The sequence below is a fragment of the Pinus tabuliformis genome, chromosome 4_2 (assembly GCF_031772625.1).
Source record: "Pinus tabuliformis cultivar Carrire ecotype Pingquan chromosome 4_2, CPIR1, whole genome shotgun sequence".
NCBI lineage: Eukaryota > Viridiplantae > Streptophyta > Pinopsida > Pinales > Pinaceae > Pinus > Pinus tabuliformis.
This window is the reverse complement of record NC_142304.1, coordinates 351278968-351351056: the sequence shown is the minus strand read 5'-3', so window position 1 is coordinate 351351056 and position 72089 is coordinate 351278968. Positions and strand designations below refer to the sequence as shown.

Genomic DNA, 72089 nt, shown 5'->3' with positions numbered 1-72089 from the left:
CGTTATTGTCTACTTAGATGACATCTTAATTTTCAGCAAGTCTAGAGAAGATCATGTCATGCATGTTAGAAAAGTACTTGATGTTTTGAAGAAGAATCATTTATTTCTTAAAATGTCAAAGTGTGAATTTGGAAAGACTTCTTTGGTTTATTTGGGACACATAGTAGGAGGAGGTGCTTTGAGAATTGATCCTGCTAAGATTGAGGCTATTGTGAAGTGGCCTACTCCCAAATCCATAACAGAGGTAAGAAGTTTTTTGGGTGCAACTCAATATTGGAGGAAGTTTATCTCTAACTTCTCTTCTATAGCAGCTCCTATGCATGCAGTGACAAGTGTGAAGCATGCTTTCCAATGGGGAGGCAAGCAGCAAAAAGCTTTCGAATCTTTGAAAGAGAAGATTAGTTCAGCTCCAGTCCTTGCATTACCGGATTTGAGACAGCCATTTGAGATACAAACTGATGCTAGTGATTATGCTATGGGTGAAGTTCTTATACAGCATGGTAAGCCTATTGCTTTTCATTCTGAAACTTTTAATGGTGCTGTTGTAAATTATCCTACATATGATAAGGAGTTGTATGCGTTGGTACAAAGCGTCAAAAAGTGGAAACACTATTTGATGGGCAAAGAAACTGTTATACATACCGACCATCAGCCCTTACAGTACTTGCAATCACAAAGCAAGTTACAACAGTCACGACACTTCAGATGGATGGGCTTCTTGCAACAGTTCCATTTGGTAATAAGGTACAAGAAAGGTACTTTGAATAAGGTTGTTGATATGCTTTCAAGGCCTATTATTGGTGCTGTTACTTTACTTAAGAATGATTCCATTGTACATGATAGTTACATAGAACAATATGCATCTGATGATGACTTTAAAGATGTGTATGCTAACTTGAGTAAAGGGAATCATGTAGAGGAAAATGATTATCACATGCATAACAATTTGCTGTTTCATTTGGGCAAGTTGTGTATACCACAGGGGGAGAGGATAAATGTCATAAGAGAAGCTCATTCTTCTCTTATTGCTGGCCATTTTGGTGTGAGCAAAACAGTTGCACATCTACAGAGGTATTGCTATTGGCCTCGCATGGTAGATTCTGTTTCAAGGTTCATAAGAGGTTGTTCATTATGTGCTACAAGCAAGCCTAGCAATAGGAAGCTTGGTTTGTATACTCCTTTGCCGGTACCTTCTAGACCATGGGAGAGCATCTCTATGGATTTTGTAGGAGGTTTGCCAAAATCTAGAAAGCAGCATGATTATTTATATGTAGTAGTTGATCGTTTCAGCAAAATGTGTATACTTATGCCTTGTAAGAAAACTATAACTGCTGAACAAACTGCTGAATTATTTTTTCATCATGTATGGATTCACTTTGGTTTGCCTACTTCCATTATTAGTGACAGGGATTCCAGATTTGTGGGGAATTTTTGGTCCAACCTATGGGAGATGATGGACACAAAGTTGAAGAAAAGTACTGCTTTCCATCCGCAAACAGATGGACAAACCGAAGTTGTGAACAGAACCATTGTGCACCTCTTGAGAGGTTATTGCAGCAAGCATCCCAAGCTTTGGGATGAACATTTGCACTACATACAACATGCTTACAACCGTGCCAAGCACTCTTCCACAAACACCTCACCGTTTGAAGCTTGTTTTGGTTACTTGCCAAAATCACCTCTTGATTTCATACTTGAGAAAGATGTTGCCATTGAGGGACATAGTGATATTGACAAAGCTCATTCATTCATTGAAAGAATTCAGCAAATACATCAGCAAATTCAAGAACAGCTTGAGAAGAGTCAAGGCAAGTACAAGGAAAGACACGACAAGCATAGAGTCGATCACAAGTTTCAAGAAGGGGATGAGGTATGGTTGTACATTAGTAAGGAAAGGATGCAAGGAGAAGGTAAAAAGCTGAAGCCTATTCGTTATGGTCCATTCAAAATCCTCAAGAAGGTTGGAAATAATGCTTTTCAATTAGATTTGCCTTCCTACATGCAAATGTATTCTGTTGTCAATGTGGAGAATTTACGTTTGTATGAACCTCCTTTGATTGCTGATCATGAAAGTGTTGTTCAGCTGCCATCTATAGAATATTTCTCGCCAGAATTCTTAGATGAGCTAAAAGAAGATACAATCCTTGATAGAAGGACACGCACTTCAAGGAGGGGCAGTGTAGATTATGTTCGGGTTGGTTTCAAAGGCAGCAAACCAAACAAGGCAAAGTGGATGGAGGTGGAAAGAGTGAGGGAGCTGTACCCTCACCTCTTTAACAGGTAGTTGAAGGCTTTTGGGGTCCAAAAGCTTCCCAATGGGGAGGCGTGATCAGGTGTTCATGTCCTAAGTGTCGTAAAAATGCTCAAAATTCAAAGTGCTCAGAACTAGTTCAAAGCTAAATGACTGGAAAGTGCTCGTCCTCCCGATTCTGGCGCCGGAAACGGTTTGAAAAACGGTCGCCGTATGAGGAAGATATGGCCAAAAGAATATTTTGCCCAAAACATTAGAAAATTTGAATTTTTTAAAAAAATTAAAAAGGAATATTCCGTAGAATATTCCAGGGAATATTCCCTTCTCAAGGGCCAATCAGAAGCCGCCACATGGCAGGCCCGGAGGGCGCCACGTGGCCCTGGGTGACGTCATCAAGCATGTGTGCCTATGTTTAAAAAAAATTGTGGAGGTTCAGTGGTTTGAACCCGTGACCATTTCCAAACGAATCCAACGTGCTACTGTTAGCCCACGACCTTGAACGTTGATGGATGGGCGGAACAATTGTTTAATATGGTTTAAAATTGGATTGAGCGGGAAAAAAAGGGGGCCAGCCCCTAAGGGCCAGCCCCCATCCATAGAACCTGCGGCCATAACCCGGGGCTTAAGCCCATCACCGCCAGCGTTAATTGCGTGGAGTTCCAAACCACGTGGTCACATGTCGAGAAGTTGGGGATAAACAGTTAGACCAACCGTTAGTCATAAAGCCTTGGCGCGAAATTCAATGCAGCCTAACCGCCAAGTATTTCCGGTCACATGCAGAAGGCTAACAACAGTTAACACGTGGTTAAGATGGCGGCGGAATTGGCGGAGCGCCAAATTTGGCGGTCCTGCCATATTTGGTGGGCTTAACTGGCCGTCACTAAATGTAACTGGGGTTTTGTTAGGCCAAACTGGCAGTCAGGAGTAAATGGCCATAACTTTGGCCCAGAAAGTCGGTTTTGGACGAATTTTTTTTTATATTTTGGATAATTTCGACCTTCTGAAGCTATTGGTGCAGGTCTTACAGCCATCAGAGGTCATTTGCATACGTTTTGAAGCCGTGAAAGTTCTAGGAGCCACTAGGGGCCAGTATTGGGAAGACTGTACAGGGTTGCAGGTATCCATTGGAGGTGATCCAATAGTCAATCCTGAAGGATTCAAGTGTTCTGAATCCATTTATACCATCTATTTCTCCTGTAGATGCTTCTATTCAGCTGTATTTTCAATTTGAGCATTTAATAAAAACAAGGACAAGCCCGGTTGGGAGCTTTGGACCCAGCAGACGTAGCCCTGGAGGGGGTGAACTGCTTTATCAACTTCTTTTGCATATGTGGTTGATTTATTTTGCAGAACAAATTCATTTTAATGTGTTAAACAGTAAAATGAAATAATTCTGCTATGCTTAGATGGGTCATAAACAGCTGAAAATTTCATGTGTTTCCTTTCTGCAAGACATGGAAGTCTTTTAAACATGTTTATTTCTGAATTGAATACCTTGCAAACAAATTTCAAGTAGTTTCAAATTCAGATCAACATTAGGCTGACTTCATGTAGGCTAGCCGACTTGGTCTTGTGGTCTTTATAGACTCTTCTAAATATTAAAATATTTTTATTTTCTTGTTACAAGTGACCAATAGGGTCTTTTACATTATGATAATGACTTTGACTCAAGACAAAAACCCTAAAAGCACCCAATGGTTCTTTGACCTAGGAACCAAAAACTTTGAGCATGAAACCCATACTTTAATAAATTTTCTTTTACAAAAATATTTTTCTTTTTCTTCTTTCAACAAGTACATAAGAACTACATCATGTCATGAGCCAGATAGAAATTATGAAGACTGATACTATTTACACTTTTCAACACTCCCTTTTAACTAGGGAGGTATTCATAATTGTTCAATCGATACAAGGATGAGCTCAATTTGAAATGGTCCAAGAAGAGTACAACAACATATACAATTCTAGATACCATCTATGCTAACACTACCAAGGTATCAATCCATTAAGGTACCATCTAGGCTTCCTTCCAAGTTGCCAAATCAACATATCAAAGAGACAAATGACAAGACACTAGTTCAAGGATCTAAGTGTCTTATCCAAGACGCTAATTCAACGATCTAAGTTTCTTCTCCAAGGCACTAATTCAAGGATCTAAGTGTCTTCTCCAATACACTAATTCAAGGATCAAAGTGTCATCTAGGCTACCTTCCAGGACACGAATACAAGCATCCAAGTGTCAAGACATTGTCTCATCATCAGGGATCCAAGTGTCAATTACCAAGACACTAACTCAATAGGGGCCCCGATGTCATTCAAGATACCTACTGACCATGGATCCATCGGTGTCATCTAGGCCAATATATCAATTCCAACAGAGCTTTGTACATCACCTAGGCTAAGACACCAACACAATAGGGGATCTATACATCACCAAACACCCTAGAAAGGGATTTAAATATCAATAAGATGTCCTCCCTAGCACCATAATATGGGCTCGTAGCCTTAGGTACGCATCTATCCCTCTATCAATCCAATAATTATTATCAAATATTCAAACTTCTGAGGGAGATATCAACACATCACCTACTTGTTCAACTGTGTGAACATACTATAGCTTCACAACCCCAATCAATATCAAACTTCCAATGTATTGGTTCTCATTATCAATATGCTAGCATAAAATATGGGGTCTACAACCATTTTGATGTTGCTTAGGTTATCATAATATCCAAACAAATCTTGACGGAAGCTTCCTTTTCCAACTTCTCAAGCAACACCAAACTCAACCTCAATAGTACTCAAAACAACTGAGTCATGTTCACGACTCATCAAACAAGAATAACCATCGATAGGGCTTTATCCATTCTCCAATATTATTATCTCCTCATAGTATTCACTAGGAATACAACTGTTAATCTTGGCCTTGTGCATGACACATGAAACAGAGAATCATATCCTCCCTGTCAACTGGGGAGATAAATCCATTTTCCAGCTACAGAGGCTCCCTCTTTTGCATCATTATGTCATTAGAGAACTTCAACGTTCTAAAACATCATTCATTTCATGTGGAAACAAATTCAACTTTTAATCATCAATATAAAATTCAATATCATCTGAGTTCTTACAACCCTCTTTCCATCATGCTCATTATTATTAAAAAAAGGCATCATCAAGTACGAGGCAGCCTTATAACTTTACAATTTTGTACTTGCAAATCTAATCAACAAATACAATAAACTATATATGTACAAGAGCTAGAGTAACATGTTATCACAAGGAGAACATCTAGGATTATCAAATATTCAATAAGAAATTAAACTTTAGATATCCAAAATATAAACTTTGTTAGGGTTTCAATCGTACAGAAGCATTTACACCTAGGGTTTCACTTTCATGCCCTAGGATCTTATCTCAACCTCTTCTAGGGTTTTTTCATAAACCTTAGATATTATCATAAAACCCTAAAAAGCTATGGTTTCACAAAAGTGAACAAATATCAAAAGATAACATTACAAGGGTTGATCTTAATCTAGAGATCAATAACGATACAAGAATCTTTATTATTCTACAGCAAAATCCTAGAAATGAGAGTCTTTAATATAAATAAGTTTTAAAGGAAAAAATGATCGAACCTTCTTTTATGATGGAGAACTGCTACATATTATGTAAATTTAAGAACACATTTAGTTTCTTCTTTTACAAACCTTGAAGGGCTCCCTCTCATCATGATAGTCTTCTTCAACAAAGTATCCAAAACCTCATGGTCTATCTCCATATGATTCTACTTTTATCATAGTGCCCCAGGATCTAACTTGATTACCAAGTTACCATTCTCGCTATCCATCATGCTCTTCATGGCATATGATCAGTATATATTTTATAGTTTTTCTTCCTTCATTATGTACCTGTAACATCCATCGACAATCACAACCAAGAAAAAATGTACAAGTACAAAAGCATGAAGACAATTTTGCTAATCTAGGGTTTCCATGGAATCTTCTAGGGTGATATCCTAGGGTTTTCAAATACAAGCCCTAACCAGTTCTAGATACATAATATTATACCCTAAATTTCATCCTAGTCAATATTTTCCATATACCTTAGACTAGATACAAGCCTTATAAATCAAGAGCTAGGGTTTCTAAGATAGAACAAATTAGGGTTAGGGTTTCCTCATTGACTAGGGTTTTCAAGTATCAACTACAGTTTAATATCGCTAGATGCCAATAATATTCAACAAGATGAAGATAATAAACCCTAAACTTTAAACATGTCACAAAACCCTAATGCATTTGATGTTAGACCTTTTATGTATAAAGTAATCATGTGTACCTTAAAAGTTGTATACCTTAGTCCTTCATGATCAGAAATTGCTACAAATCCTTATTCAAGATCTCAAGAGCTTGTTATCTAGATCTATCAGTGATATTTCTTGTTGCTTCCAACATAGATTGCCTTTCAATGATTCTTTGAAGATCAAAATAAGAATATTTTTTCCAAGAGATAGTTCAGTTGCTCTTCATTCTTGAATTCTGATCAGATGTTAGCACAGGTCTTCAAGATTTCTGCTCCAAGATACTTGATATTTCTAGAGACTACCTTCCAATTCGAAACAAGAATATTTGTTGCACTTTTCCAAATTTGGTTAGTGTTACCTACAGATGCTACTGCAAGTCTTCAAGCCTTTTTTCACTATGGTTCCAAGTCTTAATGGACTTTTTAAATAGGTTTGGTACCTACTAAATATCATAGACACATGTATCCTTTTGTTTCTACTTTGATTCTCAAGCTAATATTTTCAATAGTCACAAATGCTTCCTCAAAATTGTGGTTTTGACTCCTTTTCAACGTGCCATCACAAGATGAATGATAGGGTTGTTACTAGATTTGGTAATGAGTGATAATTTCCCTCAGTTTAGGGATTTTGTTACTTACTAAAGTAGACCTTTAAAATAAACCTAATATGCTTTTCAAAGATTGATATTCTTTTCATATTCTACGAGACTTTTATCGTTGGATTAAGGTCGGATTCTATGTCACTGTAATATCTCAGCCTTCCTTATATACGCATGCAAATGGCCTTATATTTTCGGATTTATGAGACTGATCTCAAGGCACTTGTTCGTATGGTCATGAATTGAAAATTATTTATAGGACTCTCACCCTTGTCTAGGCTTCTCGAATTCTTTGAAAGTGATGACACTTAATGTTTAGATAATGTTTCTTGGAACCTTCACTATACTCGGCCTTCTAGCCCATGTCTGCAGCCTAAACGCTGTAATTTTGATTTGTAATCAAACCAAGAATTATGATATTAATCTTAGTACTACTATTATATGGCTTGGTCTTTAAGGAAAGAGTGAAAAATTCTCTTTTAACATATTTTGAAGCCCTTTGTCCTTCAAATAGTGATCTTCTAGCTGCTTTATTCCACTATCCTTAGCTCTGATACCATCTTGAGAAATCCTTAGGGCAGAATTAGCTTATTTCTTAACTTGATTTCTCTTTACAAGACAATTATTTGAGATTATGTATTTTCTTCTTTATTAATGTTTATGTTCTCATCATCAAATGATTGCCAAAAATTGTGATGTTTATAAAGAAAAGAACACAAGATTCGGGCACTATTAGTTTCTGTAACATCGGATGTGTTCTAGCCATGAAATTTGGAGAGGCTAGAATGCATGAGATCTCCAAAACCCAGAAATCATTTCTTGAAATTCCACCTAGATATGACTTAATTAGATTATTAACCTATTTTTTAATGTTTCCTAAGTTTAAACATGGGAAAACTAGTTAATTAATCATAATTAATTAATTCAAGGTGAGAATCATCTAGAAACTCTCACAGGTCAACTTCAAGATGATCCTAACCCTTGATTAAGATTTAATATTGGTTGTTGGAGTCCCAATAGAGGATTATAAGAAGAAGTCAATGGGCGCTTGGAGAAAATACACCAGCAGTTTGATTTCCTTGGCATATCAACTTCCACAGAGCAACAATAGTTGTCGGAGATCCAGAGATCGAAGCAGTGAGTGAGGGGCAGGGACCTTGAGGTTGGAGGAATATTTCCAAATACAATGAGTTCATTTGCAGAGATGCAGAAAAGCCATAGTGAGGTCGACGCAGGGACTACGAAGCAGCCTCTAAAGGTAGTTCAATTTGCAAATTTAGGAAGTCATTTCAGTGTTTTTGTGGAAGAAGAATTTTGTAGAGGTCAGTAGAAGCATTTCTAGAGTTAGTGGCAAACTAAAGAAGTAGATCATATTGAGATCCAGGTCATACGAATTAGAGCCTATGCAGAGCCCACATAGAGGGTGACGCAGGGGAATTTGTAGAGGGTTTCAGAGGCCAATCTTCAGTGTCGGATTTGCTTGTGGAGTGAGGAAAAATACTCACTAGATTTTTTCAAGTATTTTTATCTGTAGGGTTGCCAGATTTGACATCCAAATTATTATACTCAGAATTCACTGCTACATAATAATAAAACCCTCAATTTTTCACCGCTTTTCTCACATTGGGCTTTTCTATGGACATTTGTTAAAAAATAATGGTGTAATTTTGTGTGTGTGTGTGTGTGTGTGCTAGTATTTTCTCAGATCCAATTCTATTTATTTTCCATAGTTTTATTTGTGAAGGTTGTAGTAAGATTAATTTAGTATTTTTTGTAGCAAATAAATTAATAATTAAAAAAATTAATTCCAGTTGCTACAATAGGATTTCAGTAGTAAGCTGAAATTTTCACATGGTATCAGATCATGTTTGATCATCTAGGAAGCTCAAAAGCGAAGAAAAGAATTTCGTTGCTTAGAGGGAACAGCGGGCCGAAATTATTATAGGTAGCACAATGCTCAGACAAGAAGGTCAATTTTTGGGGCAGGAATTCAATTTTTAGTTGCAGGATTGCAGAAAAATCGAGTTTCCTAGGTTAGTGATTTCAGCAGTGAGAGGGAGAAAATGCAACTCATATTTTTGTTGAGCATATTCTTTGGTTGGACGCATAGGTTTTTGTAGCAACAAAACCAGTGTCGAGAGGGAGAGAAAAGAATGCACAACAGAGGGAAAATTTATCTCAAGGAACTTTGAGCCTCAAAAGTTTGATTTTTTCCAGGCAGATTGGCAGTAGCAACTAGCAAATCCATGCATTCAAGAATGGAGTGTGAGTAGCAGAGAATCATCCAAGGAGAAGGAAAGAGGGGTTTTTTGATAGTTTTTGAGATGGCCACAACTGATCTTAAGGATCAGGATAGGTTGGAGGAAGCCTCTAACTATGTCATGTAGAAGCCTAGGATTTCCTTCCTTCTAGATGAATATGGCCTAAAAGTATATATGGATAATGTGGTAGCAGTTCCTTAGGATGTCGATCAACAAAAGGAGTACAAAAAGGAAATGGCGAAGGCAAAGCAAATGATTTTGGATGGAATCTTAGATCATACAGTCTCACATATTTCTGGTAAGAATACTACCAGGGAAATCTTGGTAGCTCTCTATACGCTGTATCAGAGTTCTTCTGAGTAGCAGAAGATATTTCTCCAAGAGAAGATGAGGAGCATCATGATGCAGAAGGAAGAAATCATAGATCCCTTCCTCACTCGGATTCTGATGAGGTCCGAGATATACTAGTAGTCATTGGGGAGACGCCCCAACCTATAGAGCTTGTACGATTGGCACTAAATATTGTCTTGGAGTATTGGAAAGTATTTTTCAAAAGTATATTGGGTAGAGACACGCTACCAGGATGGGACAGAATGTGGGTCGATTTGCAACAAGAGGATTTGAGGTGAGATCTTCTAGAGAGTTCCATTATTGGCAACAGTAACAACAGACTCAAGGGTGCGAAGGAGGAGAGGAATGTTTCCCTTACATCGAAGGGTTCCAATCAGGGACAGGCAAAGCAAAAAAAAAAGGACATGTTGAAGGTCAAGTGCTTCAGGTGTGGTGAGCTCAGTCGCTACAATATCCAGTGTCTTCTTAGGAAGAAGGAAAAGTAGGAGGAGCAAGACTAGGCAGCAGCGTCTATGGAGATAGACAAGCGTTCCTCTAGGCCAAAGGAAGAGTTTTCTATGTTCACAAATATACCTCCAGGAGTAAGGTGGGGTGATTTGGCATTGTAGCCCCAGAGAGCTACAGAGATTAGGCTAGATCCATTGAGGAGTCCACTTCATTGATCATTACCTGGGTATGGGGGCCCACAGTATTCAGTAGCAGGATGGATCAGTGGCAGTTGATGCAGTCAGTACCAGAGTGACAGTTGCAGACTAGTAGGAGTTAGGTGCTAGGGAGCATAATACAGAGTTGCCAGCATTGTAAAGTGGCACAGTGCAGAGTTAGCAACAGCACAGATTCTTCAGTGGACAATGTGTAGCATTCAGGACTCGGGAGACATATGCATCATATGAAACACAGCTGATTCAGTATTTTGGATGCTTCTCAGTTGCAATAGTTGCAGTTGCAGTAACAACACATGAGAGGGAGTTGCAGTGAAGATGTAGTGTTGGCAGCAAGCTTAGCAGCAACATGGATGCAGTATAAAAATTTTGCAGTGGTTGGTGGGCAGCAACTGCTAGACATCAATAACGTGACAAGAGGTGATACAAAGGCAGGGTGTTGTGGCAGGATGTGCAACACTAGAGAGAACGCAATCCTCACTAAGAGCGAGTTTTAGTTTTAGTAGCATCAAATGTGTTCTAGCCACAAAATTTGGTGGAGAATATAGAATGCATGAGATCTCCAAAATCCAGAAATCATTTCTTGAAATTCCACCTAGAGATGACTTAATTAGATTATTAACCTATTTTTTAATGTTTCTTAGGTCTAAACTTAGGAAAACTGGTTAATTAATCAAATTTAATTAATTCAAGGTGAGAATCATCTAGAAATTCACATGGATCGACTTCAAGATTATTCTAGCCCTTGATTAATATTTAATCTTAGTTGTTGGAGTCGCAACATAGGATTGTAAGAAGAAGTCAATGCACACTTGGAGAAAATACACTAGCAGTTCGATTTCCAGAGAGCAGCAGTAGTGGCGAGAGAGCCAGAGATCAAAGAAGTGAGTGAGGGACAGGCATAGTGAGGCTGGAGGAATATTTCCAGATAGAGTGAGTGAATTTGCAAAGAGGCAAAAGAGCCAGAGTGAGGTTGACGCAGGGACTGCACAGTAGCCTCTAAAGGCAGTTCAATTTTCAGATCCATGAAGTCGTTTCAATGTTCTGTTGTTAGAAGAATTTTGCAGAAGCCGGTAGAATCATTTCTAGAGTTACTGGCAAACTGAAGAAGCATCTCAGATTGAGATCCAGGTTGTACAAATTAGAGCATGCATAGAGCCCATGTAGAAGGTGACACAGGGGAATTCATAAAGGGTTTCAGAGGCCAGTCTTCAATCACAGATTTGCATGTGGAGTGAGGAAAAATCCTCATTAGATTTTTTCCAGTATTTTTCTCTATAGGATTTCTAGATTTGGCATCCAAATTATTGTACTCAGAATTCACTACTGAATAATAATAAAACCCTCAATTGTTGCATCGGTTTCCCCACATTGGGTTTTTTTGGGGACATTTGTCCAAAAATAACATTGTCATTTTGTGTGTGTGTGTGTGTGTGTGTATTCTCTCGGTTCTAGTGATATTTGTTTTCCACAGTTTTATTTTTGAATGTTGCAATGTTATTAATTTGGTATTTGTCATAGCAAGTAAATTGTTAAATTAATTAACAATTAGAAAAATTAATTCCAGTTGATGCAATAGGATTTCAGCAGTAAGTTGAAATTTTCACAGGAACTCATCCAGGTAAAAACTCCTCTCAAGGGAAAACCCAACCAAAATTCTCTTCTTATAGAATCACTTTCAAAGGAGACTTCCAAGAACTAAGACCCAAAACAAGATTTACACCAAGACCAAGCCAACCACCAAGCAATCTTCCTTGACCAATAATAAGATCTTCAATGAGTCAACTAGGTTGACCTTACCGGAATGTAGATTCTCAAAATTTTAGCCTCACCAACCAAGTCAACAACTTCAGCCTTGTGAATTCGGACCTACAGTAACCCTAGAAGCATAAGAATTCACACATGTGAGTCAAAACAAAGGTTTCAAACTTTCTTCTTTGCAAAGGTTCCTCCTTCCTTTGCTGAGGTAATTGCCTTGTCTTCTAGCCTTCTCACACTTTCTTTCTTCGCTTGATATTTTAGATCAAACTTGGAGAGATGTATGTTTACAATGGAGGTCAAAGTCCTCTTATTTATAGTCTTCCACATGGCTCCTCAAGCCTACATTGGGTGACTTCATGTAGGCTAGCCGACTTGGTCTTAAGGTCTTTCTAGACTCTTCTAAATATTAAAATATTTTTTATTTTCTTGTTACAAGTGCCCAATAGGATCTTTTACATTATGACAATGACTTTGACTCAAGAAAAAAACCCTAGAAGCTCTCAATAGGTTCTTTGACCTAGGAACCAAAAACTTTGAGCATGAAACCCATGCTTTAATAAATTTTCTTTTAATCCTTCTTTCGACAAGTACACATTAACTACATCATGTTATGATCCAAATAGTAGTTATGAAGACCAATACAAGTTACACTTTTCAACATAGGTCCACCTAGAAACTATGTGATCACACTAGGTCTGTCTAGGTTTGTCTTAGACCTTATAGGTGTAATAGCCCTGGTGAAAATTCCATGTAATAAAGGTTAATAAAGGCAAAACTAAGACCATGGGTAAGGGACACATATTCCAAGATAAATGTTGGGAAAAAATATCCTAGTGGGAATCACTCGATGTGTTTATGGCTAAAGGAAATTGGAAAAGGCAAAGGCATAAAAAGGAAACAAGGAATTTTTGGCACATTTATTTATGAAAATGAAAAAAAATAGGAGAAAAGTAAGGTGAAAGGTCACAGATTTCATGTGAGGAGGAAAATGAAAAAAATAGCGGCCTCATTGATAAAAAGGCTTCTGAGGATCATTTTGTAACTTTTGTCACTCTTGGACACTTAGAGTTTTCTTGGAGCACTCTAACTTTGGGTCAAGGAAGGAAAAGCAAGAAAATGGGAAGGAAGGAGATAAAGGATCAAGGAAGGAAGAGTAGGATCAAGCAGTTTCAACAAGAATACTTGCAGGTAACATATTACATGTAGGATTTCCTAGCTAGTTTTGACATGCATGGATTTGCATGTTTTTGTATGGTTCTCTTGTTGTCAGTGGCATGGTTTTATTGGGTTATGACAGTGGTTTTAAGCCTAGCCTTTCCTTTTCCAAATGCCATGGTGTGGTGGGATGTTTATCTCAGTTTTGATATTTAGAATCGCTGGATGGATTTTGTCGAAATCCTGGGTGGATGTGGTCTCAAGGTTCATTCCCAAAGGCCTAGGAATCCCTTGACCAGTTTTAGCAGGATACATGGTAAATATTGAGGGAGGAGTCTCGGTTTAGGGCCTAGTGATCCAATGTGGATTGCGGTAAAGCCTAAGAGACAAGGAGATGGAAAATTCCTCAAGGAGAGTAATGGATTCCGGATGGAATTCCAAGTTCGGTTCGGATGTTTAATTGGAGCATCGGTTGTGGTGTGATCACGGTTTGGTGAGGATGGAGGTGGTTTAACCTTTGGATTCCCTTGGTTGTTTTTGGATTGGATTATACAAGAGATCCCACATTCATGCTTGGAATATGGCATAGGGGTGACTGGCCAAAAGAAATATTTGGTTCAGCCATGTCTACAGTCGGGTAGTACGTGGAAGTCCCAAACTTGGTCGGATTTTCCTACGGTTATTAAAATCTAAGTTCTCGTTCTTTTTTAATTGTTTATATGTGGATTTAATGGTTGTTATATCAACTTCTATTTCCATGGTTTTATGTTCGTTATAAGCATGGTTAATTGATTGGTTCATGTCATGGCTACTTCATTAGTTACTTGTAATATTTAAAATGATGGATGTAAAACCTAATTGATGTCATAATAGTTCAAGGGAGAAGGTGGTGATCCTTCTTGTCATGTCATAAGAGTTTTCAGTCATTCATGTTCTGTCTGATATCCTAGACATGTAGATTGCATTGATGCCAAGTGTTTGATAGAATGTCAGTGCCAGTAGGCGATGGTCAGGCCTAGTCGTGAAGTTTATTTTTGGTTTATTAGTCTTATGATCATGTGTTTAATGGATTCTAGAAGTTACAACAAGTTTTGGGTAGTGGTCAGAATTCTAGGCTAGAAAAGTGCCTTAAATTCTATAAACATTGGCACAAGTTTACTGGGAAATTTCCCCAGACGAAGGCATGTAGTCTTGTGGGAGCATCTAGAGGTCTCTAGACACTAGCATGAGAGAATCTAGAGGTCAAGAGGTCCAAAAAAACAGTGGGACCCAAGCGCAAGATTCCTGAGTGGTTGGGTTGCCTCCTGGGAGTGTTGTTGTTGATGTGGAAGGTATGATTGATGTGTTTCCATCGATTCCATTTCCTTAAGGTCACCAAGGAGCTTGAATCCTATCATAGTAGCCTCTTTTCACATGTTTTTTCGGTTGGTTGATTACTTGGGTAGATGTGGGAGGAGGGTGGTTACAGATTGGTATCTGAGCATGGTTCTACCCTCAGACTGGATGGGTTGTGTGTTGGTCATGCATTCATGTTGGTTGCACGTGTGTAAGTCAGCGTTGAATGGTTGTTTCATATGCATGGTGTTAGTCATGGTCATAGTGATGTCACCATGGGAATAAGGATGTCATTGTGTGAAGTGTGTTGTCATGGGTGTATGATTGGGTACATGTTGTTTATGTTTGCATACGATCAGTATACAGTGATATGGTTGTTGTTGTCACGCATGAGGTCATGGAATGTGTAGTTGATATGGTCATGCATTAATGACTAGACTCTAGCTAGAATGATGGACATATGGTTACATGCCTATGTGTTATATTTTATATGTTTTCATGATTATATCGTACATGTATCACGTTGATTTGTTGATCTTGCAGACAAGGTATCCTCCCCGAAGTATACTAAGGTACGTTGAATTATTGTGATTTGGTTTAGCTGACATAGTATGCCTTGCAGGAAAGAGATCAAAATGGCTAGCAAGATGGTAGACTACAAAGACTCTCCCTATGAATTGAATGAGTAGTGTGGTGTTGGGCACTCTTCTGATTTGGCAGATACATTGAGAAGCTTGAAGGAATAAATAAGGTATTGTAAGGCGGACAATGACAAATTCATGCAGGCTCAAGAGAAACAAGCAGGAGGTTAATGCAATACTACTTCAGAGTTTGTTAGAATTGCAGCGACAAGGACCACTTCGAGTCAGCCATGAGCAGGAGGACAACACTAATGGGGCATATGGCAGCAGATCTAATGGTGGTCACGGGTTAGACAGAGATGACACAGTCATAGATGGCAAGTTTTTGGACACTCCGGATAGGAGAGGTGATGGAAACATGTACTATTCTCATTCTGGTTCGAACATGCATCATGATCGTCATCGTTATCGTCCTTACATGAGGAGTGATAGGGGATACTTGCCGAATGATTTTAAGAAAGAAAATCCACCTACCTTTAATGGAGAGATGAAGAAATCACATGATGCAGAGGCATGGTTGCTTGGTATGAGGAAGTTCTTTAGATTGCATGAGTCTTCAAAAAACATGAAAGAAAAGATAGCCACTTTCAGTCTCAAAGGTAAAGCAGATATTTGGTGGGAATATGTGAAGAATGTTAAGGGTATACATGACGATGATTTTAATTGGCATGAGTTTGAAAGGCTCTTCAAGAAGAAGTATTTGTCGAAGAGATAATTTGATGACAAAGCTAAGGATTTTTATGAGTTGTGGATGGGTTCCATGACAAATGATAAGTATATTAGCAGGTTCTTGGAGATGTTGAGATATGTGCATTACCTCAAGGAGGACAAGGCTAAGGTTCAAAAATTCATCAGTGGACTTCCAGTAGCATACAAATACCGGATTGAGTTCGATGAGCCTAGGTCGTTGGAGGAGGCCATCCAAAATTTGAAACATTGTTATGAGCAATTGAAGCGCAAAGTTGAGCCTAAGCATGACTTGAAAGGAAATGAGAAAGCTAAAGGTAAATGTCCACCAAAGTGAGGAAGACCTCAAGATGCAAGTGAGAAAGAAAATGTAGTCCCTTACAAGAAGTTCAATACAAATGAGAAGGTATATGGAGAGTAGTAGGTTAGAGGCGATGGTAGAGAACCATTGCAGTTTTGGATATGTGGCAAGGATCATCGTAAGATGGCTTGTCCACAGTATCAGGGTGGTAGACCCCGGATCTATAGTTATCGAGAGGCGCATACAGTTTGTGATGTTGTTCATAGAATTCCTCAAATCTATTTATTTGTGGATAACAGGAAAGTGAATCATCAAGAATCTATCATTGAGATGGATGGTAAGCTTTGTGATCAAGTTGTTTCTATTTTGATTGATCCTGGATGTAACTATAGTTATATTAATCCTGACCTAGTGGATAAGTGTGGGTTGAGAAAATAAGTGCATGCATAATCTTGGTTGGTACAATTGGATACAGGTACAAAGAAGAAAGTTCACCATTGGGTAGGATCTTGTGCATTTGAGTTAAATGGTATTCCTATAGCAGCTGTTGTTGGGAAAAGTATCCAATACGGAATGACCCTATCCCACTCTAAGGGTGATAGTACCTCAGCAACAATCAAAGCAAAGCTATTCGAGATTACTTCTTTATGAGATGTAAGAGAGGGGAGAAAGAGATCCACTAACCGTTGTCTTCCGCTAATGATTGATCCAATCTTCTCTCTTTGCTGCTTGCTCCCAGCTCCTTGCTCTTTCACTGACCCAACTACACCAAGATCCTGCAAAATGGCAAGAGAGGGAAACTACAAGAAGCATACATTCATAATTGATTCAAGGATTAGAATAAATCAAATACACAAGTATAGCAATACACCATTGAGACACATGCATATAGAAGAACCTCAAATGCTTTATTAATGGAAGAAGTAAAGTTCAGGAAGTGATACAACCATAAAAGGCCCAATCCAGCATCACCTCCCAACAGAAAGAAATCTCCTCTTCACCTCCTTCAAGCAAATCACCCAATAGTTCTATACTCAAACCAACAGCACTTCCTTACATTCACAAGATTCCAGCCTCTATAGACCTCATGAGAGAGCTCTATATATAGGAATTTTGGAGAAAGGATGAGTCAGCTTGAAGCTGGCATGAAGCTGACTAGTGTCCTCTCCCACTTCAGTTATTCTTCAGTTCTTGAATCCATTTGGAGGTTCTTGCTTCCACTTGGAGATCTAGACCCTCTTACTCATCACAAGTCGAATTCCCTGATCCAAGTGTCATTTTGGAAGCTTCCTGGGCATTGACACCTTGAGGAATGACTGTGCCACATGTCCCAACTCGCCCAGCGCAGGTAGCCTTCTTTGCAGTTGACATTCAGCGCAGGTAGACAGTGGAGCTCTTGACATTCAGCGCAGATGCTCAGTGGAGCAGTTGACATGATCCAGAATTAGCTTGTTTTTGAGTGTTTTCAGGTGGAGAACTGATATTTAGTGCTGTGGTTTGCTGACCTTGTTCCTCTAGGGGTAGGAACAACATGTTTAGGGACTTTGGATCCCTTAGATTATTGACATTTCATGCTTCATGTTGTAAGGCACAAAAATGTCTATAACAGCAGCGCATTTGAATGTACTTCCATTGGGATTGTATAGTATGCTTTTGGGTATGGATTGGTTGTACCTTCATAGGACCAAAGTGGATTTCTTTGACAAGGCCATTGAGTGTGTGGATGATAATGGGGAAAATAGAACTTTGAAGTGGAAGAAGAAGGCTACATCAGTGAGGATGGTTACCGCTATACAAGCTAAGTGTAGTAGCAAAAAAGGTTATGTGATGTTTTCATCACATATATCTAGTGACAAGGCAAAGATATTGAGGATGAAGAAATATTCAAGACGTACCCTGTATTGCAACAATATCAGGATGTGTTTCCAGTAGAGATTCTAGAGTTACCTCCTCACAGGGAAGTGGATTTCTCTATTGAGTTGGTGCCAGGGGCAGCACCAACATCGAAGGCACGTTACAGGATGAGCACTCAAGAACTAGTAGAGTTGAAATTACAGTTAAAGGAGAAGCTTAACAAGGGATACATTAGGCCAGTTGTATTGCCTTGGGGTTCACTAGTGTTGTTCGTAAAGAAGAAAGATGGCACTCTCATATTGTTCATTGATTAGAGGTAGTTGAACAAGGTAAAAATCAAGAATAGGCATCCATTGCTGAGGATCAATGAATTGTTTGACCAGTTGAAGGGAGCAGTAGTGTTCTCTAAGATCGACTTGAGATGGGGATACCATCAGGTACGCATCAAGGAAGAGGATTATTCAAGACTACGTTCAAAACCAGGTATGGGCATTATGAGTTTGTTGTAGTTTGATTCAGTTTGACTAATGCTCCAGCTACATTTATGTGTTTTATGAATAGTGTGTTGCATCCTTATCTGGACAAGTTTTTTATTGTATTCATTGATCACATATTGGTATATTCTAAAAATGAGGAAGAACATGTCGAGCATTTAGCAACAATGTTGAGATTGCTAAGAGAGCATCAGTTGTATTCTAAGCTTAACAAGTGCAACTTCTTTCATACAGAGGTGCATTACTTGGTACATGTCATTTCCAAGGAAGTCATAGCAGTAGATCCAGGAAAGATAAGGGCCATCATGGAGTGGGAAACTCCTAAGAATGTGGATGAGCTGAGATCATTCGTGGGATTGGTAGGTAACTACAAGAGGGTCATCATGAAATCTTCACACGTCACATATCCCATCACATCATTGTAGAGGAAGGTAAGAAGTTTGAATGGACAGAAGAATGTGCAGCTAGTTTTGAGCAGCTCAAGGAGTTGTTGACGCATGCATCAATACTAAAGATTCCAGTTCCGGACAAGGATTTTTTAGTGTGTACAGATGCTTGCAAGAGAGGACTTGGTGGAGTTCTCATGCAAGAAGGGCAAGTAGTGAGCTATGAGTCACAGAAACTGAATGAGCACGAATAGAACTATCTGGCGCATGATCTTGAGCTAGCAACGATAATACATGCATTGAAGATGTGGAGGAACTATATTCTTGGCAAGAGGTTTGTATTGATGAGTGATCACAGTGGGTTGAGGTATTTGTTTGACCAGTCGAATCTAAACGCCAGGCAAGGTAGATGGTTGGCCACCCTTAATGAGTTTGACTTTGAGATCAGATGCATCAAAGGAAAGGAGACCTAGGTTGCAGATGCTCTTAGCAGGAAGGTATAGGTAAATCATATAGCAGTTATGAGCTCTTATGGGATAGAGTTATAGGATAAGATCTTACAGGCAAGATAGTGGGATGACGAGTACATGGAGATCATGCACAGGTTACAGTAGAGTATAGGTACATGCACATGTATATGTACAGGTGAAGGTACAGGTACAGGTGATCAGGATGCAGACTATCGTCTCACAGTAGATGGTTTGGTGAGATTAAGAGATAAGATCTATGTGTCGAATTTTTGTGAGCTCAAGAAGCTTATCTTGAGGGAGTTTCACGTGAAGCCATACTCAGGTCACCCAGGATATCAAAATACGTTGACGATGGTGAAGAAGTTCTACTATTGGTCGAATCTGAAGAATGAAGTGACAGAGTTTTTGGCTAGATGTTTAGATTGTCAACAGGTAGAGGTAGAATGTAAGAATCCTAGTGGTCTACTACAGCCTATTGTGATTCTGGAATGGAAATGGGAGGTCATTTCCATGGATTTCACTATAGGTCTTCTGAGGAAAGTGAGACAACATGATTCTATTATGGTCATGATGTACAGGTTGAGCAAGGTAGCTCACTTCATTCTAGTGAAGACTACATATTCATCCAGTGAGGTGGCACAAGTTTTCATCATAGAGATAGTGAGATTACATGGTGTTCTGAAGAATATTGTGTCGGACAGGGATGAAAAGTTCACTTCCAAGTTCTAGAAGGAGCTATTTGCAGGTTTAGGTACAGAGTTGGCCTTCAGTACAACTTATCATCCACAGACAGATGGACAAACAGAGAGGGTCGACTAGATTTTGGAGGATATGTTAAGGATGTACGTGATGCACTAACAGAGGAAATGGGAGGAGTATCTTCCATTGGTTGAGCTCGCATACAACAATGATTATCAGGAATCATTGACGATGAGTCTTTTCGAGGCATTGTATGGACGGAGTTGTAATACTCCCATCAACTGGAGTGATCTAGTGAACAAGGTACTTATTGGACCGGATATGTTGGCAGACATGGAATAGGAAATGCAGGTTATAAAGAAGAATATAAAGGCAACACAGGATAGACAAAAGAGTTATGTGGACTAGCATAGGGTATTCAAGGAGTTTCAAGTTGGGGAGCATGTGTATTTGTGCATCAAGCCCAAGAAGATCTCTTTGAGGATTGGATCATGTGCCAAGTTGGCACCACAGTATTGCGGGCCTTTTGAGGTCCTTGGGAGGATTGGACCAGTGACCTATCGACTTGCACTACCTCCAACAGTTAAAGTCCATGATTTTTCCATATTTCATTGCTTAAGAGGTATATAAAGGATGTTGATCATGTTATTGATTGGTTTTTATTGTAGGTGGAGCAAGAAGGAGAGTTCCAACCAAAGCCTAAGTGCATATTGCAGTGGAAGCATCTTATGCTCAGGAACAGAACCATAGAGCAAGTTAAAGTGTAGTGGAAGCACTTTGGGCCTGAAGAAGACACATGGGAGATGGAGGATCAGATGCGGGCGATGTATCCTTCATTGTTTGTCAGTTGAGGAAAAGCAGTTTTGGTTTGATGTTTGGTATATGTTTGGCATATGTTTTACTCATGCTTTGGTATATGTATATATATGGATGTAAATACCTCCATGAGCTAAGTTATAAAGCTCCAATAAGCGGTATGGTTGTTATCTTGTCATTGTGTCATGATGTTTTGCTTTTGAGTGGGTCTTTCATTGTAAATACTCCAAAGAGCTAAGTTTTAAAGCTCCATGGGAAGTATGTTTTCTTTTCAACAGTTTTGTTGAGGTCTTGGTGTGGTTTAACACCAAGGATGGTGTTCCCCAAGGGGGAGGGTTCTATAACATCCCTAGTGAAAATTCCGTGTAATAAAAGTTAATAAAGTAAAAAATAAGACCACAAGTAAGGGACATGTATTCCAAGATGAATGTTGGGCAAATATATCCTAGTGGGCATCATTGGATGTGTTTATGGCTAAAGGAAATTGGAAAAGGAAAAAGGGATAAAAAGGAAAAAAGGCATTTTTTGCACATTTATTTATGAAAATAAAAGGAAATTAGGAGAAAATTAAGGTGAAAGGTCACAGGTTGCATGTGAGGAGGAAAATGAAGGAAAATAATGGAAAACGAAGAAAATAAAGGTCTCATTGATAAAAGGCTTCTGAGGATCAATTGGTAACTTTTGTCGGTTCAATTTTGGAGTTCTCCCATTATTCTATTTCTCTCTCTCACTCTTGGATACATAGTTTTCTTGGAGCACTCTAGCTTTGGATCAAGGAAGGAAAAGAAAGAAAAGGGGAAGGAAGGAAAGAAAGGATCAAGGAAGGAAGAGAAGGATCAAGTAGCTTCAACGGGAATACTTGCAGGTAACATATTGCATGTGTGATTTCCTAGCTGGTTTTGACATGCATGGCTTTGCATGTTGGTGTATGGTTCTCTTGTTGTTGGTGGAATGGTTTTTTCGAGTTATGACAGTGGTTTTCAGCCTAGCCTTGCCTTTTCCAGATGCCATGGTGTGTTGGGATGTGCATCTCGGTTTTGAGCTTTGGAATTACAGGATGGATTTCAGAATCTGGGGCGGAGGTGGTCTCAAAGTTCTTTCCCAAAGGCCTAGGAATCCCTTGATCAGCTTTGGTGGGATACACGATACAGCATGAGGGAGGAGTCTCAGTTTAGGGCCTAGCGATATGGTGTGGATTGTGGTAAAGCCTGAGAGGATGGTGTCTCAGTTTAGGGCCTAGTAATCTGAGATTGGATTGTGATAAAGCCTGAGAGACAAGGAGACGGAAAATTCCTTAAGGATAGTGATGGATTCCGGATGGCATTCCAAGTTCAGTTCGATTTTGTGATCGAAGCACCGGTTGTGGTGTGATCACAGTTTGGTGAGGGTGGAAGTGGCTTAACCTCTAGATTCCCTTGGTTTTTTTTGGATTGGTTTATCCATGAGATCCCACATTCATGCTTGGAACATGGCACGAGGGTGACTGCCTGAAAGAAAGATTTGGTTCATCCATGTCTACGTTTGGGTGGTAAGTTGAAGTCTTGAACCTGGTTGGATTTTCCTATGGTTAATGAAAGCTAAGTTCTCTTGCTTTTGTACTTGTTTATATGTGAATTTAATGGTTTTTTTCTCAATGTTATTTCCATGGTTTTATGTTGGTTATAAGCATGGTTAATTGACTGGTTCATGTCATGGTTACTTCATGTATTTACTTGTAATGGTTAAAATGATGGATGAAATACCTAATTGACATCATAATAGTTAAAGGGTGAAGGTGGTGATCCTTCTTGTCATGTTTCATAAGAGTTTCCAGTCATTCATGTTCTGTCTGATATCCTAAACCTATAGATTGCATTGATGCTAAGTGTTTGACAGAATGTCAATCTCGATTGGGGATGGTCAGGCCTAGTCCTAAAGTTTATTTTGGGTTTATTAGCCTTGTAATCATGTGTTTAATGGATTATGGAATTCACAACAAGTTCTAGGTAGTGGCCAAAATTCTGGGCTAGAAAAGAGCCTTAAATTCCACAGACACTGGCACAGGTCTGCTGGGAAATGTCCCCGAACGCAGGCATGCAAGCTTGTGGGATTGTCTAGATGTCCCTGGACATTGGCATTTCCATAGCATGAGAGCGTCCAGAGGTCCCTAGACACTGCCATGCCCATAGCATGAGAGTGTCCAGAGGTTAAGAGTTCTAAAAAATCAGTGGGACCCGGGGGCAGGATGCCTGAGTGGCTGGATTGCCTGCTGCAAGTGTTGTTGCTGATGTGGAAGGTATGGTTATTGATTCCATTTCCTTAAGGTCACCAAGGAGGTTGAATCCTATCATAGTAGCCTCTCATCACATGTTTACCTCAGTTGGTCAGTTACCTGGGTAGATGTGGGAGGAGGGTGGTTACAATAGGTCTAACGGGGAATTCCACTAGCCAACCAACTCAAGAATCCCTTTTTCTAGTAACATCTCTCCCTTCCTCAACAACGTCCTTTCTGAAGAATCACGTCCATTTCCTCTCTTGGACCTCCTCCAACCAGGTTCCAAGTCTAGGTCGCCTCAGGGTTTTTTCCTCTCACCCTCTTGGCTCCCTTTTCCCATCCGAGATCATTTATCTCTTAGGGAGAGGAATAACTCTCTTTTGCACTGTCTAGTAAGTGAAACTATCACTTAGAAATTTTTCTCTTCAGTGACTCTCTAGTTGGCCTCAACTAATTTTATTGATGAAAATAAAATAAAATAAAATAAAAATCCATATTCATAACTTAATCATACCAGGCCTTTTAAATGACCCCGCAGTCTACCAAGTCACTGCAATAAAAAGTAAATTAGGAATATTTACACACTACTGAGAGGTATTACAATTATGTAACATCTCCACACTGAGTTGTAGAGTGAATATAATGATGAAATTATGAATATTTACAAACTACTGAGAGGTATTACAATTATGTAAGAACATCTCCATACTAGGTTGTAGAGTGACTCTAACAACGATTCCAAAACTACACTCTATGAAAAATTACTCTTTTTATTAGTATTTCACATAAAAATGGTTAGAAATTATTTTATTCATTAAATTTAATCATAATAAATTCACTTTTTTTTGGTAATCTTGGTGGTTCAAAAATAAAGCAGGCTACATCCATATGTCTGAGAGTTAGGTGCCCTCAACCTACCCAAAGGGAAACTAGATATGTTGGCCACCTAACCGCAAAATATGGCATCCATAAGAAACAAATGATACGTCCAACCAACCATGCTATGTAAGCCTGAGACTCTTTGTACTTCCTATTTTCTAGATACCTATTAACATAATTGTTAATAAGCCTAAAATTTTAGGCCTTAAACATTCAAAATGAAAAAACAAGGATGCACTATCACTACTCATCATCAGCTGAATCCATCGGAGTAGGTTCCTTCACAGTGGAACCCAACAACTCTGTGTCAAGTATGGAAGGGATATGTTTCTTAGTTCGGCTTAGCTGACTACTCTGTTGCTGTAATTGAAACTGATTTTTTTGAAATTATTTAATATAATCCAACTAACCCCAAGGGGCTACATGCATGTTAGGAGGAAACTGCTCTAGAGATTTTTCTATAATGCTCTTCATCATCCAGGACATGCGAACTATCAACTGGTATTGGGTTACTCTTCCACTAGTGTGGCTTGGATTTGGGATCACTGGTTTCCACTCATCCATCTCCAAATTGAAGTCTCTGCGGTCTGTCAAACCTCAGCCTCCCACTCTGCAATCAATTGCTTGACCGGGTTGGAGCTGCTTGCATGGTAAGATTGAGCCGCTTCCTGTATTATGCGAGAGGCTGGCTTGTGCCCACGACCTGCCCCAGCCACCCCACTAGAAGAGCTAGGTTGGATTTTCGGTGACGAAGCGACCTTCCTCTGTTTTCCCCAACTGTGGCCTCCACTTCCATTTTTCTTTTGACTAATTGCTCAGGTCATGCTGATGCTGCTGCCTGAAAAAGACTGTTATTTTCCCACCTCTGGGTACCAACCAAAACAAGGTCATTTTTTGGGTGCTCAACGTTGCCAAAGGTCGAACCCACACTGCAGACTTGCTAAATCAAATTCAAATGAAACCAGCCAAGTAAGGAACCCACACCGCATTTTTCTACTAATAGGTTGCAAACACATGATAAGGGTGCCACTATTTTCATTCATCTTCCTCTGCCCATTACAGAGCCTGAATGGACTGGCCATGCCAACCATTTCCAGGGCCTCAGCAATAAAATGACACTTTCCACAATTTATTAACTTCACCAACCAAACATTATAACGGGAATTGAAAGGGAGATCGAGCCAACAACTATACTGAGCCCACAACCCACCCAATCCCTTCCGACACGACTCCATACAGAATGCTCGAGCTGCCGAAATCAAACCTCCATACATACAAACCAGATTTAGGTGAACAACATCAATCCATAACCAACTCTGAACCCATAATTGACCTCTATTTAAACAAAAATTCCCAACCTAGGAGATTCTAATCCACAGGACTGGACTGACCCAGAAACTGGCCATCAAGGTTCTGCCACCTTCGCCCCTCTATCACCAGAGGGTGTAGTTGGAGTTACCTAAACCACTGACTCAACTATGATCTATCCCTAAGGCGAAATACCCTGGAAACAAAACAAATTCTTCCTAGACCCAACCCCCTTCCAGCTCTTTCTTGCCTGCATGTGGGGGCTTTCCACATCCAGAACCCTTACCACCCAGGCCATGCAATACCCCATACGAGACGACCATATGCCATACTCTATAGACATTGAGATGAGAAGGACAATAGACTCATACCCAACCAAGAACGCAATGAGGCCATGCCTCTGGCACTTCCAGTACCCTTCACCCCATAGCCCAGAGATATACATATCACCAATTAAGGGTCGAATAGATTGCTCCATACTAAAAAAATTGGCTAAGTGAAGACTGAGAACATACCAATGAACACTGCTAAGACCTAAAGACGACGATGACCGTCGACTGCCCAAAATACCCCTCTCACACTAGAGCCACAGGAGCTTGAGTGCACAGAATATAATGTTAGGATATTTCGACACATTGGAAATAATTAAGTATAACTTGGTCTAGTGTAGAGTTAAGTAAAGTGTGTTTCTTTACTACGTACTTTTGTAACTTACAATCCAACGGTCATGATGTGTTCTCGTCATGAATTTATTTGACGGTTCATTCTCTCCTTGGTATTACCGACACTTGATCCGTGGCTTAACACCCGATTGGTCCATGATCTCTATTTAAAGAGCATGGAGGGTCATTTGTAAGGTGACCATTCATGAGAGAAGCTTATGTAAATTTTCTTTCTTTTACATTAACAAAATACCTAAAGTGACCACATTGGCTCAAGTCGTGCACTATTTCCCTCTTTGAGGGTTTTAACCAAGTTAAGAATACTGATGTATTGATCTATGATTTGTTTGTGAGTGGTGTCCTTTGGTGTTCTATCTCAGGAACTTACCCTGTAAATTCCTACATGGTATTAGAGCTATTTGAGGGCCGCATCCGTTCTTGATCCAAATTTGAAGCTGTTACAACTGCATCCGACTGTCATTTCCTAGATCTATTGTTTCTGGTTGCTTTCCGGCCCAGAGGACTACTCTATTGTGTTAAGAGCATCTGTTCCAGTGAGAAACCCCTTTCGTTTCATGTGAAAAGGTTTCCAGTAGCCCTAGCTACGTCATTTTTAAGATCTAGAGGTATACAGTCTTTATTTGCAGTTTTAATTATTTATCTCTCTCTTTATTTCGGTTTATTTGTCTCTCTGTTTTTTATTACCAGATCTATACCTTTCATTTCTGCGTATGCTCTTTGCCCTGCGAATCTATGTGATCTGGGAAAATCATAAACAAAAAGGAAAGATTTTTCTCATGTGTATGCTCTTTTCCACCGCATCTTAGTGTGATCTCAAAAAATCAGGAACATTGAGGAAAATATTTAGTTTCTGGAAAAAGCTAACTTCAAGCCATAAAGTTTGGTTTTTTTTGCATGTCCATGTTGAGTTGTGTGGTTTTTTTGTTTTGCAGGCAAAAAAGGGTTTTTTCAAGTAATCACGCACCCCAAAGCTTCAGTGACTAAAAAAAAAACCTTCCTCTTTTCCAAAAATTACTAACATTTTAAACTAGATGACTTAGTCCAAAGTTACTTTATGAAAATACAGTGATTGGGTTCAAGTCTTTCTTTTTGTTGAGTTATTTTTTCAAAAAGCACATGTAACTTATGTTTTAAAGTTACTTTATGTAAAAGTGTTCTCACCCATTATAAAAAGTGAGTCACTTATAATTCTAAAGTCTTTTTATCATTTATTTAAGTTACAATTTAGTAAGTAGCTCATAAAGTACCATTGTAAAAGTAACTTTCACTTATTTATAAAAGTAGGTCACATAATATTTTTTTTAAAGTGAGCTAATTAGATTAAGTTTGGAAAGAGGAGGTATTTTTGTTAAATATAACATTATCATTCACTTCCACACATTCATGTACTTCACCGACATCTTCAACAACTTTTCTTCAAAAGGCCATAACTTCTTCATCCGGAAGCCGTTTTCAGAGCCGTTTGTTTTTTAATCGGCCTAATTTTTTGAGATCTTTCAATTAGAACACTTAGTTTCAACATCTACAGCTTCAGTTTCTGTTAAAATGGAAAGTCCATGCCAAATTATTCTTAATAGAACCAACTACTTCCAATGGGTGTCCTACATGGAGGATTTACTTAGAAGTAAAGGTCTTTATAGAATAGCTTCAGGCCAAGAGTCTAAACCTAAAGATGAAGATAAGAAATTCAAATGGGAAAATAGGCAAGATCAAGCATGTGGGTTGATAGGTATGTCTATTTCTCCATACCTTATATTCCATATTGCAGAACTTGATACCCTTGATGAAGTAATGAAACAACTCAATAAAGTTTTTGGAATTAAAAATGAAATTAGAGCCCATCAACTCGAAAATGAGTTTCTTACGTTGGACCCCAATAATTTTTCTTCCATTGAAGATTTTTTGTACAAGTTCAAGACTCTTAGACTTCTCTTAGAAGGTGTTAAGTTTAAGAAAGTAGATGGTAGCCTTATCTATTCCATTCTTACTAAGTTGGGACCAACCTACTCTGTGTTTGTTTCCACCTTCCATTCTAAAGAGAAGCCTTTATTTCTCAAGGATAAGACTACAAGTCCCCCTCTTTTGATGCATTTTATTATTCTTTAATAAGATAACAAGAAAAACTCTTACATCTTGGTCTTCTTAATCTTGGAAACTCTTCTAAGGAAGCCTTAGCCGCCCAATAGCAACCAAGTTCAAAGAATCCTAAGAAGCAGCATCCTAAAAAGAATGGTCCTAAACCAACCAAGGGTCCTAAGCACTTTCAATCTCAAAATGAAAAATCAATTCAACAAAATGATAAGGCAAATAAAAACAAAGGGAAGAAGACTGATAGACATTGCAACTTTTTTAATTGAGATGGCCACTTAGAATCCAAATGCTTTAAGAAGATGGAAGCCTTGGAAGTAGCAATGAAGAAGCATAACATCCATTTGGAGCACTCTTCAACTTCATCTTCAAGAATAACACTTTCAACATGTGGTTGTCAATCATCTCGGTCTGGTTATGCACTAAATGTATTTTCTTCTTCTCATTCTCATAAGTGGCTCATTGATTCTGGAGCTTCTTATCATATGGCCAAAAACAAAGCTATGTTTTCTTCTTTAAATGATTGTAACACCAAAAATATATATGTTGTTGATGATAGATCTCTTAGTGTTGTAGGGACATGAACTATTCATCTAAAAAATGGTCAATTTAATGATGTATTATGTGTTCCAACCTTATCCTGCAACCTTCTATCTATATATCAGATAACTCATTCAGGTGAAGGTAAAACCATTGAATTTTCACCTCATGATGTTGTAATTAAGTACCTAAGAGATCCTAGATATATTTTAGCTACTAACATTGTTGATGATTCTACAAGGTTGTATAATTTTAACAACTTTGGGTCATCAACTCTTCCCACGGTCTTTGTTGCTCATAATGATGAAGTGACCAAACTTTGGCATGAGCGATTTGGTCACTTAAACTATCGCTCCTTTCAAAATCTATGTAAGGAAAATATGGTGACAGGTCTTCCTATGGTATCTTGCAGAGATGGTGTTTGTTCTGGATGTGTACTCGGAAAACATCATCGGGATAGTTTTGAAAAACGTGCCTCTTGGCATGCCTCAACCCCTTTATAGCTTGTGCACAGTGATTTATGTGGTCCACTTCTAGTTGTTTCATTCTTTGGCTACAAGTATTTCTTAACTTTCATTGATGATTTCTCCAGACGCACTTGGGTATACTTCTTAAAACTCAAGAGTGAAGTCTTTAACATGTTCTTGGCCTTTAAGGCCTTTGTTGATAAACAATATGGACATCAAATTCTTAAGCTAAGATCTGATATTGGCGGAGAATCTGTTAACAACAAATTCATCAACTTTTGCATTGAGCATGGAATTCAAATGCAATATATTGTTCCATATACTCCACAACAAAATGGTGTAGTTGAAAGGAAGAATCGCACCTTAAAAGAAATCGCTAATTGTATGCTTCAATCTAAAGGACTTAGTCTTAATTTTTGGGCAGAAGCAATTAACTATGAAAATTACACAGTAAATCGCACTCCCACTAAGGTTTTAAAGAATATCACTCCAGAAGAAGCATGGGGCTCAATTAAACCAGATGTAAGTCACTTTCATGTTTTTGGAAGTGAAGCATGGGCCCATATTCCATATGACAAACATAAAGCCTTAGAACCTAAGAGTGAAAAATGTATTTTTGTTGGATATTATGAAGATGTTAAAGGATGTAGACTTCTTTCACCTAAATCCAAAAATGTTATCATTAGAAGAGATGTAAATTTTGATGAAAATATATCGGCCTACGAACCTAGTTTGGCAGATGTGTCACCTCTCTCTATCCCTTCTACCTATGAAAATATTTCTTCTTCAGATGATGACATCGAGGTTGAAAATCCTCCCCCACCTTCTCGAGATCCTCCTTCAGCTCCTCAACTTCCAAAATGGGTCTGTACTACTCGGGATGTAGTAGGTGCTCTTACAGGTGATCCTACAAATCAACGACGTACATGTTCTCAACTTGATAGAGCCTCTTCTTTATTGGCTCAAGCTTCAACGAATTATGATCTTAACACCTTTGCAGAAGCTTCAGGCCATCCAGATTGGGACGCAGCTATGAATGAAGAATATCGTTCATTATTGACAAATGATACATGGGATCTTGTTCCTCTTCCAAAGGGAAGAAAACTTGTTAGAAGTAAATGGGTTTACAAAACCAAGTTTGGACCAGATGGAAAAGTTGATAAACATAAAGCTCGTCTTGTTGCTAAGGGTTTTTCACATGTTGAAGGAATTGACTATACTAAAACCCTGTCCCCTGTTACCAAAATGAACTCTATCTGCTTTGTTCTTTCCTTTGCTGCCTCTTTCAAATGGGAAGTCCATCATATGGATGTTAAATCTACCTTCTTGCATGGGGAATTGCATGAATAAATCTATATGGAACAACCTCCTGGCTTTATACAAATAGACTCCAGCCTTGTATGTCGGCTTAAGAAACCCCTTTATGGTCTCAAGCAAGCCCCTCGGTCTTGGTATGCCAAAATGGATAGCTTTCTTTTAGATACTCGCTTTTCTAGGTGTCATTCTGACAATACTGTCTACGCCAAGAAAGTGTGTAAGTCTCTTATCATTCTTTTTCTTTATGTTGATGATATTATCCTTACTGGTAGTGATCCCAACCTTATAAACCATGTGAAGTCCAGCCAAAAAAGAAGTTTGAAATGACAGAATTAAGACACTTGCATTATTTTCTTGGTCTTCAAGTCCTACAATCCAAGGAAGGTATTTCCCTTTCCCAGTCCAAGTATGCATGTGATGTTCTACGCCACTTTCAAATGGAAGACCGTAAGCTAGCCCCTTCTCCCCTTTAGTGTGGAGCCAAACTTTCGGTCACTTGTACTTCCCCTGAAGTTGATGCTACCTTATATCGTCAACTTGTAGGAAAACTTTTGTCTCTGACCCATACCCGTCCTGACCTTTACTTTGTTGTTGGACTTATTGCTCAATTTACGCAAAACCCACATGAAAGTCATTGGAAAGCAACTAAAAGAATACTTTGTTATGTTCGAGGTACAGTTCAGTTTGGGATTCATTAGAGTGCAGAAGCATCTCCTCTATTGGTTGGTTTCACTGATTCTGATTGGGATGGTGACCCTCATGATTGGAAGTATACTGCAGGTTATGTCTTCACTCTTGGTTCTGGACCTATTACATGGGCTTGCAAGAAACAAAGTGCCATTTCTCTTTCTTCAGCAAAAGCAGAGTATATACACATTTGAATATAGCATTTGTTGTTTCATGCATAATAACATTTGTGCATATAGACATTTGAATATAGCATTTGTTGTTTCATGCATATGATTTTTCACATGAAATCACAATTAAACGTTTTCCACATATTTTGCTGTCAAAATTGACTTGCATTCATCATAAAAGGAAATTTCATCTCCATTATTTTGTTATCTGCTTTCATGTCAAAATCTGACTTCTGACTAAAAATGTTAATGACATCAACCATCTCACTGACATGCCATTTATTTAACTAATTAACAGTGAATTAAAAAAAAAATTGCGCTCAATTGACCAATCGTGCGTCTTTTCATTAAAAATTGATTTAAATTCTCATTAAAAATCGATTGAAAAACGATGACCTGGAATTTGCAGAATGCGGTCCCCCTTTATAATATATATAATATACAGGGAGGACAAGCTATATCCCTTACGGAAAAGAAATATCCTTAAATAGAATAGGACATATGAGGTATATACATATAATCCGTCTCCTTGTACTCTGTAATATCATCGATCGGATAGGACATTTGTTACTGGCACCCATCAATAAGATATACTGGTTACATTGAAAAAATAATATTTGATATTTCAGTGACTATCTTGACTGGAAGTTGAGCTTTTTGATGGATATGGCAAAGATGAATGCGAAGAGAATGCTCCATCCTGCTGTCACAACTGCAACAGGTCCCAAGAAGCTGTGTCTGAATCCAAAATAACTTTCGATAAACTGTTTCACTGGCTCTCGAGTGCCGTCTGTTCTAGTCATGCGAGTTTCATAATCCCCAAACTGTGATGCTATCAAACCGTACAGAGTCCATGCAACAGGGGATGCCCAGTAGTACCATCTCCACCACACCGGAATTTTCTGCATCAAATTTATTAAGTATTGTTAGAGGTATTAATTGAATTGAATCCTGACAAAAAATTGTAATAGAATGCGGCACAAGCAATATGTGTCCATCTATGTTTGTTATGGTTGTAATGTTCAGATATACACAGTTGAATGAGCAAGTATTGCATGAATCTTGGCAGAGTTGGATTGGCAAAAAAAATGCAATTGATGGAATTTTGTAAAAGTAGAATTTTGAAGTTTTGTGAGGTATCGGGGAAACAGGTTAGCTCTGACAAACAAGTTACATCAAGTTCTAACAAGTAGCCCGCAGCAAACTATTAATTAATCGTTGTATACTTTGGAATATTATTGTTGGATTTGTAGTGATTAAAACCATGAATTCTTACCGGACGAGGGATTATGAAACCGCAGAAAAGCATCCAGATGGCATAGAAAGCCGAGGAGACAATGGCAGCTATGTTGACATTAGGAGTCAGAGCTACTGTCATCATTCCGTAGTATGTGTAGTACAAAAATGTGAAGAACATGAAGAATAAAAACCAGAAGAACTTGTCTGCCTGCCATTGGAAGTTGACCATCGAGTACACGATCACTCCATACACCGCCGCTTGAACAAATACATATGGCACTTCGATCAATACCTGCATAACATCATTGACACATTAGGGACGAGAAGAATTCAGAAAGCTTTTAGGCATTAATGGGAGGGATGAAATGAAATTGGGGGTTTACTTGTGCGAGGGCGTAAGGCATAGCAGAGTACATCCCGGCTGCCTTTTCTCTGTAAAAGACTGTCCTTTCAACATCCACTACAGGTTGGACTGAAGAAGCATTGTTCACACCTATGAATAACACAGCCGCGAACAGTGATCCCATAGCATTCAAAACTTTTTGTTGCTCCTCTCTGCAATAATGCATTCATATCACAAATTAAAAAGATGATATTGCAGCTTCTAACGATAACAAGAATCCAAATGTTGTAAAGGCTGCAAGGTATAATTTCTTACATCTTTTGACCCATTCTCCAAAAGATGGTACCAAAAAGCACAGCAGTGACCAAAGTGAAAAAGAAACGGACGGCATTGTACTCGGGGTTTCTCCAGTATGACCAGTGCTGCTTCCACAAGCAGGCCCAGGATTGAATTATCAAAGGTTGTGAAAATTGAGATTCGAAGTGTAAATCCTTCATTCCTGGACCCGGCACGCTCAGTTCCTTGATTAGAGCTTCATTTCGTCTGTGTAAAAAATAGGTAATTTGTTAAGTCATGTGAAAAATAGATAATTTGGGTAGTGATAAAAATAGAGAGGATAAATGTAAGTATAAAAGAACACAGGAATTTTGCAGATGAAAACATAACTATATTACAAGTAATCACATTTTTAAATAAATGAGAACAAAACTGTTACTATTATTTTCAAAAACTTGTACTGATAATGACTTACTGGTAGAGGGATGAATTCCTGTATACATCTGCAAAATCGGTTCCAAGACGCAATTCTGCGCCCACAGAAGACACTTCAAGCATCCATGTCGCAGGATTGTACCCCTCCGTGATTTTGGGAACGCCTGGAATGGCCTCGAAATAGTCGACCAGTGTTTGGGAATGGCGGCCAAGAGGACCAACGTATATCATCTGCCCTCCACGCTTCATCAACACAAGCTGCAAATTTTACAAATCCATTCTTCTTATTACCACTTCAGCACTAAGTATCATAACCATAAAGAGCTGTTTCCTTATTTTGTAAGGATTTTGTTTCTTTTACAAATTATTTATAAAAGAGGGATTTCATTTGTGTCTGAAGATTCCGAATAGTTATATAGTTTAATTTACCAATCAAATAAAGAAATTTAAGATGTAAAAAAACCACCCAAATATTTAGCATTTTATTGTGGATTGAAAGATAAACTGACTGTAATAATGATCCATACATTTGAGAGAGTATTTTCAGAACATACCTCATCGAAAGCTTCAAAGATGTCAATGCTGGGTTGATGAATAGTACAAACAACAGTTCGGCCTGTGTCCACAGTGTTCCGGACAGTTCTCATCACAATAGCAGCAGCTCTTGCATCCAGTCCTGATGTTGGCTCGTCCATGAAGATTATTGAAGGGTTTGCAACCAATTCAACTGCTATTGTCAATCTCTTACGCTGTTCCGTGGACAGGCCATTCACTCCAGGAAGCCCGACCAGAGCTTGTCTCAGGTTATTCAGTTCCACAAGGTCCATAACTTCATCCACAAATGTCTGTTTATGTTCGAATACAATACCCATCAGTTAAATTGAACTCCATTTCGACATAAACACATTTGATAATGCTGTTAAATTAGAGATTTGACGATATTAGAGAAAAGGGATTACCTTTCTTAATGCAGTATCGACCTCAGATGGGAGACGAAGCCAGGCAGAGTATACCAGTGACTCATAAACAGTAACGTAAGGAGAATGGATATCAGTTTGTTCGCAGTAACCCGAGATACGAGCAAAGGTTTCTTGTTTTTTGGGATAACCAGAGATGGTGATGGACCCTTCGATGTATCCACCAGTTTTCCTTCCAGCAAGAACATCCATTAGGGTTGTTTTTCCAGCGCCACTCACACCCATTAAACAAGTGAGCACACCAGGCCTGAATGTTCCACTCACTCCACGCAATAACTGGAGTCTATTTTCTTCAATTCCTTGTTGCCTCATTTCCTGTAACATGTACAGCAGTAAAAATTACTGGCAAGCTTTAAAATCAAATTATTAACAGCCATTACAATGGAAAACAGAAAGGTTTTCCAATATTTGCGTATAGTAATTAATTCAAAGTGATGGGAAGCTTAACGTACTGGGGGCATGTCTACAAAGTAATTGACATTGTCAAAAGCCATCGCCAGAGGTTGAAAAGGTAAAACCATTCCTTTCTTTCCAAATTCTCGTGTAGAATTTGAAGCAGCATTGTTCATACCAGAAGCTTGAATCTCTTCATGGTTTTCTCCTGGCATCGTCTGCATTTCATTTACACTGTTTCTTTGCACAACCCCGGTTTGAGCTGCCAGCTTTTGTTTCAAATCATCTTCAGAAATTAATGCCTGCGGCTTTCCTAGAGCTGGAAAAAGAAACAGAACATCATTAATTTTGTTTTCTAAATATGAATTCCGATCAAGATACAAAGTATAGTACTGAAATCAGCCGAAATCATGGGCAGAAGTTAAAAAGGACTTACGATCTAGATAATGCAATGCCAGTGTGTAGAGGATGTTAAATAAAATATTGAACCCCACAAGGGCTCCAATCGAAAGCCAATACCAGTAGCTCTCGGGAAAAAGGCCGCGAGATCTCATTAAGTTGACGCCAACGTTGTCATTTGGCTGAAACATTTTAAATAAGCAAATTATTAGTTCCTTCTATCACAAGACCGATTTTCAATTGCAGGCACCATCTCTTCTGCAATTTACTTACCTTTTGCCATCTAGTTGCCGTAAACTCATTTACTGCAATTCCATTTTGAGCATACATGAGAGGAGAAATCCAGTAACCCCATATCCACCATCCTTTAATATCATCTGCAATAGGAATCCACGAACACCAAACATTAGTACTTATAGTTATTAAGTGGCTTGCACAGCTTTTCTATTCAATTTCAGCTTGAGAGCTTGTATACTTCTGGATATGATGAATCCTCCGAGAACGAATATGATCATGAGGGCAAACGAGCCGAAAGTATTAGCCACTATCCGATTGCGTCCCACGGCAGCTATAAAGCGAAAGAGGCCTAAAGACATCTGATGGACTGTAAAGAACAGCACAAACTGTCGGAAAAATCTGCAGGGGAAGAGAATACCAAGGAAATTGACATTAGATTTGAGCATTAAAAACCATAACCAGAACAGAGGAAGGTGGGGCTTCAAGGTCATCAAACTATACCTCTGAGGATTTGGGGCAAAACCTATGGTATAATATGTGATAATGATCCACAAAACAGACTCCAACAGGGACATAGGAATTCTCATAACCCATGTTGGAAGTGAATAAGCCCAGGCTGGGTAGAACTTGAAATCTCTCTGCTTGTAAAACACTGGGAGCTTGTCTATTGTCATCGACAATTCTGCCATGCCATTGAACATCACCACCACTAGACCAAAGAAAAGTGCCCCAAAGTAAATGGCTCCGTCAGCCAAATTTCTGTCATGCATATTGGTACGGAAGAAAACACTCATGGCAATGCCAGCAACGATAAATATCTGTCAGAGTAATCATATTTCAGCTTTAAATATCCCAAATAAATATAATGAAGTTTAGAATAGGTAAATCCGACAAACGGTTTACATAGGATTATTTAAAAAAAAAAAAAAAAATCAATTTCATAATAACAAATTGTATTTGTTTGAAAGTACAAAATCTACAGTAAAACAAGAAAAACCACTTTGAAATAACTAGAAAACATCTAATAGTTTTGATAAGAAAAATACAACAATGAAGTATACCTGAACAGTTTTGAAGATATAGACGAACGAACTTCTCTTCATCAGCAAAATTTCTCTATCAAAGCATGCTCTGAAAAGTTCCATTTTGTTCAAACCGTATTCCTCTGTTGTGAGAGCTGCCGGGTGGCATTTCTTTCTATCGTATGGAACCAATAACTCTGCATTCAATGCGGCCCCAATGTGGAAAGAGTGGAATGCATCCGCAAAATCCTTCACTGGAACATAACGGTATGTTTGCCTTCTGTCTGCCCAGTACTGCTCTTGATCTTTGAGAGAAGTCACCTGTTCAATCGATTCCATACAATTCGATGACATTCATCAGATACCCTGTTTTTTAATGTCACGGCTGACCAATAATAATTTCAGGAAGATCGAAAAAAATAGCATACCTCCTGCAAGAAATCTGCAACACCTTTCCTCTCAGGGCATTTAAATCCCATGGACTCGAAAAACTCGAGTATGTTTTCTCGAGGACCCTGGTAAATAACATGACCTTCTGAAAGTAGAATGACATCGTCGAAGAGATCGAAGGTCTCAGGGGCAGGTTGTAGGAGTGACACCACCATCGTCGAATTGAAAACGTGGACAACTTGGCGTAGGCATCGAACAATCTGGTATGTTGTAGCACTGTCCAGACCAGTGGAAATCTCGTCCATGAACAGGGCTTTCGCAGCTCCAACAATCATTTCCCCAGTGGTAACTCTTTTCTTCTGCCCTCCGGAAATGCCCCTGTGCATTGCATCTCCGACCAGTGTGTCCGCGCATATGTCCAACCCCAAGATCTGGTCCAATCATCAATAGCAATACAAATATTGTTGGTTCATCCAAAGAAAACTAATCCTTTCCACAAATTGAAGCCTAGGTTAAATTTAAACTAAAAGGCCTCTTTTCCCACGCTTTTTTGGGCCTGAAAATGGATTTTACAATTCCTAACATTTTGATACTGCAATATTTACAACTTTAAACTTCTATTTTAAAATTTAAATTGCTGTCTAAAGGTTTTTGTTAATTCTAAATGTTAAAATCCTAGCAACTATAACCTGCTATTTAGAATTTAGACTTTTTATTCTAAATGTTAAAGTTTTTATTAGAAATTTTCTAATAAAAGGACTCGTTTTAGTTAACAGGAAAACAACACCATATTTTATTTGAGAAAGCAGCTATAGCAAAATACCTTCAGAACATAGTCCGTGAGCAGGTTGGCTTTCTGGCCCTCTAATGCAGTGGCCTGCACAAGAAATAGTCAGCCATTCTCAGTAAATTCTTTGAAATACATTTAAAATTTTATTCAATCTTAATGGATTTCAGAGCAGCTGCCTGTGCTGTACCTTCATAAAGACATCTATATCGCGATCTGGTTTGATTCCCTGATCCTTTTCCCTCCTCAATAGTTCAGTTAATACGTCTACAGAAGAGAAAGATAGCGGATTATTCGAATGGTAGACTTCAAAATCCATAGCATTAGATTTAACAAGATCCGGAAATAGAAAAGGCATTCCTACCGTATCTCGACACAACTCCTTGGCACCGTGCAGAGAAGTCTAAGGTTTCTCTCACAGTCATTTCCCCAATGTGCAAATCATTTTGACTGATATAAGCGGATGTTCTCTGTGGCACGAATTCATCCATGGTATGTCCATTGTAGTTTACTCCACCTCTAACCTGCACCCGGACAATATAATTAGGTTATTTCAGAGCATTTCTTGGTTCTCTGGATATATTACTGCACTTAAAGAAATGATGTGCATCTTACGGCCAAGAAAGGAAAGGGAAGTGTAAAATATAAATAAATAAGAGTGACATCTCTAACAGCTGGGCAAAAAAAATATTAGAGAACAGAGTATAAACTACATCCGTGGTTGGATCTTTAAAATATTGCTTGTAAAACTCGACCCAGTGCTTAATAGATCTAAACTGGGATCTAAACTGGTGTGAGTTAAATTCATATGATTTTTGAATAAATGTAATCTTCATATGATTTTTGAATAAATGTAATCTTAATCTATATTAACTGTGTTATTTTTTTATGTTGCAGGGGATTTGAATTAGTGACTTATTTTACTAGAAACAGGACCATTGCCATCATTCCCGTAAAAAAACGTGTAAGAAACGAGACCAGACGGAAATGCCGTTTTCTAAGGTCGTTTTAGTTAACGGGTGGATATATTTTATGGGAAATCTTTTACAGGTCGTAGTTGGGTCTTTTGCAGGTCGTTCTCAGCCCTATATTTTCACTCTTTATTGTAGATTTCATGCATGTATTCATTCAATAACCTAGAGGCCTATGCCAAGTATACAGAAAGTTGATGTACTATTGTCCTTTTTTTAGTTGATTTGTTTTCCTTTAACATGTATATTGTTAAAATTTATAGTTTAAACACTATTCTATATGTGGTTCAAGAAGCTCATATTTAATTGTAAATTCTATTTATTGTTTATATATATATATATAATTTGGTCTTTTTTAAGTAAACAGTAATTAGCCAAAGGCCCGAAATGCATGAGAATGTATACACTTAATTGCTTCCTATTTAATAGTCAATTTGCTAAGCATCAGTTTGGTATTCAAATTATTTAGTTTTTTAATAAAATTTGAGCTGGAAATTTAGTTGAAACTATATTGAAAATTGAAACTAACTATGCATTTTTCATTTTTATTTTCATTTTTCTCTCCTCATTAAGCATCAGTTTGGTATTCAAATTATTTTTTAGTTAAAACTATATTGAAAATTGAAACTAACTCTGCATTTTTCATTTTTATTTTCATTTTCTCTCTCCTCGTTTCTTGAGTGCGAAACCTCCAAACTCCGTTTCTAGTACAGTTATCGTTTCTCGTTTCGTTTCCCGTTTTTGGTAACATAGCTAGTGACTTGTCGGAACTACTTTGAATCAGTGACTTATCGGAACCACTAACGTATCGCCACAGTATATCAGTGTGATCTTAATCTCTCTGTATTAAATTTTTAATGTTATCCGGATGAAACTATTAGAAAGATTTGAAAAAGTGACCTGTCGAACGTATAACAAGGATTTGAACCCGTGACGTATCGCCTCTGTGCGCCCATTTTAACTTCACTGTGTTATTAAATTCATACGAACCTTGTATAAATTTGATATAATCTTGATTACTTAAAAAACATAGAATAAAATCGATGCTTACGTTCAGACTTTTGTCTAGTTTTCCTGCGAGAGCCAGGAGCAAAGTCGTCTTGCCCGAGGCGGGCGGTCCAAGAAGAAGCGTCATCCTGTCAAATATACGTAAAACTTCAAAGGATTAGAGATTTGCAGGTAAGATTTTTAGATTGAATTTCAATCATATTTATTTCTAACTGGTAAAGAATGCGGTATAGGGATGAAATTGGCAGGAATTCAAGAATGAAATTCGTTTACCTGCCGGGCTTGATGATGCCACTGACATCATGAAGAATTGTCATGGTTGCCTTGTTGCTGTTGTACAAATGAAGCGACCCCAAAACTGCCTGGAAATCAAGATAAAATGTAGATGTTACAAAAATCCGAAAAACTCGTAATAATCTGTAGATAGAACGTTCCTTTCGTATGCAAAACCTACCTCGACCATGTTAGCAGTGTAGTTGATAAGCGTGGGCAGCGCTCTGCTTCCTACGTAGGCATTTGCATCGATGTTCAAATGTTCGTAGCGAACTTCGATCTCGGGCGAAACGATGCCAACGCTGCAAAATTCCGCCCAAAAAATCCACAAATGTTCATGTAAGCTAAGGCAAACTAAAGCTAAGCTAAATAATCCCGGATCTGGGTTCTGTGAAAAACAAAATAATAAGCTTCTCAAACCTCTCGATCCTCTTTCGAAGCCTGTGAAGAAAGCGTTCATTATCTTCATCTGCAACTTTGACAAGCCTCTCCATCAACTGCTGCCGAGTCTCGAGGTCGATACCCCTAACGTCGACCTGATTAAGATCGACGACCTTTTTGTCATTCACATTTGCAAGAATCGCAGTTCTTAATCGCTCGTAAGTAGGCAGCTTTTCAAGGGCCGCCCACTTGAGCGCTTCCTCGTCATTCTGGCGTTTTCGGACACTGGAAGACAGAGAGAAAACGCTCTCGGATCGCTCGAACAATCTGGTACTCGCCGACCGCAGACTGCCTGTCCATGTTTTTCGGACACTGGAAGACAGAGAGAAAACGCTGTCGGATCGCTCGAACAATCTGGTACTCGCCGACCGCAGACTGCCTGTTTTCTCATCAGGCTCTTCGCTGATAGACGAACTCATCTTTTAGCCCCCCAGAGATTCCAGATCAAATCCTGTTAACAACTTAGAAAATTTGTTATTCCACTTAGAGATTTTCAGGCCCTGTGAATGAATCAATCCCTTGCAATGTCTTCTGCACTTTCTTAAAATAGCTTGAGAACCCAACCTGTCCTAACGCTATCAGAGGCTTATTGGGTAGTTGCTAGCAACACTCATATTTATATATAGAAAGGGTGGGACGAAAAATAGCACATGTGTTCATTTAACTCCAAACGAAAAATACGACGTGTTCTCTGCATGGCTTGGAAGGCACGCCTTGTCAGTCATTCGTTACTGCAGGGAGTTCACTTTCGAAAACGTAGTCGTATTGTGAAGACATGGTCGGGATTCTCATCCGCCCTTTCACGCAAAATACATGTTGGTCAAACACACGGGATTTTGTTCAAATTTGATTGCAATTATTAAAAATCCAAGCTATAGCTCTCAAAGCTTTTTAATTAATTAATATTTACTATTAATAAAATGATTCAAGTACTTCCACAATCAATTAAAAAACGCATTTTTTGAATTGTGACCTCACGCACTGCGTACTCCTTGGTTATTTAAGTTCCCAGTGGCCCTTGTTGCACTATTTTATTTGCAGCGTACGTACTGACTGAAGTAAACGACATTTGGATTTTAGCCAGTGAGCACCCAGCTTGTTACAGCAGGCTGTCCTCCCTTCCAGAAGGATTCCATTAAATGTTATTAACAATGTTTTTGTGTATATATGTTTTGAGGGTTAGTCATCATGTTTTATGTAAATTTTGGATTTCCATTGTATGCAGAATTTATAATTGTATAAAATTTACTAGCAGTGGAAATCCAAAATTTACATATAACATACTAATAATGTTATTATCAAGATTAATATTAATATAAAAATTAATTATAAAAAATATCAGGAAAAAATCACATAGATAATTTTATGGTAGATGTATTTTGAACCACATAATGTGGTTCATCATCAAGATTAAGATAAAAAGACTTGTCTAAAATTATAAATAAGCAATGTATAGATGCTAGGATTATAACAATTAAATTGGAATAGATATAAAATAAAAATTATTTTAATCTAAAACGTCTAAAAACTCATGAATTATCAAAGAAATTAAAGAGTTAAATTTTTATATATAAAAATAAAAATGAATTAATAATACAAAAAAACCAAAATAATGAAATATTAATAAATAATGAATACATACTTTGTTACATATGAATCAGACCTTTAACTTATAGGCAAAATGATATTTTTCACTAGAACAATATGATATAAATGATTGTGATTTTTTGTTATTTAAAATACATTTTTTAACATATAAATGAATTGAACTCCTTGGAAAAACCCTGAGGCACTAGAATGCTACAGATTAAGCAACTTAAATTTGAATTTTTTAAAATCTCTGCAAGATTTTGTTTAAAATTACCTAGAAAAAATGTCCTGAAAAAAGTCATGAAAAAAATCATTTCCTTAAACTATGTCGAATATTAGTATTACATTAATAATATATTTATGTTATAATTAATGTAATATTATATTAATGCAATATTATAATAATAATAATTACTTATAATATTATTATTAATGTTATCAATATTAAAATTATTTCTATCAATATTTTTCTAACAAAAATAATACTAATATTAGAAAAAATAATACTAATAACTAATATTAGTGTTATATAGTTATTATTGATGTTATATAGTGTCTTTCGTACAGAGTCTTTTGTCAAAGACTTTGCTTCCTTTGTTGAGGAGCTCAAGGATTTTAAGCTTGACCCTAAAGACATTCTTGTTAGTTTTGATGTAGTCTCCCTATATACTTGCATCCCTATAAATGAGGCTTTGGATGTTATCAAGCGCCTTACAGATCCCGATACTGCTCGGTTAGTTGAGATCTGTCTCACTTCCACCTTTTTCAGTTTTGAAGGTGAGTTCTTCGAACAAACCTGTGGTGTTGCCATGGGCTCCCCCCTATCCCCTGTCGTTGCTAATATTTTTATGGAAGATTTTGAATCCAAAGCTCTGTCCTCAGCTCGCCTCTTACCGAAGCTTTGGAAAAGATTCATAGATGACACTAATGTCATCTGGCCACATGGCCAAGAGGAGTTAGATCTCTTCTTCCATCATCTTAACAGTCAGTCCACAACCATTAAATTCACCATGGAAAAGGAAGTTGATGGTTGCCTCCCTTTCCTTGATATTCTTATTTCTAAGAATATGGATGGTTCCCTATCCCACCAGGTGTTTCGAAAGAAAACACATACTGAGCAATATCTCCATGCCAGTTCCCATCATTTCCCAGCTCATAAATTAAGCGTTCTCAACGCTCTTGCTACTCATGCCCTAAGGATCTCTAATGAAAAGAGCTTCGAGAAAGAAAAATCCCATCTTCTCAAGGTCTTTGTCGAGAATGGTTATAGCAAGTACTTGGGTCAGAAGGCTTTCCTCAAAGCTTCCAAGAATTCAGTGGTTAAAAAAGAACCTAAGGAACGTATCCTTGGGGTCCATCTTCCTTTTGTCCAAGGGACCACTGACAGAATTGCGAGGATTTTGAGGAAACATAATGTCCCCTCGACCTTTAGACCCCTTAACACCATTTGTAAATCCCTCCGATCGGTGAAGGATCCTATCAACCCTAAGGACATGAAAGGTGTCTATATTATTCCCTATTCCTGTGGGACCCCCTATATTGGTGAGACTAGGCGCTCCATTAATCAAAGAATTAGTGAGCACGCAGCTGATCTTAAGCACGGGAGAACTAAGTCTTCCGCATTAGCTGAGCATGCGGAGAAGACCAAACATCATGTTTGTATTGAGGAGGCCGATGTCATTGCTAGAATTTCGCAATTCCACCACCGTAAACTTAGGGAAGCCATTGAGATCGAAAGGAGGCCTAGCAATCTCAATAGAGATGACGGGTGGAAGATCAGCAGATGCTGGATCCCGGCCCTCACCTCCTAGTCGTTTTCTTCCCACCACCCCCCTCCCCTCTTTTTATAGCTTGTTCAAGTTTTTTCCCTTGATTCCTTCCTTATTTAGCCTCCTCCCTCATTTGATTTATCCTTGTAAAATTCTAGATATTTATATTAACCATTTTATATTCTAATGATTTTATATATATTAGTCTCCCTTCCCTTATATTAACACTATAATAAATGCATAGATTAATTCGATATTGTTTCTCTATACAGTTAATAGTAATAATATTAATATAATATTAGGGATCTAGTATAAAGCCTATTAATAATATCCTTGAATTTAATTAAAATTAGGTTAACACATTAAACTCCATTAGATTAATAATATAATAGTTATCAAATATGTCCCTATATAGACTCTTTCTAGCTCATGAATTACATAAAATTAGTCATAGTATGACTAACCACTTCATCTTAATTAATATAGGTAAAATAATTTTTATTGGATCTTGAATTTTTAAATAGACAATTAAATTTAAAATATGGTTTAATTATTTGATTATATTCTAATCCTTAGTTAATATGATGATGATGGTGGTGGTTAATGTCCACTAAGACCAAATTGGTCTATTAGACCTATAATTTTCTTAGTTTCTAATTGTCTGGCTCCTCGTCTTTCTTGGCGAGATTGGTGTTGTAGCTTTCTTTTTTTTTCTCTACGATCTTCCAACTTTCTTTATCTTGCATCTCCTTCATCTCTATTCTAGTTCTTTGGACATTGGTGTCTTAGCTTCGCAATCTATTATGTTCGTCCTTTTGAAGATAGTCGGAGAAGAAGTTTAGGCTAGGAGATTTGCTTTGTTGTTAAATGAAGATTTATTGTGTGCGGTATTCGAATCCTCATAACTGTTGATGCTTGAGGGGTTGTCGAGTTCACTCTTTTATTGTTGGGTGGGGCTTTCCCCCTGCTTGTCTTGAGAGTTGTTTCTTTCTTGCCTGATTTCTTGTGATTCAGAGTTTTCTCGAGAGTATTCTTCTTTGATGACAGTGTAGTGTTTTTTTGTGCTCCTTCCCACCATGTAGATCTGTGGTGATTTTTTCTAGCAGAATATTCCTGGGAGGCTTTTGGGTAGTTTTTTGCTAGGTGGCCTATCTCAAAGCAAGATCGACATCTGAAGAGGACACTTTCATAATCGAGTTTCTGGTTCCACACATAATCTTTACTTGTTAGGTGTATTTCAACTGGGAATCCGGTGCTGAAGTCCATTTCCACACAGATGCGTGCAAAGGTGGTTCTAGCATATTCCTTTGTTTTTGGGCACCTGCAGTAAAATTTCCCAATTGCATTTCCAATGGCTTTTAATGAAGAGAAATTCTAGAGATGCAAAGGTAGGTTTGGCAATCTCACCCAAACTGGTGCTGAGGTTATGACTATTGTTGAGGGATCGAATGATGGGTTCCATGGCCTCATGAACAGGCCTGATTTTTCCCAAAACCAAGGGCTGGAATCTAGAATACATTATTTTCTTTCATGGTTTTCAAAATCTACTATAAAGAAACCCCTAGCATAGGGGTAGATGTTAATTGCATAAGGAATTAGAGGCTTCCATACCTCCGAGATCCAGCTATGGAGAGCTGTCAGCCGCGGCCAAAAACCATTGAATCGGCAGATTAGGCACTTTCAGAGAACTTCAAAGCCTCATCGAGTGAGACCTGGACCACCCGAACAGTGGGAGTTGGAGCTTCAATGACGATATGGGCAGGAGCTTGCCCCCTAGAGGTGGACGGAACTAAGCCAACAACTAATTTCGTGAAGCTGGGAGCCATCTGGGGAATGCTCTCCTGGGCAGCCACAAGATCGACAGATGTAGCACCAGTGCCGAGGGCCGCAAAATATTGCCGAAGAGAAGTGAAGAGCTGTATATCTCAGCTTGAGGTGAAGAGCCACAGATCTGAAGCGTTGAGAGCCGCAGAGTGAAGATTTAAAGAGCCGCATGAAGATCTGCGTGTTTGAAGAGCCGCGTGAAGATCTGCAGATCTTAGCCTGAGGTGAAGAGCCATAGATCTGAGGTGAAGAGCCGCAGATCTGAAGCGTGGAGATTTGTAGAGTGAAGATCTGAAGAGCCGCAGCGTGAAAATCTAAAGAGCCGCATGAAGATCTGTGTGTTTGAAGAGCCGCGCGAAGTTTATATATATTATATAAACTTACTGGTAATTTAATAAATTAACTGGCTATTAACCTCAATCTAAGTTACAAATTGAAAATAAACAATTAAAATATTATTTAATGAAATTAATTTTTTTAATTTTTTTAATATTTTTCTTAGATCTTGAATTTTTAATAGACAATTAAATTTATGGTTTAATTATTTGAAAATATTTTAATCCTTAGTTATTATATATATTATATAATAAATTAACTTACTGTCAACTTCAATATGAGTGACAAATTGATAATAAACAATTAAAATATTATTTAATTAATTAAAAATATTATTAATTCTTATTAATTTTACTTGTAATTTATTAAATTAACTAACCATTAATTTAATAAAGAAATAACCTATAATTGGTCTCTTGCCCCTTTTCCCTGTGTCATAGTAAGTTACCTGTTCCCTCATCTAATATAGCCATTAGGTGGTCAATCTAGCCATTAATTATAGTTGTTGGAGGCTCTGCTCTAACTATTTAACTGCATTCTAGATCTGATCATTCAACTTGTCCTAATGATGAACCACAGTGGTTGGTTCGAAAGGCGTCAACGAATATTCTATCATGTGATTTTAGCCGAAAAATTATCTTAATCTTGACATGGATCACAAAAACCTAAATTCAACTGTTAAAATATTATTAATCATAATCAATAATAATATTATTAATAATAATCCATAATAATAATATTAACCATTACTTTACTATAAATTAAAATTATTATAAAACTTATGATAAAACATAATAAATTATATTAAAATTAATAATATTAAATATTAAATATTATTATATTATTAATAATATAAATAATAATATTCTAAAATATTTTAATATAAAAAATAAAACTAATAAAAATATTTTTTAAAACAAAAATTCGAAAATCTAATATTATTATAACCTAATAAAAAAGGGGACAAGGTACCGAGGACGGGAGATGGATTTGTCAGACTGATAGCGATTATGTCCACTTATGATAGCACAAATGGAATGCGGATTAATGACGACGACAGGAAGAAAGGAAGTTTCAAGAAGCAAAGATGGCCGAGTAGAAATAAGTTAAGATATGCATGCAGTCGAACAAATCGAAGGAGGAAACCAGTTGTGCATCAGAGCAAGGTGAGGGGGAGAGTTACGAATTTGGAGCAGACGAGGGTAGAAGAAATGGCAGAGGGTCAAGACAGAGACATAGGAAGATGGACGAGAAGTAAGGAGGCTAGTCGAGAGACAAAAGGGAAGAGCCAAGTTGAGGAGAACATGCAGAAGATTTTTCTGAATATCCCAGATGAATCCGAGGATGAGTTTGATATACGGGATTATATTTTGGAGGAGGAACCCCGACGAGCACAGGCGGGTAAAGAAGGTAAGGGAAGGAAGTATAAGAATGAAGCAAAAGATCGGGAAGCAGACGAAGAGGACCAGGAAGCTGATGAACAAGCGACGGGTGGCAGATAAGGGAGGAGAATAGGAACGCGAGGGCAGAAGAAGGAAGGTGTTAACCAGAGAGGCAGAGGGGGATCTGGCGGACGAGGAGGACGAGGGAGTAGGGGTGAAAGATCAGAGTATGAAGAAGGAACTTCGAGTGAGGTCAGGGGAAGGAAAAGAGGCAAAAGAGATATGAGGAAGAAATTGCAGGAGGCTGAAGAGGCCTATTATCAGGATACGAACCCGAATATTCGAAGAATCATTGAGCAATTAGAGGAAGAAGCCATGCAGGAGCTTTCAGATCTAGAAATGGAAGATTGGGAGCAGTATCTGCCTGACCCGAGGCATACAAGAGGGAGAATGTACCTGTACAAACAATCTTTGCATGTTTATTGGGGAATGAAGAGATTATTAGCCAAAGCAATGGAGCAGGTGGCCATGGAAATGGTTGAATTGGCTCAAGGTATCCCTGTTCTAAAAAAGGAGCTGAAAAATATCCAAGTTACTTTACTTATGCAAGATAGAAAGATGGACGAGATTATGAAGATACTCCAGGCAAGCGGTATGGGAATCAAGATAGAGAAAGAGGCAAACCCGGATACAAGGAATCAGTAGAAGATGGAGCTGCGGCAAGGAGGTTTTTACTTTTAGTTTTGTTTTGATATATTAGTTGATCATGACTCAGATAAAAATCAGTTTGAATATAGTAAGATTAGACGGATATTTTGCATGGACAGATAGACTGGTTATATACTTTTTTTGGATGGCAGTTAAAAATTTCAAGTGGTCAAGAAACCCGGTTTCCCTTAAGGGCGGGTTGAGCCCTGCTTCTGTATGTAATGTGCTTTTTTTCCAGTAATAGAAACATAGAATCTCGCCTCAGCTTAAAAAAAAAACATATAAAACTTAAAAAAAAAAACATATAAAACTTAATATTATTAAAACCTATAAAACTTAATATTATTAAAAGCTATATGAAAACTTAATATTATTAAAACCTATAAAACTTAATATTATTAAAAGCTATATGATATTGTTAAAACCTACACTGGTGATTACATTTGTGTAAAGATTTCCACTAAACACAGTCATCCAAGTGCCAATGACGGAGTAAAAGAATTCTTTAACCATCAGTAGCACGGAAGAATGTAAACGACAATTACACACTTCAATACACTTGAATCTAGTTATTCTCAATTCAAATCACATTGTAATGCAGTCTCGTTTTATATGTGGTTAATTACAAGCGGCACAGTGAGTAAATATGTAAATATAAACATAGTTTAAATTTTAGATATATGAATTAGACATGTAAATCAATATTTGAAATTCTATTTATTGATTTAAAAGAAATCGCTGGAATATGTAAATATTTTATATTTTCAATTATAAAATAAGAATATATAATTAAAGAAATGATTATTTTGTTCACTCTTAATAGAAGTAATTAAAGAAATGATTATTTTGTTCACTCTTAATAGAAGAATGTCTATCAATAGAACATAATAATATTTAATAATGTATATATTTTATTTTTTTATTTTTAATGGTAAGAATTTTATTTTTATATTTTTAATATTCAATTTTTACAAAATTGGAACACATTCATTTATACAAATCTACATGTAATTCTTACCTGTTATTTAGAGAAATATATATCAGATAAATCTTTATCAAAACTGATTTTCATGAATTATAATTACTATCAATTGCCCCAATAAAAAATTGCAATAGCAATTGCCTCAAAGAGACTTGTTGAATTATATATATATGCACTAAGTAATAATGTGCATTGTGTATTGTATTTTGGAGTAGTAAAGTTTATATTTTTTGAAATAATTGTATTTATAGTTATACATTGTGGTGAATATGAGTAGCATATTAGAGGTGGTAAACCCAAGTGTATCAATGAAATTGTACAACTCACATAGAATCAAAGGATCATAGAGTAATGGAGAAGAGATGGAAGATTGAATTTTCGGATGATGCAATTGTCCATGAGCTTCAAATTAAATGTTGTTTATCACTTTTTTTTTTATAATGTGGTGGTCATAAATCTTGTGGCAAGTATACTAAATGATAATGGTGAAAGCATCATAGTTTTTTTATTTCTTGTCATATTCAACTTTTCATAGTAGATCATAGATCACTTTATTCCATCCATGAGTTTGATAATCTTTTGGACATCTAGTTGTTGGTTGATCTGGAAAAGCATAAATTGCATATCAACTAAGGTGGGCATCCTTGTAGTAGGGATTATTTTTTAGTTTGTATTCTAATGCCGTCATTACACACGATTTACAAACAAATAATTCGTAATCTTTTTTAGTAAAATTATGTCTTTTGACAATGAAGATGTTCAATTCAGAAACCATATGAGGTAAATAGTTGGAAATAGTACTGATGTCTTGGTGAAGCTGATTGTATAGCCACTGTATTTGTATTGACCTCTATGGGCATGAGTAACTTGTAGGATGGGGTTCACGAGTGTGATGTTCAATTCAGAAACCATATGAGGTAAATAGTTGGAAATAGTACTGATGTCTTTGTGAAGCTGATTGTATAGCCATTGTATTTGTATTGACTTGTATGGGCATGAGTAACTTGTAGCATGGGGTTCATGAGTGTAGTGAGCATTTCTTCAATTTGTGTTAAATTACTAAAGGGTAAGTGTTTTTGCATCAAGGTCCATTTTGTTTGAAAGAGAAAAACAATAAGTAGACTTAAATGCAATACAAAGAAAGCAAGAAAGATTATCATGCAAAAGTCTTGTTTTGAAACATGGGTATGACTTTTTTTTTCATATGGTGCAAACATGCATGGTAGAGAGTTTACCTATCTTTTCACGAAAGTGATGGTGCTCATCATTAGGGGGGTTGTATTGGTTTTGAAGAAAGTGAGGTGAATTGGTTTGCATTGTTGGGGGAGAGTTTGAGGTGGGAGGGGACGCAGTTGAAGCAATGAGATTTTTGTGTTTTTTTATAAATGAATCACCAACATGCATTTATTGTATCTTTGTTTTGTGCATAAAGAAGGAGATGGATATGGTCCCCCCATTTAATAGTCTCAATTATTTAATGAACATTGATAATTACTAAAAGGGATAAATCCCAGGGGTCATACTTCTTTGATGGGTATCTAGCCAGTGTGTAATGATGCATGTAACATTCCTAATTAGTGGAATCGATACCTTTGTCAGGTCATCATGTGGATTGTCCATCCAGTCAATTGAAATGAAATAAGGGGTTATGCTTTGCATCTGGCTAAAATCTTAAACCCTAAACCCTACCACTACAATGTTATTGGGAAACGTGTAACCGTTGATTCTGCACGCACCAAGTCATCGCTGACAGTGGACTATGCTTTGCGTTTTTCAAGTGGGTCTCTCGTAGACCACTGATTCAATAGTGGGCTTTTGTGGGTGATTTTGTAGCTCGTAATCAAATGCAATCTCTATTTTGTATGCTTTATCATGAATGTTTGAACATCAAAACAACCCATTATAAAACATGAAGGTTGTTGTTTTTATATTCATATGGTTTTCTTGGCTTTGATGTCCAATTGAAAATGTATTCAATTTGTGCATGTAGAACATCCTAAAACCACATATAAAGACGAAGATAATGTACATGTGCACTGATATTTTGCCTCATATAACTTTACATTGATGGTACTTTGGTCACCGTATGTATTAAAAAACATTGATGGTACTCTAGTCACCATATCTAGTAAAAAACACAGAGGCGGAGTTTAAGGGCATCCCTCAAGGAGTAATCAAGTTTAATTTGGATGTTTTAGACCCAGAGTGGGTGACTGTGCTACCAAATACATATGCCCTCATTCTATCCTTTGGCCAATGGTTTCTAAAATCAAAGGTTTACATTATGAAATATGAGGTAGCGGGTTGTCACAAATGTCAAGAAATTAAAGCCAAACATTTGGGATTTTACTTTTCCTTCAGACATATTATTCAAAATGTACTCAATGGAATCTGCTTACTGTTGAGATTCAAAGGCATTTCTTTCCTACAATCTTTCACAGTAAACCATTTTGAAAATGGCCAGTAGGACTCAAGAAGCACATTCTATTGTGAAGACATGGTCAAAACAAAGTCGGGATTCTCATCCGCCCTTTCATGCAAAATACATGTCAGTCAAACACAAGGTATCGAATCCGCGCGTCCTTAAACATTTAGTGTAAAAAGGTTACACGTTTTTGGAAAAATTATGGAAATTTTAGTATGATTTTGTTTAAATGGGATGAGAATTATTAAAAATCCAAGCTATAGCTCTTAAAGCTTTTTAATAATGCTAATTAATATTTACTATTAAAAAAAATGATTCAAGGATTCCAGAATCAATTAAAAAACGCATTTTTTGAATTGTGAACTCACGCACTGCGTAACCAGGACGAGATGGCAAACGTGTGTTAATGGCCTCCTCGGTTATTTAAGTTCCCAGTACTTCCACGATCAATTAAAATACGTGTGTTAATTCAAGTACTTCCACAATCAATTAAAAAACGCATTTTTTGAATTGTGACCTCACGCAATACGTAAACCAGGACGAGATGGCAAACGTGTGTTAATGGCCTCCTCGGTTATTTAAGTTCCCAGTGGCCCTTTTTGCATTATTTTATTTGCAGCAGCCGGCTAGTTACAGCAGGCTGTCCTCCCTTCCAGAAGGGGATTGAAAATCCCCATCTGTACCTTTCTATTATGGTGTAATCTAAGTTCGTTGTCGTAAGGAAGGTAGACCACTTGGGAATCTCGACGAAAACATGAATAACCTAACCGACGTTCTAGTAACCCACGTTCTAATAACTTATCCGCTTATAAAATAAATAATAACTTATCCATTTAAAAAATAAAAATAATAACTTATTCATTTAAAAAAGAAAATAAAAAAATCAATAACTTATTTACTTAAAAATAACTTACTTATTTAAAAATAAAAAAATAATAATTTATTTATTTAAAAAATAAAAAAATGTAAAAGCAAAATGTTATGGTTGATTATGGTTAATCATGGTTTAGTTAATTATTATTGAACATGGTTGACTATCATTTGACTATGTTCAACCACACTTGAATGTGATTGACTACAGTTAATCATGTTTTGAATATGATTGACCATATTTTGACTATGGTTCGTTTATTGTTGGCCATGATTTGACTATGGTTATTATTGCAATCATGGTTGTTGATGGGTAACCATGGTTTGACTATAGTTAACACTCGGTAATAGGCCTCCATGCAACTCAAAGAAATTGGAGACCATTAAAAATTATATTGGCAACAATTAAAAACTATATAACATAAACATATTATTATCAAGATGTTTTTAATATTAATGTGAATATTGATGTCGTCCTTATCATTATTATTATTAACAATTGTATTAAATTAATGTTATTAAATGTTACTAACAATGTTTTGTGTACATATGTTTTCACTGTTAGTCATCGTGAGTGAGTGCATGATATGTTGGTCAGGGCAGTTGGTTTGCTCACCCCCGACACTGTTGGAATCCTGCGGGAGCTGCGCGATGCAACACATTTGTATTGGTGACGACTCTGCTCGCTTCGGCGATATTTGTGCGATATTTGTACCAGTGATGACGTGTATATATACTCGCTTCGGTCATATGATGTATGATGCTTCTTCAGCGGGGGTTATATCCCCCACTGAAAAAAGAAAGAGTTTAGAATTGTATAAAATCTACTAGCAGTTGAAATCCAAAATTTATCGATAACATACTAATAATGTTATTATCAACATTAATATTAATATAAAAATTAATTATAAAAAAATTGGGAAATAATCACATAGATAATTTTATGGTGGATGCATTTCGAACCACATAATGTGGTTCATCATCAAGACTAAGATAGAAAGACTTGTCTAAAATTATAAATAAGTAATATAGAGATCCTAGGATCATAACAATTAAATTGGAATAGATATAAAATAAAAATTATTTTATTTAAAACTTCTAAAAGCTCATGAATTATCAAAGAAATTAAAGAGTTAATTTTTTTTTTTTATAAAAATTAATGAATAATACAAAAACAACAAAATAATGAAATACTGATAAATATATATCAATGAATACATACATTGTTATGTATGAATGGACCTCTAACTTAGAGAAGATGATATTTTTCACTAGAATCATAAGATATAAAAGATTGTGATTTTTTTTGTTTAAGATACATTTTTTAATGCATAAATAGATTCAACTCATTCCAAAAACCCTAAGGCCCTAGAATGTTACAGATTAAACAACTTAAACTCAATTTTTTAAAAATCTAAGAAAGTTTTTGGTTAAAATTAAACAAAAAAAAATGCCTTAAAAAATCATTTCCTCTACTAATTAAACTATGTCAAATATTATTCTTACATTGATAATATATATTTATGTTATAATTATTAATAATAATATTATTAATGTTATCAATATTGATATTATTTTTATCAAAAATAATATCAATATTTTTCTAAAGAAAATATTACTAATAATTAATATTAGTGTCATATAATTATTATTAATGTTATAGTGTTAACATTAATATTAGTGAAATTTATTATTAAAATATTATTAATAATAATCAATAATAATATTATTAACTATTACTTTAATATAAACATTAAAATTACTATAAAACTTACAATAAAACAAACATATAAATAGTAATAATAATCCAGATTGGATGTTTCTATGATTCATGATATAATGATGAATTATTGGTCTACGCGTTTCAAAACTCAATCTAGGTTCATCGTCAGGACCACTTTGAGGATCAAGACCAAGTTGCGTCTGTCTGAGATATATTTTAGCAATCTGTTGATCTTGCTCCTCAACCTTATCTTCATGATAAACATAGATTGAAATTCCAAATGCGTGGACCAATAATTCTCCATATAATTTTCTAGAAAAACTTAATCATTATAGTAATAATAAACTATATTAAAATTAATAATATTTAATGTTAAATATTATTAATAATATAAATAATATTATAAAACACTATTTTAATATAAAAATTAAAGCTAATATAAAATTAAAACTATTAAAAAAAATTGAAACAAAAGTAAGAAAATGTAATATTATTATAAATTTAATGAAACATTATTAAAACTTGATATTATTAAAATCTATAAAATATTGTTAAAACCTACCATGATGATTACATTTGTGTAAAGATGATCCACTCATACAAGTGTCAATTACGGAGTAAAAAAATTCTTTAACCATCATTAGCACACGGAGGAATGTAAACGACAATTACATTCTTCAATACACTTGAATCTATTATCAATTCAAACCACATTTAATGCAATCTAGTTTTTCTTAATCCTTATATGTGGTTAATTACAGGTGGCACCGTAAATATATTTAATCATATTTTGTAAATTTTTAATTTAATTAGAGTTTAAATATATGATTTAGACATACAAATTAATATTTGAAATTTTATTGGGCCTGGAGTATGCCCTAAAACTGCTTCTGCTTGGCTAAGAGCTCGTCTTCCTCGGACGTAAGGAAACAGGTTAACGGCCCAAGACCCAGAGGCATCTGGCAGCCCAAGACCCAGAGGCATCTGGCAGGAGTGATAGCCTGCTCCCTTACGGACCACCAGTGGGTTATTTCAGGTGGCGTGGTTTTCCTTGATAACAGTGATGTGTTAAACTAACATTCGCGGATAGCAGCCAGAGATGGCTGTCCTCACTGTTGGTTTGACAAACTGAGTTTGATAGGTTTTTCCACCTTTTGAAAAAAAAATATTTGAAATTTTATTTATTGATTTAGAAAAAACAATTAGAATAGGTCAATATCTTATCTTTTTAATTATAAAATTGGAATATGTATTCAATAAAATAATTAATTTGCTTATTTCTAATATTTAATTTTTATAAAATTTGAATGTCATGTTTCTATAAATTTACATTAAAAAAAATAAATCTATAAATTTACATTAAAAAAAAATAAAAATGATTAATTCTAAACTTCTCAGCTATAAACAATATAAAGAGAATAATTAATGCATTGAAGTGATAAATCTTTTCCTACAGAGGATATACGATATTCTATGGTATATTCATTAATGTTAGAATTTATTATCATTATATTTTTTGAATTCATTCATGTGATTTTATATATGGAAAGGTTGTGCATTGATACATGTTGAGATTTTCTGTTTTAAATAAAATAGGCAAAAAATCTCAGTGTGTGACAACAATAGAAATTTGTTGCTAGATTAGCTCCAGGTTGTTGGGAGAGAGTTAATGCATCTTAAATTTGATGTGAGAGGCAGTTAGATTCTCCTTGCTATAAAATAGGTATCCATACGGATGGTTTGTGGTGTGAGAGTTTGTGAGGATTTGATTAATTATGTAATCTCCTGTTTGATTAATAAAGATTGCTGATGCCTATGTTTGGTGGACGTAGCCCAGATTGGTTGGGTGAACCACGTTAAATTGCTTTGTCTCCTGTGCTTGATTTTATTTGTTGAGTATATGTTTTAATCTGTTGTGCATCTTAGCTCCAACAATTGGTATCAGAGCAATGTTGGAGGCATTGCACAGCGGAGGTGGTTGTTTTTTAGCAGTCCCGGAATGGTGATGCGTAGAAGTGCTGGTGCGTTGAATGGTGCGCACTGCTGTCCAACGGAACTGCTGCGTGGAGATCGTGGTTGAGCGGGAGTGTTTCACATATTACGCTGGTAAACATTGCTGCGTGGAAGTAAATAAAATCATTTTGACTTTTTTAAGGATTCAAAGCGTTATATTTTCGATTTATTTCTTTCAAAAATGACTCATGAGCGAAGTTCTTAATATCGATGAACTTTCATTTTCAAATAAATCGATGAACTTTCACTTTCAAATAAATCGATGAACTTTTCACTTTCGTGGATATGTTATAAACCTGCATGGCGGTTGATGAACAACACATGTGTTTGGTTTAGCTGTGTGCTGCCTGTAGGTACTGCGTGGAGAACACGCAGAGGGACGCAGAACAACAAATTTTGTTTTTTAAAGTGCGCATTGTTAAATTAAATAACAAAAGGGGCTGTTTGTGGCTAAGAATACAATCTATAATATCGCCATCAGGAAAACAAAATGGTACCAAGTGCGTAATACCTGTTTGACTGCGGTGGAGGATAAGGAGTTAGATGATTGCTGCGTGTGTCCACTACTGCTGGTGCGTAGCTGTTGTATTAAAAACTTGCGGTGGACAAAACATACCTGCATCTGTTAGCACTTCTTATGGTGCGTATCACTGATGTATGGGCGAGCGTTGACAGTCTATAAATTAAACTCCGGGAATAAATAAGAGCCCAGTTCTAAAAACGGTGGAAACAACACGTCGAACTCCAGATGCAGCTGCGTATTGATTGGGTGCAGCTGCGTATTGATTGGGTGCTGCTGCAGATACGTGTAATGCCAGAACACGCAGAAACAAATTGGTGAGTGCGTTTTGTTTTTTTTTTGTTAAAAGTTTTCCGCCTGGCGCGGGTTATTCCAATACAGTCGCGCCAACCAACTGAAATGGCGCGGATCCTATTCAATTAAGTGCGCCAATGCGCTAATTTGCTGATCAGCGCGTATTTGAGAGGTATACTCGCGCCATTTTGTCAACACTTACAACGTTTTTTAAAAGGCGCGGTTCTTGTGGTCATCAGCAAGCGCCATTTGTTTTTTAAATTGAAATCTGAGATTTAAACAACAAAGCAAAGGGGGTTGTTTTTTTTTTAAATAAAGAAGGTAAACTGAGGCATAGGCATTTATTGAGATTCAATTTTTTTTTTTAAATTGAAATTGGAGATTCTTTGTTTTAGACGAGATGGCGAAAACTCAGAGTGCCCGATTTGAAATCGAGAAATTTAACGGCAAAAATAATTTCGAGATCTGGAAGGTAAAGATGCATGATCTCCTGGTACAGCAGGGCGTGGCAAAGGCGTTGTTGGGTAGATCCAAACTGCCTTACCCCGTGACAGATGATGAGTGGAATGAATTGGATGGAAGAGCCTTGAGCGGAATTCGGTTGTGTTTGGCTGATGATGTTTTATTTAACATTGTGTCAGAGAAGACTGCAGCTGGTTTGTGGACGAAGTTGGAGAAGCTGTATATGACGAAATCTTTGACAAATCGGATTCTCCTGAAGCGTCTGCTATACAGTCTGCGAATGAAGGAAGATACTTCCATTACTGACCATTTGAATGTTTTTAATACTTTAATGGTGCAATTAGAAAGCATAGAAGTAAAAATTGAAGCCGAGGATAAAGCCATAACTTTATTGTGCTCATTGCCTGAGTCATGGGATCATTTTGTCACGTCTATAAGTCTTAGTTCATACGAAACCATTGAATTTGATGATGTTGTCGGAGCTTTGTTGTCCAAGGAGACCAGGAAGCGGTCGAATGCTGACACCTCTACATCAGAGGCAATGATGGCTAGAGGTCGTTCTAGAGAAAGACGGTCTGGTAAGCGCAGCAATTCGCGTTCAAAGTCCAAGGGGAAGAAGAGTGAAGTCAAGTGCTGGTTCTGTGGCAAATCAGGGCATTTGAAGAAGGATTGCTGGAAGCGACAACAAACTTCTAAAGAAGCTTCATCGACAGAAAAGAAGGAAGCAAACACGACTGATATAGGTTCAGCATCTGGTTCAGGTATGAGCGACGAAGTCTTATCAGTTAATTTGTCAAATCATGATCAACATTGGTTGCTAGATTCCGGTGCATCAAACCACATGTGTATTCATAGAGACTGGTTTAAGACATATAGATCAGTGAATGATGGATTCGTGTACATGGGTAATGATGTCACATCTAATATTGTGGGAGTAGGGAGTATACAGCTGCAAATGTTTGATGGGACAACCAAAATGTTAACTGATGTAAGACATGTACTAGATTTAAGAAAAAATCTAATTTCACTGGGGGCACTTGATACAAATGGATATAAAATTGTTATTCAAGGTGGAGTAATGAAAATTTACAAAGGTATTTTACTAGTAATGAAAGCTAATAAAGTAGGAAATATGTTTCAGTGAGAAGGAAGAACAGGGTCAGTTCATGTCTCTACGGTGTCTGACCATGAAAATAGTTCCATTCGCCTATGGCATCAGAGGTTGGGCCATATGAGTGAAAGAGGGTTAAAGATTTTGGGTGATCGCAAGCTACTTCCTAATCTAAGATCTGGAAAGTTAGATTTCTGTAAACATTGTCTGTTTGGAAAACAAAGTAAACAAAAGTTTAAAACAGGCAAACATACTAGTAAAGGAATACTTGATTATATCCATTCAGATGTTTGGGGTCCAACACCTACAACCTCGTATGGTGGCTCGTCGTATTTTGTGTCGTTTATTGATGACTTTTCTAGGAAAGTATGGGTCTACATGTTGAAAAGGAAGTCTGATGTGTTTTCAGTTTTCAAGCAGTTTAGAGCATTGGTAGAAAACAACACTGGTAGAACAATAAAATGTTTAAGAACTGAAAATGGTGGTGAGTTTACTTCCAAGGAGTTTGACAACTATTGCAAGGATGCAGGGATCGAGAGACATAAGACCACGGTTTATACTCCTCAGCAGAATGGAGTTGCTGAACGCATGAACAGGACTCTTCTAGAGAGAGCAAGGAGTATGTTGAGTAACGCCGGGTTGCAAAAGGAGTTGTGGACGTAAGCGGTGGCAACAACTTGTTATGTGATAAACCGATCTCCATCAACGACGATAGGCTGCAAGATTCCGCAAGAGGTATGGAAAGGACAACCTTGTGACTATTCTAAACTCAGAGTGTTTGGTTGTGATGCATATGCTCTAGTGCCTAAACATCAGTGAACTAAATTAGATCCGAAATCGAAAAGGTATGTCTTTTTTGGGTATGGTGATGGAACGAAGGGATTTAAATTGTGGGATCCTACTACCCGCAAAATCATCATCAACAAAGATGTAAAGTTTGATGAATCCTCTCTTGTACAGTTAGATGTAGATAATAAATTGAAACAGGATGATGTATATGATTTCCAGCACATTCAGTTTGACAGCACTTCTAATGATAGTCATGACGACCATTCAAATTCTAGTCATGAACAAGTTTCAGAATCAGATTATGAACAGGGTTCAGATGGAGGACATGAACAGGTCTCAGATGGCGATCATGAAGAAGTTCCTACAGATAGTAGACAGCCAATTGTGGAAGCACCAAAAACATCCTTAAGGAGGTCTACAAGGATCAAACGCCCTCCGAGAAGGTATGATGATTATGTTACTTCAGTTGCTTTGACCGCTAATGATGATGAACCTTTGTGTTATCAGGAAGCTGTAGAAGGTTCAAAGAGTGACAAATGGAAAGCAGCCATGAAGGAAGAAATGATGGCCTTAGGTAAGAAATGCACATGGGATCTGGTTGAACTTCCCAAAGGCCGGAAAACTGTGGGATGTAAGTGGGTGTTCAAGGTGAAACGGGGTGTGAATGATACGGAAGACAGGTACAAAGCGAGGCTAGATGCAAAAGGGTTTTCTCAGAAAGCCGGCATTGACTTTCATGAGATTTTTTCACCAGTTGTTAAAATAGTTTCAATTAGAATTGTGTTAGCATTAGTGGATTTTCTTGATTTGGAGTTGCAACAATTAGATGTTAAGACTGCATTTCTACATGGAGACTTAGATGAGGAAATTTATATGGAACAACCAGAAGGGTTTGTTCAGCATCGTAATGAGAAATTTGTCTGCAGGCTCAAGAAGTCATTATATGGCCTGAAGCAATCGCCTCGGCAGTGGTATAAGAAGTTTGATTCTTTCATGTTGAGTCAGAAATATGTAAGAAGTGAATATGATCATTGTGTTTACTTTAAGCAGTTAAGTAATGGCATGTTCATTATCTTAGTGTTGTATGTTGACGATATGCTTTTAGCAAGTAAAAGCATTGAAGAAATCAACAGGTTGAAGACTCAGATGGCAAGGACGTTTGATATGAAAGATCTAGGAGCAGCAAGACAGATTTTGGGCATGGAGATTTTCAGAGACATGGGCAATGGTAAGCTGTGGCTATCACAACAGAAGTATGTTGAGAAAATACTTTTGAGGTTTGGTATGAACAATGTGAAGCCTGTGTCAGTCCCTTTAGCTTCCCATTTCAAGCTTTCTTCGAGTTTATGTCCTAATTCAGATGAAGAAAAGGAATTTATGTCTCGAATTCCATATGCTAATGTAGTAGGGTGTTTAATGTATGCGATGGTGTGTACGCGACCAGATATTTCACATGCAGTTGGGGTTGTCAGCAGGTATATGGAAAATCCGGGTAAAGAACACTGGTCAGCAGTGAAATGGGTGCTTCGGTATTTGAGAGGCACAAGTAGTTATTGTATTACTTACAATAAGAGTAGTGAATATGTTTGCGGATATGTTGATTCTGATTTTGCAGGTGATTTGGATAAGAGATGGTCAACTTCAGGGTATGTCTTTACTCTTGCAGGTGGAGCTATTAGCTGGATGTCAAAGCTACAAAACATTGTTGCTTTATCCACTACTGAAGCAGAATACATTGCTGCTTTGCATGCTTGCAAAGAGGCGGTTTGATTGAAAGGTTTGCTTGGTGAGTTTGGTAGGTTACAGGACAACATTAGGTTACTTTGTGATAGTCAAAGTGCAATACATTTGGCTAAAAATCTGGCCTATCATAGTAAATCAAAGCATATTCCAATTAAGTACCATTTTGTAAGACAGGTTATCACTGAAAGGGGAGTCTCTCTTGAAAAGTTGCATACAAAGGAAAGCTGTGCAGACATGTTCACGAAACCAGTTTTGTTGGAGAAGCTGCGTTGGTGTTTGGCTTCTCTTGGCTTGCAGAAAAGATAAAATAATAAACAAACAGGGCATCAGGCTAATTGTTGTCAAGGTGGAGATTGTTGAGATTTCCTGTTTTAAATAAAATAGGCAAAAAATCCCAGTGTGTGACAACAATAGAAATTTGTTGCTAGATTAGCTCCAAGTTGTTGGGAGAGAGTTAATGCATCCTAAATTTGATGTGAGAGGCAGTTAGATTCTCCTTGCTATAAAATAGGTATCCATACGGATGGTTTGTGGTGTGAGAGTTTGTGAGGATTTGATTAATTATGTAATCTCCTGTTTGATTAATAAAGATTGCTGATGCCTGTGTTTGGTGGACGTAGCCCAGATTGGTTGGGTGAACCATGTTAAATTGCTTTGTCTCCTGTGCTTGATTTTATTTGTTGAGTATATGTTTTAATCTGCTGTGCATCTTAGCTCCAACAATACAATGCATCTGCTCCTCTGAACGATGGCGGGAGCAGGTCTCTGGAGCCTTCCGCCTGCTCTCCAGTTGTTGATCCTTCCTCGGAAGCCTCGCCTCATCAACAATACTCAGCGACTGGGGTTCATCCAACGACAGCATGTAAACCCTTATCTCTTACGTCGACTAGTTTGTGAGGTAGAATGGTATGGTGTTTTGTTTCATCGAATTTGCAGAGCTAATGTTATGGCCCAAACTTATGGTTTGCTTACCCTTTTGATGTTACAATCGACCCTCCTCGGCTGCTACATGCTTACTTTGGTGGTGTGGTTAGTTGACTCATCTAGCATTCTGTTGCTTCAACGAAATGTATCAAACTCCTGGCCCTGGCAGGTACAATAGTCTTCCTTTCTTGCATGTCAGGTTCCTTCGGAGTCATCTCATTACTCGGAGAAGGTTATGCGAGGCACACCTTCTGGAGTCCTGTCAAGGTTTATTGTTTTACCCTATTGGGTATCCGAGTATGTGAAAGTTCTTGTTTTGAAATGTTATCAGGCGATGGTTCTGGATGTTTAGATTATGCTCCAGCTGGGTTTTATCGCTCCGGTTCTCCTAATTTACTTTCCATGACTGTTTGTGCAAAAGCCTTTAAGCTTTAATTTTTTTAATGTCGAATTTCGGAGCCTTTTCTCCTCATTTGGCTTTTTGGGTATGCGGCTAATCCTACCCCTCTGCAGGAGGCATTTCTTAATATAATTTTTATCAGTAGTTTTGATTCTAATAGTCCTCATTAAGAGGGTTTATAGGTTTACTATGTGATTTGTTTAAATGAACCGCTACTTAAATGTAAAGAGACTTAAGAGGATCTTTATACCCTTGATTGAATTCCATTCTCCTCTTCTCGAATTTTGGTTTATCAATAGTTCTTCATTGTTTTAATGTAATGAATATATCAGTTCGCGCTTTCCAGAAATGGTTGATAGCTTGTTGATTATGTTCTATAGTATTTGTAGTTACTGTTGAAAGTAACTTTGTTGATTTTGTTCTATAATACTTGTAGTTATTGTTGAAAGTACCGGGGTTTTCGACCCAAGTTCTAACATTACTATGCTTCATAGTATACACTGGCAAAAACCCGTGGAGGGTTCTCGTCCTTTGGACTGATAATTAATTCTAGGGTTTCTTATTTTATGTGCAATTTCTTCCTCGACAGACCACCGTAATTCGGTTAACATTTAGTTATTGAAAACTAGTATTTTCTCGTTTTCTTTTGTTCAAGGTAATTTCCTTAGCAAAATGCGGATTTGGCATAACTATGGTTTGGTCCTAAATATCAGTTTCTTATTCTTTACAACTTTGTATGAGAATGAAAAGAATTTATTTTGAATATTCAGTCATGTTAAAATAATTCTTTCCAGAACTGTAATACTATTGTTGACAGATTAAGTTTTATTTGGGGATTCCCTCCTTTGATTTCTATCTTCCCTTTTAAAGGGGTTTGTGTGGTATTCATTTTAAGAATTATTCTTCTAAGGATTTTGCTGCTCTTGCTACAAATTTGCGGAGTTTTTAGGTAATTACTGTATATACTAGGATCCGGTTACAAATTGCTACTATAGACCATCATTCTTAAATGCTCTAAAGAAATATCATTTTTTCAAATTTTATTGCAGCCTTAATCTCACATCATAATTAATTACAACAAGTTTACAATACTTATCTGGTTCCAGATGTAACCACAATGAACTCTTGAAGTCAAATAACTAAGTTATCAGATTTTCCTCCCAACCTTGAGACTTGCCTTCAGGCCCAAGTCTCCCTCTGAGCTACTACTCACACGCAAGTCTCCCCCTGAGCTGCTCACACGCAAGTCTCCCCCTGAGCTGTTACTCACACGTAGGATGTTTCCTCCAAAACTATCAGTCTTATTTGTCACAACTATCTAGTCTTAACCAGACTTAGCTTTCTGGGAATTCTGCCTGACTCTTCATCACAAAACCCTTTCTCTTTATTTTCCCCCTTTCATCTCAGGTACCAATACCCTCTTGATTCCCTTTCCTTGAGAATAAATCTTCAAGGAAGTAGTTAGGGATACGTAACTTCCTATCCTAACTACTTGACATGTGAGAACCATATGATTGTCATTGTGAAGATATTTACCACATGTAAAACTTTAATAAAAGTAATAAATTTATAAAATTAAATAGCAACGCTCAGTTTGTTTATTGCAGTAATTAAATATTTACAATTAGTGGGGGACATCACATTGAACACATTCATTTATACAAATTTACATGTAATTATCACGTGTTATTTAGAAAAATATATATTAAATAAATCTTTATCAAAATTGATTTTAGTCAACTATAATTACTGGAAATTGCCCGAACAAGTTGCAAAGAATGTCATAAAATTATTGAATTGAAAAAAATATACTTTAATTGATATATTAAATTTAAGTTTTTTAATATCTATACAAATTTACATGTAATTATCACATGTTATTTAGAAAAATATATATTAAATAAATCTTTATCAAAATTGATTTTAGTCAACTATAATTACTAGAAATTTCCCGAACAAGTTGCAAAGAATGTCATAAAATTATTGAATTGAAAAAAATATACTTTAATTGATATATTAAATTTAATTTTTTTAATATATATATATATATATATATATATATATATATATATATATATATATATATATAGGTACTAAGCAACAATGTAGAGTGTGCATTGTATTCTGGATTAGTAAAGCCTATATGTTTTGAAATAATTATATTTATATTTATAGGTTGTGTTGAACATGAGTAGTACATTAGAGGTGGTAAACGCAAGTGTATCAATGAAATTGTACAACCCACATGAAACCAAAGCATCATAAAGTAATGGAGAAGAGATGGAAGATTGAATTTTTGGATGATGCAATTGTCCATGAGCCTCAAATCGAATGTTATTTATCACATTTTTTTTATAACGTGGTGGTCATAAATCTTGTGGGGAGTATACTCAATGATGATGGTAAAAAAAACTAGGCATACAGAATCATGGTTTTTTTTTTGTCATCTTCAACTTTTCATAGTAGATCATAGATCACTTTATTCCATCGATGAGTTTGATAATCTTTTGGGCATTTAGTTGTAGGTTGATCTGGGAAAGCATTAATTGCAGATCAGCTGAGGTGGACATCCTCATAGTAGGGATTGTTTTTTAGTTTGTATTCCAATGCTACCATTACATGTGATTTACAAACAAATAATTTGTAATCCTTTTCAGTAGAATTGTGTCTTTTGACAATGAGGATGTTCAATTCAGAAACCATATGAGTTAAATAGCTGGCAATAGTATTGATATCGTGATGAAGCTGATTGTATGGCCATTGTATTTGTATTGACCTCTATGGGCATGAGTAACTTGTAGAATGGGGTTCACGAGTGCAGTGAGCGTTTCTTCAATTTGTGTTAAATTATGAAAGGGAAAGTGTTTGTGAATCAAGGTCCATCTTGTTTGAAATAGAAAAACGATAAGTAGACTTAGATGCAGTATAAATAAAGAAATAAATATTATCATGCAAAAGTCTTGTTTTGATACATGGCTATGAATTTTTTTCATATGGTGCAAACATGCATGGTAGAGAGTTTACCTATCCTTTCATGAAAGCGATGGTGCTCATCATTAGGGGGGTTGTATTGGTTTTGAAGAAGGTGAGGTGAATTGGTTTGCATTGTTGGGGGAGCATTTGAGGTGGGAGGGGACGTAATTGAAGCAACAAGATTTTTGTGTTTTTTATAAAGGAGTCGTCAACATGCATATATTGTATCTTTGTTTTGTGCATAAATAAGAAGATGGATCCAGGATGATTTAACTAATCCCCTAATTTAAAAGTCTCAATTATTTAATGAACATTGATATTTACTAAATGAGATAAATACCAAGGGTCATACTTCTTTGATGGGTATCTGACCAGTGTGTAATGATGCATGTAACATTCCTAATAAGTGGAGTCAATGTTTTTTCCAGGTCATCATGTGGATTGTCCATCCAGTCAATTGACATAAGGGGTTATGCTTTGCATCCTGTTAAAATATTAAACCCTAAACCCTACCACTACAATGTTATTGGGGAAACCTATCACCATTGATTCTATGTGCACCAACTCATCGATGGCAGTAGACTATGCTTTGCCTTTTTCAGGTGGATCCATCATATACCACTGATTCAATTGTGGACTTTTGTGGGCGATTTTGTAGCTCGTAATCAGATGCAATATCTAGTGTGTATGCTTTCTCATGTATGTTTGAACACCAAAACAACCCATACAAAATCGGAAGGTTGTTGTCTTTATATTCATATGGTTTTCTTGGCTTTGATGTCCAATTGAAAATGTATTCAATTTGTGCATGTAGAACATCCTAAAACCACATACAAAGATGAAGCTAATGTAAATGTGCACTGATATTTTGTATCATATAAATTTATATTGATGGTACTCTGGTCTCCATATCTATTAAAAAACATTGATGGTACTCTAGTCACCATATCTAGTAAAAAAAACAGAGATAAAGTTTAAGGGCATCCCTTAAGGAGTAATCAAGCTTCATTTGGATGTTTTAGGCCCAGAGTGGATGACTGTGCTACCAAATACGGATGTCATCATTCTGTACTCTGGCTAATGGTTTCTAATATTAGGTGTCTACATTATGAAATATGAGGTAATAGGTTGTCACAAGTGTCAAGAAATTAAAGCCAAGCAGTTGGCCTTTTATTTTTCCTTTAGACATGTTATTCAAGATGTACTCAATGGGATCCGCTTACTGTCAAGATTCAAAGGCATTTCCTTCCTGCAATCTTTCATAGTACACCATTTTGAAAATTGTAAGTGGGACTCAAGAGGCACATGCAATAGTGTAGTGCCCTACAAAAAGGATGAGGTAAATCTCAACGATGTTGAGAAAGAGATGCACAAGATATTTATGGATGAGTTTAAGTGTGGAAAAAAGGAAGAGGCTCCCAATGGCCTAATCGCAAAGCTGGTTGATACATACTACAATCTACTTAGGCCAAATGGGCATCTAGGCAAATACAAGGACTCTAATTTATATCAAACATCAGAAGTAATCAGCTTGTTGCAACTAACTGCCTACATTGATGCTTTCCTAGACCAATTGATACATGGAATGGAATTTTACTACAAATGAGCAAGGATATTTAATCATTTCCCTTCATAAATGTTATCCCTGTTTCCTTGCCTTTATTCTATCTAAAATGTTTTTTACCTTAGCATTAGTCCATCATTTATTTTTTCCATAAATCAATAGGAGCTAAACTCCAAAGAGCCCATTATTTTATTATGTTCACAGAAAGATGTTTCTAGGATTATCTTATTCCTAGGAAACATGTTAAATTTCAAAGAAGGTTCAAAGAATTTATTAATGTTATATTGTCACAGTAATAGGCTGTCAAAGTTATGTAGACAAAGAGCTTTGTATGGATGTTTATGGTAGAAAACAACTACTGGTAAAATTGTCAGTGAGTTTTTTTTCAGAACGTTCTTCCATAAAATCAACTTTACAGGCTCTCTTGGTATTGCAATGTTAATTTCTAATTGCATAGTGTTGCATATTGTATTTCTTCAGTGACGATGGCATACATTGACTTGGAATTGTGCACAATGGCATTGCTCTGCATTGTGTTATTTGAAAAAGTTTCCAAGCAATTAAATATTGAAAATATGGCAAGAATTTCAACATTGGAAAAAGAAAATATTGTGACATGTGTTAAGGAACAATTTTAATGAAACCCCTTCATATAATGAGGTTTACTTGTTAATAGTTTTCGATTGGTTGGAAAAGCAAGGTCATTATTAGTATTTTTCCAAGAGAAAAATAATCTTTATATTCATTGGTGAATATGCATGTTGCATCCCAAGTAGGGACTATTCAAAGACCTTGATGCATTCAAGACCTCGATCCATTCAGTAAAACAAAAAATATAGTTTCAAAAATATGAGACCTCGTGCATCATACATTTCAACATAGCTATATGTGCATAATAGAAGGGATGGGGAAGAGAAAAAAAATCCCTTGGAATTTTGAATAACCACATCCACAACTTCTGAGATGTTAAGAGTCTCAAATCAGAAAGATAGAGCTTCTTTATATAGCTCATCAGCCTGGGTGTTTAGCTCTCTGATCATATGCTGAAAAGAAATCCATTCAAAGGAGGACATTTCCTCTTTTATATCCACCAAGAGAGGTTGCAAAGATATATTTTCCACTAATACTTTTTTGTTGGCCTTATTAATAGGGTCATTATTAGTTACCAACAAATTTCAAGCACAAAACATGAATCAAAACTTACAATGCAATTCTAGACTTGACATCAAAATCTTCTACAGACACTCCCAAATTACCTGCCCTGCCAACCTTGCCAGTTTGCACTTGACCAAACAAACCAACCAATCTAATGAAATTGCAAATATTCCATCCAAAAAACCCATCATCTTGACATCACAAGGTTAGCAACGGGCATTTAACTCATGAACAAACTTTCATTGATAGAATCCTCATGTATGGGCTTGATATTCTCACAACGTTGCTTCAATTTTTTTTCCTTCCATAGGCCCTTCTTATCCATTTGAAAAATCTTCATTGTTTCTGCCCAAAAGGGATTCGTTTTCATTCTTTATTCCATCTGTGTCAACCAACTTATTGCCATTAAACAATTTTTATTTCTCCATTCCACAAAATATTAGGGATCTTGATAAGAAAGCAGATTCCCCAACATGTTACCATTTCCTTGATGACTTCCATCTTAAGTCAAAGTCACTACATGGCCCATCATTAGCAATGTTATAGGCCTCTCTCTCATTACTCTCCAATTTAATTATGTTCAATGATGGGTTTCCTCGGTCTGAAGGGTTGATCACATCTTACCTAATGAAATCAGTCCAGTTCATGAATGCACCCATATTAGAATTACAGTCATGCAAAGTCATGTTATTAAATTTTGAAACATTCATAAAATGATCATGTCCACATAAAACTTTTTCCAGTCCTCCTTTCACAGCCACTAGCACAGTATTATTATTACCATCTTCGGTATTTTTTCATATTGGCAACTTTCTGGATTCTCTCTCTGCAACCTGGGAAAAAATATGTAACTTTCTATTAGATGAGTGAACATGATCCCCCTGATTCATGTGAGGCTTTGTATACAAATAAATGATTACTTAATGTTGGAGAATGTAACCCACTATTAGGACGTTGGTTGACCTCATTAAAAACTAGTGTTGCAACAAAATCTACATTCTTTTCCATATCAACCCACAGATTGTCAACCCACTCTTTGGAAAGGCGCAAATCACATTTATGGAATGTTGAAACAAGCTATGTTACAAATTCTCAAAGAGGTAGTTCACCAGAAACTCAAAATAACCTGGAATTATATGTATATATCATAGGAATTATATTATACAACAATGAAGAGCATAAAACATATGGGGAAAATATATTTATACTTCATAAGAGGGTTCCTTGATCATAACTACAACTCCTTCCCACCAACCATCATTCCACCATGCATCTACTACAGTTCCAACTTCAAAGCCATTAGGCATACTCTAAGGTGGGCAAGGATGAATAGTATGACACCCAATAATCCCATACCTAATTTATATGGAGTGGCTATTCTTGAAGATAGAATACACTCCTACGATTATAATTACAAGGAAAAACAAAAAACAGAAGGCTCAATTTGAAAATTATTATCAATTTTTGGAAAATTGTTCTTTAGATTGAACAAATACTAGACAATTGGATCAAGTACCAAACCTCTAAATTTCAATTCCCATCTTCATTCACAATATCTATATACCATACCTTTAATTGATGAGTTAGCTTTCTTGTTATTATGCATCTAAACCAACAACCTTTGATGCCACTATCTCGACACAAGACTTTAATATTGTCACCAATATTAAAAGGCAAATGTTCTTATTCATATGCATAATTTATTTTTCTGTTTTTTTATATCCAATAGAATATTTACCCTTTCAGGTCTGTAGTTGTTTAAATCTCTTATCTTCTCCAACTTCCTCCATTTGTTTAAATACATTTACAGAAATGACTCAACATTTTTCCACTGTATTTCCCCCACAAATACGATTATAACACATCTTCGAGAACATTTATTTCTTCTCGGACAACTATTTAGTGCAGTCCCAATGTCTACTTCTTCTTCATCATCCACATCCAAGTTGTCACTTAGATTGTGTTTGGCAGAATCTTGCAAATCAACCAAATCAAATTAATGTAGCGGATTATTTGCTCATATATGACATGGTCGAACCACATATTTCCAACAATGTCTTTTCACCCAAGTGTACGAGGTGTTCGTTTTTCATGGACCCCTCTTAAGTTTTTAATTTTGTATAAATCTTAATAACAACATAAGATTATATTATATTTTTAAAAGTTAATCAATAATAATTTATTTATTTATTAAAGATATATTTTCTTTCTTAATAAAATTTTTGTTCTTAATAATTTAATAAGATTATTTAATTTATAAATTAAACTAATAATGGTATTAATATGTCTATATGTTGTTAAATGATTTTTTTTAGAAATATTTATGTTTTATGTTTTTTGAGTGGACACTTTACTCATTATCAAAGATATATAAAGATTTTACAATAATAAAAGAGCGTAAAACTAGAAAAAATAAAATGATTAGTTAAAGTAAATTGAAGAATTTCATTACAACTATGAAGACTTGACCTAAATTAATATTAAAATTATTAGATAATAGTATCCAAAAGTTAGGATTTGGCTAAAAGCCTTCTCACCTAACACTCCCCCCCTTGTGTCTCGAATCCTTCGTGTCAAACATAACACGTGGGTGACACATGTCCAACACGAGTTTGACTTGTGTCTTATTGGTAGGATACAAGTTTGACTTGTATCCAACACAAGCCCTAATGGTGTCTTGAAATTTGGACAAATATCCTATGAAAGAAACATGCTAAAATCAATTTTTGCCTCATTCTCATGTAATTTAGTCACACTTTTGGAGCTCTCAGAGTTTTAAGAGTGTAACTAAGGGAAATTAAGCAATGTTAGAAGGGATTCCAAGTGTTGGGAAGTGGATTTGTTATGGCCCTACTTAAATTCTTAAAGTAAAAGTGATATCCTCTATATTTCATTTTCATCCTTTTACTTAAATTTTTAAGATTATCATTGATTGGGGAAATTAAGCAATGGTAGAAGGGATTCCAAGTGTTGAGAAGTGGATTTGTCGAGGTTCTACTTAAATTCTTAAAGTAAAAGTGATATCCTCTATATTTTATTCTCATCCTTTTAATTTTTAACATTACCATTGACTGACTCAGGATGTTTGAGAGTGGTTTTGACCTCATTAGATTTCATATGGCGAAGCAGAATTTTAGATCCCACTCAAAATCCAACAGATTTAACAATTTTCGGGATTGAGTGGATTAAAACGTTTCTACTGGATTTTGTCATGTATGAAGGTATGAAACTAGCATTTAATTAAGAAGACCAAGGCCTATATGTACCTCGATGTTGGTGACATTGATTGTTGAACCCTAGTAAAAATGCACCCATCACTCAAAGGAAATCTTGATTTGACATGTTAATTTTTTTCTATCTTATTTTGATGCTTCGAAGGTGATATTGATGATGAGGATCCCAATATAGGCAATGATTTTGATTATATATAGTACTAGTTATTTTTTGAAGCATTTTGGTTTTTAATTATGTTGGTCATTTAGGGCCTCTTTGCACTTAATGCTATTTTGGTTATATGAATTAGTTGTGTGATTGAATTTGTATCATCATCATGTAAATGTTTTAATATTTCATATTTTATGTATAATGTACAATTTTTGTAATATATAATATATATTGTGTCCTCTATGTCTCGTGTTAGGTGTTGGAATTGCAATTTAATTGAACTCCTTCAACACTTAATTTGTCAAAGCAAGGCTATGTAAGATTCGAGGTGTAGCACAGGAAATGCCAAAGATTCTAGGCTTAACTTCTGCAAATCCTACTTCTAATCTACTAATTAAATCATGCAGAATCAACAAGAAATAAATCACAAAGAAAACCTTTAAGCAAAATGACACCAAGCCACTCTGGGTACTAGAGTCATTAAAAAAATACTCGCCAAAGACTTTGATAGAAGAATAAAGCATGATTTGCAGTCAAACTTA

The 72089-nt window shown here is 36.6% G+C and overlaps 1 protein-coding gene and 1 pseudogene across 2 annotated transcripts; one reads left to right on the top strand and one right to left on the bottom strand.

Moving 5' to 3' along the window:
* Positions 1-31774: 31774 nt before the first annotated feature.
* Positions 31775-40973, bottom strand: LOC149169361 (pleiotropic drug resistance protein 1-like). Of its 2 annotated transcripts, XM_089428675.1 has the most exons (21): positions 40586-40924; positions 40347-40467; positions 40166-40254; positions 39936-40020; positions 38278-38437; positions 38104-38180; positions 37950-38003; positions 37165-37557; positions 36776-37057; positions 36216-36532; positions 35953-36113; positions 35751-35854; positions 35515-35659; positions 35138-35397; positions 34668-35000; positions 34263-34553; positions 33749-33966; positions 33313-33540; positions 33038-33209; positions 32692-32946; positions 31776-32317 (listed from the first exon to the last, which is right to left on the bottom strand). In XM_089428675.1, the coding sequence occupies exons 1-21, from the start codon at positions 40657-40659 to the stop codon at positions 32048-32050; spliced, it is 4089 nt and encodes a 1362-aa protein (XP_089284801.1). In that variant the 5' UTR covers positions 40660-40924; the 3' UTR covers positions 31776-32047. The 2 variants fall into 2 exon arrangements, with proteins under 2 accessions (XP_089284800.1, XP_089284801.1); XM_089428674.1 differs by having other exon boundaries at positions 31775-32317; positions 35953-36532; positions 40586-40973.
* Positions 40974-47789: 6816 nt separating this feature from the next.
* On the top strand, positions 47790-67064 carry LOC149169360 (protein trichome birefringence-like 24; annotated as a pseudogene).
* Positions 67065-72089: the final 5025 nt, after the last annotated feature.

Coding starts and splice junctions, on each gene's coding strand:
- LOC149169361 (XM_089428674.1), bottom strand. CDS start 40,659: ATGGAGAGGCTTGTCAAAGTTGCAGATGAAGATAATGAACGCTTTCTT. Junction 37,558..37,949: donor TCACGGACTATGTTCTGAAG/GTATTTTGCTAT, acceptor TGATTGGACCAG/ATCTTGGGGTTGGACATATG. Junction 35,855..35,952: donor AGGATTCATCATATCCAGAA/GTATACAAGCTC, acceptor TTCCTATTGCAG/ATGATATTAAAGGATGGTGG.